Source organism: Bidens hawaiensis, unplaced genomic scaffold (genome assembly GCF_021521415.1).
Source record: "Bidens hawaiensis isolate Kalapana, Puna unplaced genomic scaffold, B.hawaiensis_p1.1 tig00012972_1, whole genome shotgun sequence".
Lineage (NCBI taxonomy): Eukaryota > Viridiplantae > Streptophyta > Magnoliopsida > Asterales > Asteraceae > Bidens > Bidens hawaiensis.
This window is the reverse complement of record NW_027492086.1, coordinates 656,595-728,683: the sequence shown is the minus strand read 5'-3', so window position 1 is coordinate 728,683 and position 72,089 is coordinate 656,595. Positions and strand designations below refer to the sequence as shown.

Here is a 72,089-nt window from a genome sequence, read left to right as displayed (position 1 = left end):
AAACTTTGATGTTTGGGGCATCGACTTCATGGGACCGTTTCCCACGTAGAACGGTAATAAGTATATTTTAGTAGCGATTAATTATGTGTCGAAGTGGGTGGAAGCCTAAGCGTGGGCTACAAATGATGAACGAGTTGTTGTGAGGTTCCTCAAGAAGTTGTTTACTCGTTTCGGTACTCCGAGAGCTATTATTAGTGATTGGGGCACCCATTTTTGTAATACCGTCATGGAGAAAGAGTTGGCTCGTTATGGGGTTATCGTACCTCTACTGCCTATCACCCTCAAACGAATGGTCAAGTCGAGAATGCAAATCGAGGGGTGAAGAGGATTTTGGAGAAGACGGTTGAGGTTAGTCGGAAAAAATGGTCGAAGAAGTTAGATGATGCGTTGTGGGCATTCCGGACCGCGTACAAGACTCCGTTGGGCACTACACTGTTTATGATTGTTTATGGTAAGTCTTATCATCTTCCGGTGGAGTTGGAGACTCGTGCTTATTGGGTATTGAAGACGGTGAATGTTGATCTTACCGCGGCCACGAGAAAAATGTACTTTCAGATTCATGAGTTGGAGGAGCTTCGGGATGCAGCATATTCTCGATCATTGAACGTCAAAGAATAGACAAAAGCTCTACATGATCGACGTTTGAAAGGAGGAAAAGAGTTCAAGAAAGGCGATAAGGTATTATTATTTAACTCTCATTTGAAGTTGTTTGCGGGAAAGTTGAGATCGAAGTGGACGGGACCGTACTTGGTGAAAGAAGTTTTCTCGTATGGAGTGGTAGAGATGGAGAATCCGGATAATGGAACATCTTGGAATGTGAACCGTCATCGGTTAAAGCACAATCTTGGAGGACTGGAGGAATCAATCGAGATGGAGGAAACCCCTCTCTATTCGTCGCACTGAATTATCACAAATGGTTCTTGAGTGAAGACTCAAGTGTAGATTTTGTATATTCTTTCTTATTTTTATTTCTATTCTATTTTTATTTTTCCTTGAGTCACTAACGTAGGTTTTTGTAGTTTTTATTTATTTTTAAGTTTTGAAAGTTTTGAAGGAAGATAGTGTGAATATCCCCTTGAAGTACAACGCAAAATTCAAGTGTGAGGATGGAGCAGCAGGAGTCGTATACTTTTATAATTATTTATTTGCTGCTTTTATTCATTTCTATTGGTTGGGTTGGTTGGTCTAGTACATACTTTGAATGATTAATATCTAAGTTGATAAGATGAATTTTAAGATATTGTTTGTATTGTTGCCGCTTCCGTTCGTGTACGACAGAAAGGAGATACAGGTTGTTGAGCATGTTCGGAGATGGAGGGCATTTATGGAAGAACACTTTAGCGTCATACTTCATGCGCATACTACCAGCTAAGTCTTTTCCTTTTTACTTTGTTTTTATGTTTTTAGTTTTAAAAATTTTGCTTTTTTTATTCTTATTTATTTTTGTATTTTTTAGGTTTTGTTTTAAAAATTTTTGATTCGTGTTTCCGTTCCTGCATTGAGGACAATGCAAATTTTAAGTGTGGGGATGGGAATACATATGTTTTTTCATTTTAGTTTTTTTTCGTTTAAGTTTTTAATTATATAAAAAAATTTTGAAAAATGTCCTTTGATTTTGTTTCTTTTTGCGTTTAAATGGGAGATGAGGATACATATCGGGAGTCGGTTTTTCAAACTATTAATAATACGATATAATTAAAGAACATACACTTAACTTGGGATGTGTCGATAGGCTCAACTTTGAGAATGAAAGGGCAGTTTGATAGTTGGTTTTAAACGATAAAATATGATTTTTAGTGGGACACATGTTGAGTTTGTATAAAATACGGGATGAAAGGTCTGCCATACTCAAGCCTCATTGTTAGTTCGATTGTAGAAAATTATGAATCTTTAAAGAAATTTGAATACGCTATCATACGATACTTGGGTAGGTTTAAACGTTAAAGTATGTCGTGTAGCTGGTGATATAAACTTAAAAATTGCACTTCTAGTTTTAGTGGTTAACACTTCATAGGCGTATGGTTTTATAGCCTAAAATCCTGTATTGATGGGATGCCTCGGGTTTGGAGACCACGGGTCGTTTTACGGTTGTTCATCTGGGTATCTTCGGATATTTAAATAAATAAAAGCTTTTAAGCCAAAACCCGCAGTTTACTAGAATCATTACACTCACGTACATCAACTACAGTGAAGTAAAATCTTGATGATCTAGTGATCATCCTGCTGTTAGTCATACGTGGTCCTCTTACTTGCGTCCCATACCATTAAGAACAGGATCAACTAGAGACACAACATATGTAAACCGACAGATGGAAACTTGTAAAATCACGGGTGGTAATGGGTCCGAGGTATTGCTTGATAACGGGGGTATGTCATGTAGTGGGAAACACTAGCTAGTTAGTTGAATAATTGAACCTTAATCGTAACTAATGGTTGCTTGGTAGACTTTGATGTTTAAATTTAGGTGGATAAACAATATCCTTGATCGTCTTAGCTGTTCATGATAAATGTGCAACAATGTTTTAATCTGCTACTTATGAGGTTTAAGTCAAGTTGGGGTAGTTTAATCCGGTAAAATCTAAAATAAAACGGGTCTTGACTGTGGGTTCCACTAGATTGTATACAAAATAATAATCATAGTTGGATCTTACTTGTCCCGGTAAAGAAAAAGGCATGGGATTAAGTGGACAACAATATCGGTGATCGCAGTTTCTACGTTGTTCTAAAATTTTAAGATAACCTATATGTTTGTAACACTGTATTTCTCCGATTCTAATCCCATTGTAATGAGACTTTTTCAGGGACGAAAAAAGAATAAGTGTGGGGATATTTGAAAGTTCCAGCCGATAGGGAGGCCCAGGCCCGCCGCGCGGTGCTATGTGCATGCTTCCAAAATTTTCTTGCCGACTTTTGTATTTTTGGCAGCCTGTTTCCTATTTAAAGACCCCTAAACTAACCCTTAAACATACCTGCAAGTTCTAGCCGATTTTGGGGAGTTCTAGGGCTTCAGAGATTGGCTTTTGGCATCTTTGGAGTCGAAAAATCATCCGGTGGTGCGCACATTAGTTGAAGACGAAGAACAAGGGTTTTATCTTTTGTTTCTTTTGTTTTCGTTTAATTACCGCCATGAATTCTTATTTGTTTGTACTGTTTAAACCTAAGATGTTAGGCTAAATTGCATGAACTATCTAGGCTTATGATGAACCTACTTTGATGTTTTGATTTGACTTTGGGATTATTTATCGTTATGGTTTTTATGATTTAGTCAAAGATTTATTTATATTTGATTGATGCGTATGAATGCTTAGGATTGTTTGATGAGTTTTGTTCCATAGTATTCCTTGATTATTGTTTGTCATATAATAGGATTGCTATTGTGTCAATTACTTTGTGTTTTTGATTATTTTATGATTGATGTCATGATAAGGTCATAGGAATAATATTGTCAAATAAACCTAAAATTGCTGCTAACCTAAAATTTATAAAGTACTAGGTTATTTATAAGTCTTTACTATTTAATCTTGCTAGATTTAGTTCTTTGTAAGGAGCCCGTCTAGGGTTGATTATTTATTATTGTTTATCAAATCAATTAAATATAGTAAATTGCCTTTGATTTCCGCGCCGTAAGGTAGGATTTTGTATAAAGGAACTAAATTATAATTAATTAGGTGACCGTAAGGGAACTTGATTTTCAATACTGGTGTGCGTTAAAACTTGTTAGAAATCCATAGGTGTCTCTTGAGAAGGGTCAGGGTCCTGTTTGGGTTTTTTAAGTGTCTATTTTACGATTCCAGTTCATAACTAAATATTTTCCCGAGTTAATTCATTACTGAAATTTAGGGGATTCTAGCCTAGGTAGTTTTCTTATCATCATCTTATGTTAATTAACAAACTTTTTCTTTCGTTAAAATTACTTGTTTTCTTAATTAGTTTTTAATTATAGTATTAAATTAGTATTTTAAATAAAACCCCTCAAACAAATATAATTAATAAGTCGTGTTTTGTAGTCGAGTCTAATTAGCAAATAAACGTAATTTAAAGAGTCGCGTGGGTTAGATATCCGGACTTACTTAGCTTTACTAGAGTCGATCGGTTCACTTGCCAGTTAGTAGTTTAGTCGAGTTTTAAAGAGTCTAGAGTATCACTTAGTGTTTATTTTTAGTTAATTTAGTTAATAAATATTAAACTACTTCAAGCACATCAGGTAGGGTCGATTGGGGTTACCCTAATACGAGCAGTCTGTCGGACTCGTGCAGTGGCTGAAGTAGTCGGGGACAAGTGGATAGGTGGAGTTGTCGATCTGACTATTCTAGTGGGTGAACGATACTGACTAGTAACTTCGTTTTGGCCTCAGTGTGGTGATATGGGTGGGTAACTATCGCATCTGTAGCCAGGCAGGTCAGGCTCGTTGTTGGGTAGCTCTTTACAAATCACTTCCTCCTCAACCTCTTCCTCATCCTCCTCCGGATCTTCTTCCTGATCCTCATTCGGGTCCTCCTCTGGGTCCTCCTCCTTGATAGATATTATCGGTCCTTCTTCTGGTACGTAGTCGTTGCTTCTTGCCATATCCTGTACAATGGTTAATTATAATAATCATATTTATTGCTAGTGCTAACTAGTACAGGGAAGGTTAATTAGTTAGACCAAACTTTAATATTAGATTTTACCATTATCGGTAGTACAGTACGTACACGTATTCGTACACCTTATTTCAGATAAGCACGTATGGGTGTTATATATATATATATATATATATATATATATATATATATATATATATATATATATATATATATATATATGCATACTCAGTATTACCTTTTGTACACATATGTTGCCATTTTTACCAATCCACACGTTCCGCGATTTCTCCTCGAATTCCCTCGTACAAGCAAGTCTGTTATTATGTTCAGGACCACAATAACTCACTTGCCCTACAAGTTCATCCCGGCATCCATCAGTATATAATATTAAATTATTATTTAATTATTTTCCCAGAAATAATCGAGCCTACGGTTATATTTTAGGTACCCTAAGGGATAACTAATCCTTTATAATCAATATATCTGATACCAACTTATGTCACATCCCGACTAGCACAATGCGGAAGCGTAAAACGGGAATGCAACAGACATCTTTGGTATCAACCACATTATTTATAAAGAAACATTACAAACTAATTTACAATATATTACATTACATTGTTCTGTCATTGTTTTACAGTCCAGGCGATACAAACAAAACTAGTTCTTTGAATTATTAGATCTTACTATTAACACCCTTGTTTCTATTCACATAGCATCAACCACACCTTGGACATGTAGCTTATCACCAAGTTATTCTAACTTTGGTATACCTAAAAAGCAGTTTAAAACAAGTCAACTACAAGAGTTGGTGAGTTTCAAGAAAACAGTTATGTGTAATCACATGTCAACACTTGTATGTGTAAGTATAAGTATGTATGTAAGTGATGTAATTATGCTAAGCTACAGTGAAGTCTTGATTGTTAGTTTGCGCTGCGTGCATCCATTTCCCACACCTAATCAACCATTGTGGCCCCCTTTCCACCCACAATATGCCCCAATTAGTTATGTCTAACACTACATAGCGTGTTTGTATAGTTATGGTCATGTGCAAATGGGGTAAAGTCTCATTAACCTTACCGGCTCCATTATGTGTGTTAAACCAATAGTATTATTCACAAGCTACCGGCTCGAATTTAATCACTGTGTTAGTGGTGACTTTCGTGTGTTAGCACTTATATAATTCACATCATTACAAGTTTCAGATATGTATATGTAATCAAACATGCTTTTCACCCCAAAAGTTCGTAAAACTGTTTAAAGAGAGGGGTCATGAAACTCACTGTTTACTCAGTATTCAATAGCACATCAGTTCGAGGTTTGTTTGACTTGTAATCACTGGTCCCTATAATCAATATTATAATAATATTAATATTTTAATATTATTATAATCTAAATACTAAATTGAGCTGTATATCTAATCTGGGTATAGCTGTTACGCCCAGAAAGTGTTAACATACTTAGGTTGTGATGTTGTTCAATGTCTAATACTTAAACCTGAACTTCGCTCAGTTTCCCCGTTTACCCAGCTAGGCCAGTTGTTCGTTTATGCGATCAAAAAACTGTTATGGGGATGTAAGCTTGGGTAAATGTGTTGGTCGATAAAATGATTAAGTTATAAAGAAAGATCACATATTGGGGTTCTGGATTCGCCACGTGGCTCGTTTCCGTTTATTCAGTTTAATTAGAAGAAAAATGGTCATAATTTATCCAGATTGTCTGGGTTTCTCATAAAAAGTTCGTTTTACCTAACTAATCCAAAAATATAATTTCTAATCACTCTTGATGTTCTGATATTCTAACAGGTTCGTTAATCACGAACTCATCGGTTTATATCAGAATTGAATTTGTTTAATCTTTAAATTAGCACAATTAATTATCCGTTAATCCTTAAATTATGAAAATTTAGTCATTTATCAATTAAAATAAGTAGATTTCTATAAAAAAATATTTCTGGAATTATTTACTGATTGATTAATTTATAAAAATTCATTTTATCTGATATATTTAGCCCAAAAATCATCCGTTTATACCAAACGATCTCCAAAAATTCCACCAAAATTTCCGAGTGATCAGAATATGTCCCAAAACAACCTGGAAAAATCCCAAACTCTAACAATCATGCCAAATATCATTTCCGAGCCAAAAACGACTATGAAAAAACGCAAATGCACAAAACATACTTAGGGTTTTCCAAATGACCCCAAATTTCATATGTGATCATAATATACCAAATCTGAGTTCCCCACAAAATTTCATAATTTTGCAAGCATTTTAACTATTTTTCCCAAATAAATACCCCATTCCGGTAATAAATTCGCCAAATATTCTCGGATGGTCGAAAAATCACCAAATATGAATTGGAACTCAATGATATGGTCCCTGATGTCCCTGAAACATTTAATAACCTAAAAATATTGACATCATAATCGAATCCTAAACAGTCCGTAATCAAGTGATTCGGTATTACCTTAGCGGTTTTGGTTCGTTTTCGCCCTTCTAATCAAGTTTTCGGGTTCTTGTCTTTCTATGAAAGCTAGATACAGGTCCTATATCACAAATCAAGAAATTTTCATCAACATGGCAGCCCCTTAACTTAGGGTTTCGGCTAGGGTATTAAACTGAACTTTTGAACCGTAAAACCGCTATTTAAACCCTATAATCCGTGTTTATGGCCAAAAAAGAGTATGATTATGATTCCTAACCATGTGTATGAAACATGTTTTGGGACCATTTTTAGAATTTTACATGGTTAGGAATGATTTTTTATCAATTATACTACGTTAATATGATATTAAACCTAATTAAAATGAGTTAAAAATGATGAAATTAATTAAATTACCTAGATTTCTTGAGTTTGAGCTGAAGATCAGAGAGATTTCCAGAGAAATATGTTTCTTTTTGATTTAAAAATACCTAAATATTATTTATATATTAAAAAGGAAACTTTGGGGGGAACCCCTTGCGTACGCAAGTAAAAAAAAAAGGGGCCCTTGGGCCGCTTTTGTTCTCCATGCCTTGTTTTGAATGCCCAGAAGTGAAAAGCAAAGTCCAAATTTATTTCGGGTTCGGTTTTTGCCACGAAAAACATATCGGGTACGACAAAAAGCACGAAAAAGAGTGTGTTTTTTTTGGCTATTTTGTGTAAATTTATAAAAACATAGTATACGTTTGTAAAATTCGAAAATATTTTCATTGATCGCTTAAAACATTTCAATTAAGTTTTTGGTAAGAATTTTTTGGCTTAACGGATAATACAATGCTTGGTTTGTAACTATCTTTCTCGTTTAAATCTATAGGGGGTAGTTAAACGAGCATGTTTTCGTTTAACTTGTTTTCTACCGAACTAAGGCCATATTATTAATATATTAGCTTATATTAATCGTATATCACTTATAGATGGCCCCCCCCCAGGATATCTGGGTCATAACCAAACCCGATCGGTTAATTGTTCGATCGTTACGTAATGAGCGTTTATTTGCTTAATCAGTGGATACGTACTGAGATGTACCTGGTTTTGGCTCAAATGTCACAAATGACAAGTCCACTTATATATATAATGTACTAGCGACACATCCACCATGACCTTGTCATATTATGTATCATTTGTACCGTTGTCCTATAGTCCCTCGGTTCTAAGTTGTTCGCACACTAACGTACCAACCATGACTTCCATTCGAGGGTCTCGGTAATTATGCGTGCACTCATAATTACTTAGTTCGTCGCATGGTCCGCATGTTTCGTTCCGTTGGGTGGGTTAAAAATCATACATACACATTTAAGAAAAAACTTTTTTTTTTTTGAAAATCAAGATAAAATTCAGAATAAAGGAGAAACAAAAGTTAACGACCATAGAACAATAAAAATAACCCTTGAAGTCAAATATCAAGATAACTAGTGCAACATAAAAACGATTAAACAAGCTTAAATATCAAAATTCTTAGAGTTATGGAATATCGATATAGAACGTTTGAAAGACGTAACAAGTTGTTGTGTATTAAAACCGAAAAATAAAAGCGCTTTTTATAGTAAATGAACATAATTAACACAATAGTTAAGTCGAATATGCGAAACACTGGGGGTTATGAGGGGCTAAAAATTGTGTAAACATATGCTAACCACAAGAAACTCACAAAATTAGAGAAATAATGACGCAAAGCTGTTAGTTGTGATATTCCCAAGGAAGTTTAGCCGATATAGGGAGGGTGTAAGTCTGTGACGTTCATATTCAGATAGTGATAAATCGTAAATGAGGATATAAAATTAATAAAATAAAATACATGCATAGGGCTCCTATTAGATAGCTATGCCTTAACAAAGTACACAGCCCCGGTTCAAAAGTGACCGGTCATAGGCAGCCCAAATTTTGGTTCCTATTAGATAAATAGGTGCATAGCCATGCACATGGTCCCGGTTTCCACTAACGATTACGTTTGGGCTCACCTATCATAGGCCGTTAAATTGAGTTGATCATAAGCAAAAATTACAATTCTAAAGATAAATATAAGCAATGCGTGTCGTGCTTTGTGAAGAGGGTAAGTGAAGATGGATATATCAAATGTAAAAATGATTTCATTAATAATATTGAAAATTTGAGTACAAGGAGACATTATTCAAAAGAGAAGTAGAAAAACAGAAGTAATAAATGCGAATGGATAAAAAATGTTGCTTGAAGCATTTGTCTTCTTGTGGTAGGTAGGTCTTTGGGAAAAAGGACTAGTGTGAAGTGGTGCCATGATTCCTAAGTTGCAATTCATTGGCGTTGATGTAGTACACACGTCCTTACGTGCCCTGGTTGGCTTGATTCGTTTGGGTTTGCTCGGCTTGGTTTGGTTGAGGCTGAAAAGCTTGGATGGGTTGGGCTTGCATTAGTAGGGCTTGGTCGGCTTGTGGTTGGAAAGCTTGGGCTTGATATATTTGGAGTTGGTTAGTTGGGCTTAGGTAGGTTTGTATATGACAAACGAGTTTTGGGCATTTGTTGCAAAGATGGTTTGGGCTACCGCAATGATAGCAGGCTCGTATACTGGGTGCATAAGGTGGGACATATGATTGGCGATATGCTTGAATAACGGGTTGGGGAATGGAGGAGTTGATTTGCGCTCGCATAGGCTCTCAACAATATTGGGTAAGGTGGCTGAATCGGTGGAAATTGGTGCACATTCGTCAAGTGGATTGGGTCGGATGGTGACGTTGGCAAGTGTTGCAATATGGGTGGGATGGTGTATGGTTTCTTGGTTGGAGGGGCTTGTTGGGCTTGTGATTGGGCTAAGACATTGTTTTGTGAGTTGGGCTTTCATTTGTTATTGTGGCAATGAGATGAGTTATTGTTGTGGTTGTGTTTAGAGGATTCGGGCTTTGAGGGTTCGGGCTTGGATTCTTTAGCGGGCTCGGATGTGGGCTTGTCATTGGGCTTTTTGGATTTCTTCAACGTTAAGGTCCCGGCCTTAATGTGGTTTTCATTGAGGGTACCGGCTAGGGTAATGGCATCTGAAGATCCTTCGGGTCACGACTAAGGACAGAATCTTGGATTTGCATCCGCAAACCCGAGATGTACTTATCGATGACACGCTCGAGAGGTGTGACCATATGTGGAATGAGGAGGCTAAGTTTGTGGAAATGGTCGTTATAAGACACATTGTCACCACCTTCTTGTTTTAAATTCCAAAACTCTTCTTCCAACTTTTGGAACCCATATTTCGGACAAAATTTCTTGAGCATGAGTTTCTTAAGGTCGTTCCATGGCAAGGCCATGGCGACCTCAGCCCCAAGGGTCTTTTTTTTTCTTTTTTTTTGTTATTCCACCAAGTAAGGGCACTCAATTTGAAAACGCTTGAGGCTTAAGTGGTCTTTTGGTCTTTCGGGAATGCATAGTGGAGGAACACGCTTTCCATGTTCTCGAACCATTGAAGAAGGGTGGTAGCACCCTCAGTCCCAAACTAATCGGTCGGGTTAGCGTTGGTGAATTGCATGAAAGAGCAAACATTAGGGTTCACGGGAACATTAGCGGCATTCATGGTTTGAATTTGGGAGGTGAGTATAGGGAGGGCTTCCACGATTCCCTTCGTAATGCGAGACGACATGCTACGGCCAGAGTTGCCGACGCGGCGTGTTCGGTTGATGAGGCAGGAAGACATGCTGCGGGGAAAATTGTGTAAAATTTATGAGACTTGGGTAAATATTGTAAATGTATGAGTTTGTGTAAATTGATACTTGTGAATTCTATTTAACAATTTGAGGTTGGGTTTGTGGTTGAGGTTAAAAATGATGTCATTTATGAGACTTGATTTTATAAGTGTTGACGTTATGAGGAATAAAAAAATAAATAAATAATTATAACATAACTTAAAATTGAAATATATGGTTTCATTTGTTGGTTAGGATTTCATGAACTACCATGGTTCCTTCCAACGAAATGAAATTATCGAAAACCAAATAAAAGTTGTTGAAATATTCATATGTTAATTTCACAAAATAGATTAAAATTGAGTTGTGAGGGGTGTTGAGGTAGATGGTTGAAGTAATTTTGGAACCACCCCGTATTTATATACTTGACCCATCCATTCAACTAAAACACAATACGGAAAACCGAGTTTAGCCACGTATCACTGTGAATTCGGTTATAAATTAAGGATGTGATCGTCACATGACCACGATTGATACAATGAGGGTAGTAGATTCGTGAACGTTTGGTGTGATACGCTTTGGCTTAACAAGTTTCACACTCACGCCTAACCCTCCAGGAAGGCAACCAGGTCTCGCGGCTGATCGAGATTTGTGCGCATTGCACTTCCTTAGGCTTGCAAGCCTTGGTGTCAAGGGATCGGTGTACAGGTGTGTCCCCCTTACAGTTACTGTGTATCCATTACGCGAATCATCCTCAAAGATTGGGGAAGTAAAAGGTGGGATTTCTTAAGGAAATTCCCGATTAAAAATCGTTCTAAAGCTTTGAAAATAATTTTAAGAGTGAGGCATAGCCTCGGAATAAGTGTGTGCTTTTGTGTACAGTTTCATATGATAATCAATTTAAATAACTCAAGTTATGTACAAAAATTTAAACAAGTAGGGTGCACGTATAGGAACACGTATAGGGACCCTAAGCATGCTACTAGGCTGTTACGTCTAACCACCTATCTTAGAGCCTTCGTCTCTGATGCCAATCTGTCACACCCCAATCTATGGCGGAACATGCCGGGGCGCGACATAATTTGTATCATAGCTCAAAGACACTAATAATAATAATAATAATAATAATAATAATAATAATAATAATAATAATAATAATAATAATAATAATAATAATAAGTGTCAATATCATTTATTCGCAACAATCGTACACAAATAATTCAAATGAAAAAAGAATTTAATACAACATTTAAACTTTATAATCTTTAACCTAAAGTCCAAATCTATATCTTCACTTCAAATAACTTCTTATAACAACCTGCATTATGCGTTAAAATAATTTGTCAACAACACATGTTGAGCGAGTAACCACGGCTTAGTGTAAATATAAAATAATAATAATAATAATGAGAAATAAACAATTCCTTGCGTATGTGAATAGCACCAATTAATTTAACAAGTATAAGTGTCTTTTCGATCATGCCACTAGAATACGGACATGTCTACTTGGGCGAATTCGCAACCAATAACAACATAAAATAAATGTGTCTTTTGGAACATGCCACTAGATTCGGACATGCCTACTAAGACGGCGTATGATCATACTATAAGGATATGGATGAGGATAAGATACCAACCAAATATAAAGCAGTAAACACATAATTCATGTAGCAATCAACAATAAATTGAGCAATACCACAACCACGCAAATATTGGAATTGGTTTGAGTAAAATAGTATAATAATAATAATAATAATAATTTCTAATGCGCATAATGCCCCCAAAACAAAATAGAGAAAAAAAGGATGTGATTACTCACCTTAGAGGTAAGGTAAACGGTAACAGTTAAGGAAAAACAATTTAGTTGGGTCCACGAGAAGCCTTGATGTGTGTCTAATAACTCTATAATAATGACCCTCACAACTAAGCTTTAATACTAAAACGAAAATCCTAAAACCACACACAACCGGCAAGTGTACCGATCGCAAGTAGTATAGACCTAGGAAGTCCGAGTATCGAACACGTGGACACGTAAGACGCTAACGATTACTAACCCTAGACAAGACCTACCTTAGAATAATATTTAATAGATTTTTGATTTCTTTTAACTAAACTGAACTAACTGGACTAACTAACAAAACTTACCAAAAATAGAAAACTTAACGGAATACTAACTGTGTTAACTTAGGATGGAGAAAAACGTCTACCTAGGTCTGAATCAAATTGTAGGCCTAACGAGCTAATGGATTGGATGACTTCAAGAAACCGGTCTCTAAAGATGACACGACTAAGGATTGCTCGGGCTCACTGGATTACCTCTCGGTCTCACTCAATAAACCCTAACTACTCAAAATCGGCTAAAACGACCAAACCGGGAAATAATTGCTAACGAGTTCTAATACTAGATCACCTCTCGGTCTCACCAACACTCGGCCCTAATGGCAATGAATACTACACAACCAAGGATAGAGGAACAATTCAACTTAAACAAAAATAGATCAACTAGTCACTCAAAACACCTAAGCCTGACAAGAAACGAACTCGCTCTCGCGCCATCCTTATTCTAGCATGTAAAGGCAATGAGATGACCCTAACTTCCTATCACCTCTCGGTCTCAAAGAAGGTGTCTAACCGCTGTACTTTAATAAAATAATCATGCAACAAAACCCTACGGTTGTTCCTACCGCAAACAAACCCTAAACACCAAGTCTAGAATCAAACAATGCACCGATCAATCAATACAAAACTAATCAATCAACACACGGGGTTTATGCAATAAATTGATATAATTTCCAGCCACTAAACACAACCTATTTCATTGTAAGGCCCCGTCACCGGTAACCCTACTTTCGTGTTGGATTTACTCATAAACACAGTTCTAAATATCAGAGTTAATTAAAACTTTACGCGGAATATAAAACTTTCATAAAACATTACATATCAATTCATAATCATGTCTTAAAACGTTCCACTTGTCTTTCAAAATCAAAACATAACTTATAAAACATATCAGATCTTCAGATGCCAGGCTTTAGTCTTCTGCCATGTGTCCTCCACTCAAGTCAGCTGTCTCAACCTACTCACCTGCGTGCATACTAAAAGTCAGCTACGCTGAGTGAGTTCTAGTTAATCATACAATACCATACAATACCTTATTACATACATACGTACTTAACCTCATAACTTTCTTTCATACACACATGAGTACTCATGCCTTCATTCTTACTTACATACTTTCTTTCTTACTTACATACTTTCTTTACATTCATAATCATACGTTTTAAAGAGCCTTTCGCTCTATAACCTCACAGATATTATAAGGGTCTGGTCCCTAACATCACAGATATTATAAGGGTCTGGTCCCTAACATCACAGATATTATGAGGGTCTGGTCCCTAACATCACAGATATTATTAGGGTCTGGTCCCTAACATCACAGATATTATTAGGGTCTGGTCCCTAACATCACAGATATTATTAGGGTCTGGTCCCTTGTTTTCGAATATTAGTAGGGTTCGATTCCCTCTTCGTTACCATACAACCATACATCATACCTCGAGTATTATTTGGGCTCGGTACCCTTTTCGTAACCATACAACCATACAACCGTCATTTCCTTCTTTTATTAACTTTATTACGTTCATACACATAAACATACATATCATACTTGCCATATTTATAACGTTACAACCTGACAGTACGTGCAATATCCGAAGATCGTTCACGTACCATCAAGCAATCGTTCATACATATCATACTTACCATATTTATAACGTTACAACCTGACAGTACGTGCAATATCCGAAGATCGTTCACGTACCATCAAGCAATCATTCATACATATCATACTTACCATATTTATAACGTTACAACCTGACAGTACGTGCAATATCCGAAGATCGTTCACGTACCATCAAGCAATCATTCATACATATCACATATATCACATATGGCATACACTTATCACTTAGGATAAATGTATTAACAACACATCAAGTATGCACACAGCCCCGAAAACATAACAAGGAATGGGGCTAGAAACTCACCTGGATCCTGTTACGCTCGCCGTTGATCGTAATTCCTTTCTTTAACTGGGCTCGGCTAACTGTATAATATTTACACATATCAATTAACTACTACTTCTCGTTTTGTATTTCTATCTATATATGACCCACAACGAACGGGGGTCCGGGGGCAGCGCCCCTGGCAGCGGGGTTCTAGGGGCGGCAGCCCCTAGCGGGGTCCAAGGGGCAGAGCCCCTGGCTGGGGTTAAGCTGCCAGGTCAGCTTGGAAAAATTTTATTTTCGATAACTGCCTTAACACATTTTCCATTAGGTTTTTAATTTATTTTCTAAGCGAACTTCACTTTAGGCGAAGTTAAACCTTAGGCGAACTTGGCTTCAGGCGAAGTTAAACCTTAGGCGAACTTGGCTTCAGGCGAAGTTAAACCTTAGGCGAACTTGGCTTTTAGGCGAAGTTAAACCTCAGGCGAACTTGGCTTTTAGGCGAAGTTAAACCTTAGGCGAACTTGGCTTTTAGGCGAAGTTAAACCTCAGGCGAACTTGGCTTTTAGGCGAAGTTAAACCTCAGGCGAACTTGGCTTTTAGGCGAAGTTAAACCTTAGGCGAAGTTACCATTTCAGCGAAGTTGCCATCAGGCGAACTTGGCTTCAGGCGAACTTATCATCAGGCGAACTTGGCTTGCAGGCGAAGTTCATCAGGCGAACTTAGCTTGCAGGCGAAGTTCATCGCTTGAAGGCGAAGTTGCCCAGATGAAGGCGAAGTTGTCGCGCTGCAGATCTGTTTGCCCATAACTCCTTCGTTTCTTAGCCAAATAACTCGATTTTGGTACCCACGGAATCGTATGATCGGCGCCTACAAATCCCAACCATCAAATCGGCCTAAAATCGACGTTTTAGGGGTCCGATTTGGGCAGTTGTGTTTCGGGTCCGATTAACCCGTCAAATCCTAACCATTTTCAGTAATATTAGCTTTGCGGGATTAGTTCTTACCTTTCCAACTCAGATCTACCAGCAAAATCTCGGGTCTCGACTTCGGATCTCGGTCGGTTATGTGTGTGTTTTTGAGTGTGTAAAAGAGAAAGATGGAAATAAAATGATATCTTGGGCTTGGGATGGGTATTTATATCTCTCAAGCCCACGGACCCAAGGCCCATTCTCATTTAACCCATCTTACGTAATCTAAGCCCATGACCCGTTCCTTACTCGACATTAAATAACTAAAACGTGAAATCACTAAACATAACTTTCTTTTATTTAACATTATAAAAATTTTAGGATGTTACATTCATGTCTAAATCAAACTTTACAATAGCAATTAAGGTCTATTAATCAAACAATCCATAAAACCTATCAAACACTAACAATTTTCATCTTTCCTAGGTATAACTAACAAGATTAGCCTCTCATAATTTTTGGACAGCAGCAAACACTCAATGAAATCACCATAAAACTCATCTCAAATATCAATTCAAACATTCAATGGTCAACAAATATCATAAACAAGTCAATATCTCAAGTAATTGCAAAACTACTAATCAATTAAACAAGTATATTAAAGTGTATGATCAATGAAAAATAGGTAAGGATATGGATGATTCCGGGGCTGCTCTTGGCTGTAACTACTGCTGTATAACATTCCCGAGGCTTGGTTCTTGTGTCTTCTTCCTTCCCTAGCTGCCACAAGCTCCAACCCTAAGCCGAAAAAAAAATTTTCTTCTTCCTTCTCCCTGCTGCTGCTATGATCGCCAGGTTGCTGTCCCTCTAGGGGTTTTTTTTTAATTTTATGATATAATATGAGGCTTGGGCTTTTTCATATCATAGACGGGCCGGGCTTTGAGTTTTACTTGAAAACATAAGCGTAAAAGGCTCGTAAACTGCTCCAAAAGTCCGGTTTTTTCTTCCTTTCCACCCTTTTGCCTATAAGATAAATAAAAATATGTAAAAGCTATCTAAAACGAGTTAAAACACATAAAATGTAATACAAAAACGTAGATAAAAGGTGCGGAAAATACGAGTGTTTTACAACACATCAAATATCCCCACACTTAAGACTTTTTCGTCCCTGAAAAAGAATACTACATAGGATCATATCCGAGTTCAACCGACAACTCTTGGTTTTATTTATTTATTATTATTATTAATATAATTTTTCTTCTTTTTAAAGTATTAGAACAAGTGACCTGTTACCCAAATATCTCTTTCAACTTTCACCTAATAAGCTAGATCAGGTCGATTGCCGGTATTGCTGTCCACTTTAAACCCATGCCCCTAATACTTATCGAGGCAAATAAGGCGTGACAATTCTATTAATTTGTATGACTAAGTGGAACCCACACCTAAAAGCCCTGCTGTCACTTCACCAATTCCATTATGGTTTTACCGGGCTGAGCCACCCCAACTTGACTTAAACCTTTTGCCACATGATTAACATTTCGACTCATATACAAACTATAAACACTAGCTCTATTTCAAGTGCATGCAATTACAAATGCATTCTCTTTTATTTTTTATTTTTCTGCCTTTTGGCTTTTTGCAATTTTTTTTTTCACACTCATATTACATGGCTTTGCAAGAACAGAAACAAATACAAAAGATAAAACAACTAATATATACAGACGATCATGTGACTCGAGGCTTGAGTATGACCCGGCTTTTCATTCCAGTCCTGTCACAAGCTTAGTTAAATAAACAAAACCCCTAAGATGTTTCCCACTATAGTCTGGCCATTTAAGAGATTCAATTAGGTCAACAACCAAACCGGCCTTTCATTCTTAAAGGCAGAGCCTACCGGCACACGATTACTGAGTCTAAACCATTCGGTTACCATACATTACGTGCGGGTCTAATGGGCACTGTTCTTATTTATTATATATATATATTGAAAACACCAAGAAGTTATAAAGTAACCACTACTCGGTAATAATATCATCTCCTGTTTAACGTAGAGAAAACAAATTCAAGGGACTATTTTTTTCAAAATTTTTCAAAATTTTTATTTTAATTTTTTTTTTAATTTTTCAAAAATTTTCCTACAACTAAGTAAAATAAACCCCATCCCCACACTTAGAACGAAATCGTCCTCGATGAGTATAAGGAAAAGAATAAAAAATAAAACAGAAAATAAAAATAAAGTATATAAGACTAAAACAAATAACGGGTTACTCCCCTGGTTTGTGTGTAGAATCTTCAACAGCTGAGTAGTATCCAAACGACCGTATAGCATTTCATTCGCGGCCGCAACCTCGGGGGAACCTATTCCAAGACGCCATCGTAGCTTCCATGCGCATAATATAACCTGCAAAACTCAAAATCGCTCGCATGTAGCGGCGTACAATACGGAAAACAAAAACATAAAGAAATAAACATTTTTTATAGGATACTCCTTAAATCGACCGACTCGAATGGAGATTGAGTACGAGCGGTTTCATCTTGGAACAACCTGAAATAGAAAAAACAAAGAAAACAGATAGCATCACACAAATACATAAATACAAACTCAACAACTCGGGCAGTCTCCCGAGTGTGCATCCATCGTGTCTAAGTCTCGGAGAGCGCGTCAAGGTAGAATACCTCGACCATCTGGTCAGTCACCGGCTCGCCAATGTAGTGCTTCAGTCTATGACCGTTCACTTTAAACTTCCCACCTTTATCCTCTATCTCAACAGTGCCATACGAAAAGACCTCAGTGACCGTGAACGGTCCCGACCATCGGGATCTCAACTTTCCCGGGAATAACCTCAACCGGGAATTATACAATAAAACCAAATCCCCACACTTGAACTGCTTGTTACCCTTCAACTTCCTATCGTGCAGTTCCTTCGTCCGCTCCTTATACCTGAAAGACTAGGCGTAAGCGTGATCTCTCAGCTCCTCTAACTCGTGCAACTGGTGGAAACGAGTGCTCTCTGCGGCAGACATATCAAAGTTGACCCTCTGTAGGGCCCAACAAGCACGGTGCTCTAACTCAACAGGCAGGTGGCAGGCCTTCCCATAAATCATCCGAAACGGCGTGGAACCGGTCGGAGTTTTGTAGGCTGTACGGAAGGCCCACAACGCGTCATCCAGCTTGTCGGACCAATCCCGACGATTCGAACCAACAGTTTTCTCAAGAATACGTTTGATCCCCCGATTACTCACTTCTACCTGCCCACTAGTCTATGGGTGGTAGGCGGTCGCAAGCCGATGGGTGACCCCATAGCGTCGCAACGCCTTCTCCATCTGCACATTGCAGAAATGAGTTCCTCCATCACTGATCAACGCCTTCGGGACACCAAAACGAGCAAAAAGGCTCTTGAGAAAACGGAGTACAACTCGGGCATCATTAGTGGGTAAGGCCTTGGCCTCAACCCACTTCCAGACATAATCAACCGCCATGAGTATATACTTGTTCCCATGCGAAGGTGGGAACGGTCCCATGAAATCAATGCCCCACACATCGAAAACCTCACAAACCTGAATAGCATTCTGGGGCATTTCATTTCGCGAAAAGATGTTGCCGACCCGCTGGCAACGATCACAACTCCTCACAAATGCGTGCGCATCCTTAAAAATCGAAGGCCAATAAAAACCACAATCAAACACCTTCTTCGCCGTAAAACTCGCACCGTGGTGACCTCCTGTCGGTCCAACATGGCAATGGCTCAGAATCTGCCATCCCTCCTTAACGTCAACACACCTCCTGATCAACTGGTCAGCACCAATATGAAAGAGATACGGGTCGTCCCACAGGTAAAACTTAACATTAGCAAAGAATTTCTTGTTTTGCCGGTAAGACATCTTCGGGTAGAACCCGTCCGCAAGATAATTCGCGAAGTCACCGAACCATGGAAAACCCTCATCCTAAGCCGAAACAAATATAAGACTCTCTGTCGGAAAGTGGTCATTAATCATGACCCCCGACTCTCCAAACTCAGCTCCCTAAAGACGCGAAAGATGATCGGCCGCCACATTCTCGGCCCCCTTTTTATCACGGATTTCAATATAAAACTCTTGAAGCAGAAGGATCCAACGGATAAGACGTGGCTTAGCATCCTGTTTGCTAAAGAGATAACGAATGGCAGAATGATCCGTGTACACAATCGTCTTGGACAGAACAAGATAGGACTTGAATTTATCAAATGCAAACACCACAGCTAAAAGCTCTTTCTCGGTGGTGGTGTAACTCTCCTGTGCACCATTCAGGGTCCGGCTCGCATAGTAAATCGGATGGAAGTGTTTATCCTCCCGCTGTCCAAGAACCGCTCCGACTGCGAAGTCGCTCGCATCACACATCAACTCAAAAGGAAGCGACCAGTCGGGAGCAATCACGATCGGGGCATTAACGAGTTTGTCTTTTAAAAGATCAAACGCCTCGATACACTGCTCAGAAAACACAAACAGGGCATCCTTCTCCAAGAGTTTGGTCATGGATCTCGCAATCTTAGAAAAATATTTAATGAACCGGCGATAGAACCCAGCATGACCCAGAAAACTCCGGATGGATCTCACGGAAGTGGCGGGGGAAGATTAGAGATGGTATCGACCTTTGCTCGGTCGACCTCTATCCCTGCACTCGAAATACGATGCCCCAAAACGATGCCCTCGCGTACCATGAAGTGACACTTCTCCCAGTTAAGAAATAGGTTGGTGTCAACGCATCGGGCCAACATCCTCTCAAGGTTGGAGAGACACCGATCGAAAGAGCTCCCAAATACAGAAAAATCGTCCATGAACACCTCCATGGAGTCCTCGATCATGTCATGAAATAAAGCCACCATGCACCTCTGAAATGTGGTTGGAGCGTTACACAGTCCGAACGGCATACGTCGATAGGCAAACGTACCGTATGGGCAGGTAAACGTGGTTTTCTCCTGGTCATCGAGAGCAATAGGAATCTGAAAGTACTCGGAGAAACCATCTAAGAAGCAGTAGTACTGCTGACCTGCCAAACGCTCCAGCATCTGATCAATGAAAGGAAGAGGAAAGTGGTCTTTCCTCGTGGCATCATTCAGTCTGCAGTAATCGATGCAGACTCTCCAACCGGTCACAGTCCTAGTGGGAATGAGCTCGTTCCTCTCATTGGTGACGACAGTCATGCCACCCTTTTTGGGAACCACTTGGACTGGACTAACCCACGAACTATCAGAAATGGGGAAAATGATCCCCGCATCAAGGAGTTTGATGATCTCCTTATTCACGACCTCCTGCATCTTCGGATTAAGCCGCCGCTGCGGCTGAACGACAGTCCTATAATTATCCTCCATGAGGATTTTATGAGTGCAAAACGAAGGGTTGATACCCTTGATGTCGATAATCTTCCATGCAATGGCCTCCTCGTGCTCTCGAAGCACCCTCAACAGTCTCTCTCTCTCGACCTCCGTCAAATCAGATGCGACAATAACCGGCAACTTCCTCTCCTCGTCCAAAAACGCGTACTCCAGATGGGCAGGTAAATCCTTAAGCTCTAAGGAAGGAGGGGGGCTCTCGACAGAAGGTCGGTCCATCGGGTCGTCACGTACGATCCCAGCAGACACTTCAGACTCAGGGTGATGTGACTCGGCGTCATCTTCCGTTGACTGATCGGTCATGGCAACCATCTTAATCTCCGAAATGTCCCTATCGAGAATCTGAGTGTCGAAGGCAGATCCTCCACAGATCTCGCTGAAAAACTCCCCAACATGCTCCATGATGGTATCTATAAAGTACAGGGAGTCATCAGCAGACTTGGGGTGTTTCAGTGACTGTCAAACGTCAAATGTGACGTTCTCATCCCCAACTCTCAAAATCAACTTACGCTCGCAGACGTCGATCAACGCCTGTGCAGTGGCAAGGAATGGTCGGCCAAGAATAAGCGGTACACTATCATCATCGTTCATGTCCAGAATGACAAAATCCACTAGGAAGATGAACTTGTCGACACGAACTAGCATGTTCTCGACCACCCCTCGAGGGTATTTCACAGAACGGTCAGCAAGCTGGATACTCATCCTGGTAGGCCTCGGTTCGCCTAAACCCAGCTTGCGATACACGGAATACGGCATGAGATTAATACTGGCACCGAGATCGGCCAGCGCATGAATAACCGTATCATCACTCAAGATGCAGAGAATCGTGAAAATCCCTGGATCGGCCATCTTTTCTGGTAATTTCCTCTGTAAGACAGCAGAACAGCTAGCACTCAATGGGATGGAAGCGACCTCAGCAAGCTTCTCCTTATTCGAAAGGATATCCTTGAGGAACTTCGCGTGTTTAGGCATCTGAGTTAGTGCCTCAAGGAATGGAATGTTAAGGTGAAACTGCTTCAAAAGATCAAGAAATTTGGAATTCTGCTCCTCATCTCTATCTCTACGGAGTCTCCCGGGGTATGGTACTCTGGGCTTGTAGACTCTCGGCGGCTCGCTCGCTAGCTGCTGTCTCTCGGCTTGTGCTAAACTCCCTGGGCTGCTCCTCTGATGCACCTGGGCCGGTGGAGACTCCATCTGAATCTCCTCATCCACCTGCTCCTCTACAACTACTGCAAGCTCCTCGATGACTCCTCTCTGGTGAATCCCGGGCTCCTCTCGTGCCCCTACACCGCTCCTCGTTGTCACAGCTTTAGCGAATCCCTTCGGGTTCTGCTCGGTGTTACTCGGTAGTGAACCCTGCGGCCTCTCGTTCAATCGGCTGGCTATCTCCCCCATCTGCCGCTCGAGACTCTGAATCGACGCTCCTTGATTCCTCATGAACTGCTCGTGCTCTCGAAGCTTTTCCTGCGTCTCCTTGTGTCGGGAATCCTCACGCGTCTGCGACAACATCTGTGTCTGTTGCGCCATCATCTCCACCAAAGTGGGCTTCTTCCCCCCACTGCTCGCTCCCTCACCGGCATCCTGAAATAAACTCTGGCGTTTCTGAAACCCGGGCTGGTTGCCGCTCCTCCAGTTGGAGTTCTGATTGCCTCTCCATCCCGAATTATAAGAATTGAAAGAATTTGGATTTCGGTTTGGATTTCCTATGAAGTCTACGGCCTCCTCATGCGAACTGACTGGGCACTGAACGGTATCATGCCCCCCTCTGCAGATCTCACACAACTTGCTCTTCGTCTGCATATCCTTCACCATCTTCGCCAACGCCTCTACCTGTGCCGTCAGTGCGGTGGTCGTGTCCACCGAATGCATGCCTCGTGAGATGGAATCGATGGTCTTACCTCCTCTGGAGGGTGGTCTCTGGTATCCACTCATAGCTAGCCCATTGAATAAAGCAATACACTCATCAGGGTCCTTAGTCGTCAACAGATTTCCTCCCGCCGCCATGTCGAGCATACTCTGCGTCGCGTACGTCACTCCATTATAAAATTTTTTGACAACCGCCCAATATTGCAAGCCGTGGTTCGAGCACAACGTTAATAGATTCTTTAATCGCTTCCAGTTCTCGTAAAAACTCTCGGTGTCCTCCATCTGAAAAGAATGTATCTGGTTACGCAAACGAGCGGCCTTAGCCGGAGGATCGTATTTTTCAAGAAATTGGGTCTGCATGGCAGCCCAAGTAGCTATAGAGCCCTGTGGGAGGGACTCGAGCCACATACTCACTTGATCAGCGAGAGAAAACGGAAAGACGCGGAGCTTAACGGCGTCTTCGGAAACGCCCTAAACACCAAGTCTAGAATCAAACAATGCACCGATCAATCAATACAAAACTAATCAATCAACACACGGGGTTTATGCAATAAATTGATATAATTTCCAGCCACTAAACACAACCTATTTCATGTCTAAATCAAACTTTACAATAGCAATTAAGGTCTATTAATCAAACAATCCATAAAACCTATCAAACACTAACAATTTTCATTTTTCCTAGGTAGAACTAACAAGATTAGCCTCTCATAATTTTTGGACTGCAGCAAACACTCAATGAAATCACCATAAAACTCATCTCAAATATCAATTCAAACATTCAATGGTCAACAAATATCGTAAACAAGTCAATATCTCAAGTAATTGCAAAACTACTAATCAATTAAACAAGTATATTAAAGTGTATGATCAATGAAAAATAGGTAAGGATATGGATGATTCCGGGCTGCTCTTGGCTGTAACTACTGTTGTATAACCTTCCCGAGGCTTGGTTCTTGTGTCTTCTTTCTTCCCTAGCCGCCACAAGCTCCAACCCTAAGCCGAAAAAAAAAAATTTCTTCTTCTCCCTGCTGCTGCTGCGATCGCCAGGTTGCTGTCCCTCTAGGGTATTTTTTTTATTTTATGATATAATATGAGGCTTGGGCTTTTTCATATCATAGACGGGCCGGGCTTTGAGTTTTACTTGAAAACATAAGCGTAAAAGGCTCGTAAACTGCTCCAAAAGTCCGGTTTTTTTCTTCCTTTCCACCCTTTTGCCTACAAAATAAATAAAAATATGTAAAAGCTATCTAAAAGGAGTTAAAACACATAAAATGTAATACAAAAACGTAGATAAAAGGTGCGGAAAATACGAGTGTTTTACAACACATCAAGTCTTGACGATATGCCCTAATTTTAAAGGCATAACTAGAATAAATATTCTAATGATACAAACGAATAAAACATGATATAACGGGTTAATAACAGATTTTGGATTGATAACTATATTGTATATAATAAATTTTATAAAAGTTGAGTTAAGACGTAATCAATTTTAATATTATTATATGTTGCATGTCGGTTTAAAATAATCGATAGACGGTTTAATGTATACCTTTACACATTAAATAAAATATCTCATTTTTAAAAGCTTGGCGATGATTTATTTAAACGAGTACGAAAAATTTAGATTATTTATTTACTTGCTAAGATATATATATATATATATATATATATATATATATATATAGAGAGAGAGAGAGAGAGAGAGAGAGAGAAAGAGAAAATGGTTCAAATAAGAATAAGAAGTTTCCTAAGAATGGTAAGAACCAATAATTTTTTGGCATGTAGCATTACAAATTATGGTGAAAGAATAATTCTAGGAAACTATGTCGGTTATAAAGGTGAAAGAGTAATTCTAAGAAACTATGTCGGGTTTTGGTAATTTTAAATCTCAACCATTAATTAGCATGATCCAATGGCTATGATTTATTCCTAGTATTCTTAGAAAACTACTTCTTTTTATTATAACCCTCCCTATATATATATACACACACACACACACATAGGGAGAGGATCAAGAGAAAACTCATCTTTAGAGAGAAAACTTAAAAATTTCTAAAGAATTATTTTTAATTAAAAATAAAAGAATATTTTCAAATTTCTGTTTTTCCCATTATTCTTATATTTTCTTACCCTTTGCTCGAAAAATTAATTAAAAAAAACCCGCTGTAATGCACATACGTATTACTGGGCCATACCATTGTATTACACATGTGTATTACCATGTATTTTTAAGTTTGATAGTGTTTAATTGCATATATTCAATATTTATGTATTGCATATGTCTAGTAGTGTTGTATTATATGGAAAAATAATAATAATAAAATAAAAGTCGATGTAGTGCACAATAGCCTTAATTTTGTATTACACATACGTACTAATGTGTATTCGATGTGCGTATTAGTCTTATATTGCATATATACAATAGTGTGTATCAAATATGTGCAATAGTGTTGTATTCTATGCAATACAAACACTTTTGCATATATGAAATGCACACTACGCATGTACACTACATCGACGAGGGTTTTTTTTTCTTTTTTGAACCAATAACAGCATATAAGAATAATGAAAAATAATACTTCAAAAAAAAATAAAAAAAAAAAGTTAAAACTAGTTTTTAAGGGGTTTTTAGAAGTTTTTAAGTTTTCTATTTAAAAGGAGTTTTCACTAGATACCACCAATATATATATATGATGTTGGAAATTTTGCGAAGATCGGTTTAAGTAAAAACTATTTTTAGTTTCTTTATTTATTCATAAAAATATATTATATTAGGCTAAATAGGAAAATAATATAGATTTATAAAGATAAATTATATATATATATATGCACACACACATACATACGTATACATACATAGCAAGATTAAGCGATAATTTATTTTTGGAAATATAAATGGCGTTCGGTTCGTTAAACGAATGAATATAATATTAGTTTTTATTATAGACTTAGCTAAATATTAATATTTAAGTAAAGTAAAAGAAAATAAAAAAATAAAAATTAAAAATAAAAACGGTCCAGGGGAGGCTTGAACCTGCGGCCCTGGACAGGTCACTGTCTTAACACGCATGCATTGGCCAGCTGAACCGACTATTATTTTGTTTAAAGTATGAAAAAACTGAAACTGTTTAAACACAAACCCAAATCAATTCCAACCCTTATAAACCCTAAACGGAGAAACCCAAAATTGGGGATCGTTTTCCCTCAATCAATTGAAATTGACAGAGGGCTTTTAATCCCTGCAAAAATCCGAACTAAACCCACATTTCAATTACCTCAAATGATGATGTACTGAACGAGATTGATAGGGCTAGGGTTACGGCTAGAACTTGAGTGCAAAAACGATCTAAAACAGTTTGTATGATGAAATTAGTTTAGGTTTTAGGCTCGGAATACTATAAGGAGTATGAGGGACGATTGAATTGAGTTATTATCATGTATTTATACGGTTTTGAGATCAAGAGGGCCGCGGGTTTGATTAGCTTGATTTTAGTTGTTTTTTAGCTCTCTAAAACACGATTAACACAGTGATTAAATGCGGGTTTGACCAATTTACGAGTAAATGATATCAATTCCGTGATGTTCGGCTTGATTAACGGATTCAAGATCAAAGGGGGCCGGGGTGGGGGTGAAGGTGACGGAAGAGAGGGAATAAGGGAATGGCATTTGTGTTTTTTTAAGACTAAAGGGTGTACATACCATTTTGCTTTCCAATTTATAATGTCATGTCAGCGCCACATCATACCCTACTCCATCCCACTATCTTTTACAATACTATGGAAATAGTCACCAATTTACCATTCACCACTTTCTTTTTTTCAAATAAAATAATAATATTTATATAGCTAAAATTAAAACCGTGTTGATAAAAAGCGGAATGACCAAGCTCGACTCGTCACATATGAATTATAATATTAAGTGTAAAAAGACTTTTTTGTTTCAAAAATAACAACATTAGTTTTTAATTTATTAGTATAACTAAATAATACATAAAATAATTCCGGATTTTAATAATATAAATACTAACAAGCTCTCCAAATTTTACCAAACATCTATCAAACACCTCAAAAATCACCATCTTCTCCAAACACCCTTATCTTATCCATTCTCTCTCTCTCTCTCACACACACAGTTTTATTTCAAAACAAAGGAAAAATAATAAAACAAAAGCTTTAAATGGGAGAGTGAGCGGCAATATTATCGGTAAAATTTTCACAGCAAATTTACCGCTGGGCGGCACCAACACGCCTGGGGCGGTGTTCACCGCCGGCGCCACTTGCCAGGTCAGATGTTGGGCGGCAAATCGAAGCCCACACCCTTTAGCCTAAGGGGGTGTTTAGGATTGCTTATTTTCAACAACTTATTAACTTTTTAAAAAGTAATAAGGTGTTAGAGATTGCTTTTAATATGAGAGGAAAAGTTCCATAAGTTACACTTTTGTAACTTATTAACTTAATGAAAAGTTATAAGGAGGTAAAATAAGGAATCCCAAACACCCCCTAAGTGTTATACTCTTTTCTTTATTTAACAAAATTATGTTTTTAATTTAAATATTTTATTAATTTAATATAAACTTAAAGAAATAAATGTTGAGTGGGTAAATCACTCTTTTTAAATTGGGTAGTTTTGGTTTTTTAGACGATATTATCCTATTAGTTAGTTGAGTGGGTACTCTGGTACTCCCTAATGGGATGCGCTTACCATTTTGACGCCAAAATTTAACGAGCTTGCTTTTGGTTTAACGTCCAAAATTGTGATGACTTGACTTCGGCGATGTGGGGTTTTACGCCAACAATGCACTAAGTAATGGTTACATCTACACTAGCAGTACTTTTTTTATTTATTAGAAAGTTGAATTATCATTTGCATCTTAGTAAACTCAAAGACAAATACAGGCCAACAAATTTTATTTGAATTGACGCAGCTAACCTAGAAATTATGATGATGGTATAAACGTTTATTTATTAGTTAACAAGAGACTAGAGATGTGGCCGGTGTAATATCGGTATTGAAAATATCGGTACCAATTTTTCGGTATAGTACCTATCTAGTATCGAATTTGTAAAATAAGTAGCTTCAAATGGACTTTGGATGCTCAACTCATACAAGTCTTTATTTATTCAAACAAAACTCGAAGTCTCTTTGAATCTCGACCGTTTGATTAAGGATCACCTTAGAAAACGTCAACATCGATTATGGTTGTTCATGAGTAGTCGAGTAAAGTGAGGGTCAAGTTATAATTTGAATTGTTTACAAGCTGATCTAAACAGGGACACTTTGTTTACAACCAAGTCGATTTGGATCTAGTAACTTTCAAGGTATTTTTCTTTTAACAACCCTAACTTAATATGATTATTAACGGGAAAACCGATTTCAATAATTGGTTCTTTGTGATAACACATCCCACAATATCATAAACATAAATACAGTTTTTAATTACATATAAATCTATATAAAAGAAGCGCGACCATTATTTCACCATTAAACACACTGTAATGCCGAATCTACAAATAATTAATAAAGATTAACATATTTCAACACAATGCACATAATATATCAGAAGTCGAATAACAGATTATCAAATCAGGATAACAATGAGTAAAACCACTACGTAAAACATCAAATTCTAGGTCTAACTTAAATGAATTGAGTAGAATTGAGCCGAACCATGTTTAAACTCGGACTCACATACATTATAAACAAGGCAAGCGACTCATTTACACCAAAATCGATCTCGAAAGAGTTCAACAAACTTCAAGTTTTGAGTTATTTAAACGGTCCCAATCTTTTGACAGACTAACTCACACACACCGAATGTAGCAATAATAATCATTAATCTACAATGAAAGAGCACATTTTGAAGCACCTTAAAAGATGTTAACTATAAACCCTCTGATTCTTTTTAACGGAGCTGCTAATAAGGCACCCATTCAATTTATGAGACGCCCTTTACATTACTCGTATAGCATATACAAGTTGTATAGGTTTTTCGTACACTAACATCATAACAACTTTTCAGAAACACGCGATTGACCATAATCGTATATGAGTCGTATATCTCTATACGACTTAAAGTTTATACAAGTAGTATACAGTTGTTCGTTTCTGTCGTTGGAACCCTAGTCGTTGTTTAAGTGGTTTGTTGCTCGTTGGATTTGCCTCAAATCGCCAACCTTCACCATCACGAAGTTGGCACGACCCTCTTCTTCTACCGTCGTTGACTCCGAGGTGATTCTAGGGTTCATGCAGCATCAATAATTGGGGTTTTTATTAGAAAAATTTTCCTAAATATTTGATCAAAATGTTGAGTTTTTATTTTGCCAAAAAAAACCAAAAACATTTTTCAAGGACTGGCGACTAACGACATTAGAATTTTGTTAGTCGCAGATTGTTGGGAGCAAATATGTTAAAAGATGGGGCTGTTAGCAGCCAACTCATTAGTTGAGGTTGTTATTTGCCAATGGTCAATAATTGGGATAATTAAATCCAATTTTCCTTTTTTTGTTTTTTTTGGCTTTTCCAATGTTACTTCTAGAGCTAGTTTGGGAGTGGGAAATACTTGCTTTCTTTGTTAAGCATGAGAAAAATCTAATGGATTAAAAAAAAAGTCGTTTCATAAGTGGAGTTTAACATTGGGAAGTGTTTTTTGAAAATTTATGTCATGCTACTCGCATGGCTTAATCTCTACGAAAAATTCAAGTTTTAACTCGTTGCTCAAAACTACTCATCCACTTTGAAGTCATGTACTCGTATGAGGCATAGTCGTATAGTTCATTATATGAGTCGTATAAGTCGTCTCATGTAACGTGGTCAAGAGCAATATGACAAAAGGCTGTCATCTATACGAGTAATATGAATCTATACGAATCATATAAGAGGCGTTAGGTATTTATGGATATCCAATGCTTTTTTAAAGCGAAAACAATTCCTAAAATAGGTATTTATGAAAACAAATTTCGAGTTTTAGGTATCATTTTCAAATAATCCAGAAATAGATATTATAAACCAGCGTGACGAGTAAATTATGCTAACGAGTAGTTTGCAGAGCCAATTAAAACATGTCATGTGGCCATAAAGCGTGACGAGCACGTTCACTAATCATTTAGTCGCCACAACTAAAGAAGTTGTATGCCTCGTAATCAACGCCCACGAGTACTGCATAAATCGTTTAGTCACGACGAATAGATTACAACTTTTCGAGACACGAGTAGTTTACTAAACTAACCATGAAGAGTTGTTTTGTTTATTAAATACATCGAACCAGTTAGTTTTACAAGAAACTAACTGGACCGGTTAGTTTGATAGCTCAATTAATCATTACGAGTAGATCTTGGTCAACGACTAGTTCTTCAAGTAAATATTTCCTATATGAGTAGTTTATTGCCAGTTAACTCGTTACGACTAGTTTGACCTTACAATCTACTTGTGGCTTCTCATTTTAACGATAATCCTATTTTTGAAAGTCTATAAAAATGATAGAAATTTTCTATTTTTAAATGTGTAACTTAATGCTTAAGTAACAAGAAGGAAGATTATCTTAAAAGGTATAATTTAATATTGAAGTACGACAGAGAAAATGGTGCAGGAGTGGAGAGAAGTACGACGGAAAAATAATAGGACCGGGCAAGCTTCAGCTAGGCGAGAGACCTCATTCTATGTTTCGAATTTGCCGGATGGGGTCACAAGCTCTGAATTGTGTTGTGGGAGGTGTTTAAGGACTTCGGAGTGATAAAAGTGGAGGTTGAAGTTGAGAATATGGAGAGCTTTTCAATGACAAGGGGGTGTGTTTAGGCACTGGTGGTGAGAACAAATGTCTGAGCTCCGAAGAAGTGACGGTGGAAGCGGGCAAAACTGCAAGTGTAGGAATCATTATTGGTGTTGATCTCGAACATCACATGGATGTGGTGAAGAATATGATTGTGGAGGATGGGGGTCATGTAGTTTGCCAATGAATATTATGTCCGTTAATGCTAGGGGTCTAAACGAATCCACAAAACAAATATGGATTCGGGGATTAAAGAGGTGTCATGGTGTTTATTTCATTGCAATACAAGAAACTAAATTAAGTGCAGGTTCCTATTTTCAAACTAATCAGGTTTGGGGTAGGTTGGTTTTTGAGTTTGCTAAAGTAGAGGCAGTGGGCAGTTCAGGCGGGCTTATATGTGTTTGGGACCCTACCTTTTTTGCTAGATGTGGGGTTGTTAAGCATCGGCGTTTCTTGGCTATTGAGGGTGTTATCAAAGCTACAGGGGTCGTTCTTAATATTGTCAATGTGCATGCTCCGAATGACCCGGCTGAGCGTCGACATATGTGGAGGGAATTAATTCAAGTCAAGAGATCTTGTAGTGGGTTGTGTACGTTTATTGGTGACTTTAATGAGGTTCAATTTCCCTCTGAAAGATTAAATTCTGTTTTCGTTGCCTCTCATGCAGAGGCATTTAATCAGTTTATCAATGAGGCAAAACTGTGTGAGTACCAAATGGGTGGAGGGTCCTATACTTATGTCTCGGACAGAGCTGATAAATTTAGTAAATTTGATAGAGCTTTGGTGTGTAAAGGGTTTATGGATTTGTAGCCAGCAGTGTCACTGAATGTTTTTCCCAAAGGTTGCTCCGACCATAAACCACTTCTTCTCGGTATGATTTCGGTGGACTATAGGCATATACCATTTAGCTTTTTTAACAGTTGGCTAGACATCCCAGGTTTTGTGGATTATGTGGAATCTAAGTGTGGGAAGTTCCGTTTTAATGGCCCAGCTGATTTGGCTCTTGTCATAAAACTTAGATGGTTGAAAAATTGTATTAAACGGTGGTTGAAGGATTGGAAAATGGAGACTCAAGGGGAGTATGAGGCGATTAAAAGGAAGGAGCTTGAACTGGAAACCTTGGCAGAACAGAGAAATCTTTTTCAACATGAAATAGAAGAAAGGGAGTCTTGTTTAGTGGCGGTTGAAGCGGTGGAAAATGAAAGACAAAAGGATATTCGTCAGAAAGCAAGAGTTAGATGGGTAGTTGACGGTGACGATAATACGGCTTATTTTCATAGTATGTTAAATTATAATTTATCGTCTAATCGTATGCATGGGCTAATGGTGAACGGGGTGTGGGTGTCAAATCCGACGATTGTTACGGGGACAGTTTTTGATTTTTTCGCAGCCAGGTTTAGTGAGCCGTTGGATCATAGGCCGACCTTAATATGCACGAATATTAATCGTTTATCGGACGACGAGGCGGTAAGTTTGATTAGACCATTCAGTTTAATAGAAATAAAGGAGGCGGTGTGGGACTGTGAGGGGGATAGGTCACCCGGACCGGATGGGTTCAATTTCAACTTCATAAAGAGGTGTTGGGGATGTGTCCAATCCGATTTCTTGAAGATATTTGATGAATTTTTTCGTACTGGTAACTTGACTTTTGGTGTTCTTACCTCTTTTGTTGCCTTGATTCCTAAGACTAAAGATACAACAAGTTTGGGAGACTTTAGACCGATTAGTTTAATCGGTTGTATAAATAAAGTTATTTCTAAAGTGTTAGTGAATCGACTGAAGATGATTATTGGGAAGTTAGTTTCAGTTGAACAATCTGCGTTTCTTGCTAATAGAAGCATTTTAGATGGGCCTCTTATTGTAAATGAGGTGGTCGCGTGGTTCAAAAAGGCTAAAAAGCGTCGGATGATTTTTAAAGTTGACATTGAGAAAGCTTACGATTCTCTAAATTGGAATTTTCTTGACTCAATGTTGGGGCAAATGAACTTTCCTAGTAAATGGAGGGGTTGGATGTCGGCAATTGTGAGCGGGGGGAGGGCTTTGGTCCTAGTTAATGGGTCTCCTACCCCGGAGTTTCCATGTTATCGTGGTCTGCGTCAAGGAGATCCGTTATCTCCATTCCTATTTATATTGGCAATGGAGACTTTAACTGGTATAATGAAACGAGCAAGCACCGTGGGGATTTTTAAAGGGTTAAAGTGTGAAGGCAGTGGGCCAACTATTACACATTTACTATATGCCGATGACGTGGTCTTTTTAGGTGAATGGGATAAGGATAACATGCTGAACTTACGAAGAATTTTGAGGTGTTTTTATATGATTTCTGGGCTAAAAATCAATTTGAATAAAAGTCGGGTGTATGGGATTTGGGTGAAAGAACATGAGCGGTTGGAGATGGCTAGTGGTTTGAATTGCAAGACAGAGTCTTTACCATTTAAGTATCTTGGGTTACAAGTAGGAGGGAATATGAATTTGGTGGCTTCGTGGGACCCGATTGTGGAGATATTTCGAAAAAGGTTGTCAAATTGGAAGGCGAAAAAAATGTCTATAGGTGGGAGAGTCCACGGCTATAAAGGCTATACTTAATTCTCTTCCAACGTATTATTTTTCATTGTATAAGGCCTCGATGGGGTGGTGGAAAAATTGGATAGAATTAGACGCATATTTTTTTGGGGAGGGTCCGAGGATGAAGTAAAGATAAATTGGGTTCTAAGGTCAAAAGTTACAGCTCCGGTTAAAAGTGGGGGTCTTGGCATAGGGTCGCTTCGCGACTCTAATTTCTCGTTACTTGCAAAATGGTGGTGGAGGTTTGGAAACGAGAAAAATGGCTTGTGGAGAAAAATCATTTGGGCATTTCACCATTTGGAGAGGTCATGGTCTTGTATTCCAGCGAGTATGGTGCTTCCAGGTCCTTGGAAACATATTGTTAACATCTCAAAAGGGTTGAAAGAACTTGGGTTAGATCTTGAGAACGGTTTTCGGCGAGAAGTAAAGGAGGGGAATAACACTTTATTTTGGATTGACCACTGGTGTGGGGATTCATCTTTCCATGTTCGGTTTCCGTTGTTATTTCAACTCGAGACCCAAAAATGGTGTAGTGTGTCGGATAGGTTGATAATGCATGACGGTGAGATATGTGGACAGTGGGTTTGGTTTAGAGTCCCAACTTGCCAGGTGGAAATTGAGGAATTGAGAGGCTTGTTATTGGCATGTCAACCTGTTCGACTTGTTTCGGGTGTTGACCGGTTCGTACGGAGTTTTGATGAAGAAAAATTTTTTTCTGTGAAAAGTTTTAAAGCAAAGATGGAGGCGATAGTAGGTAGCGACATTGGCTATCTAATCGAGTGGAATAACTTTGTTCCAAAAAAAGTTGGGATTTTAGCTTGGAGGGCGGAAATAGAAAGGATACCGGTTTTGATGGCTTTGACTAAGAGAAATGTCAATTTGGAGTCCATTTGGTGCCCGGTATGTGGTGATGCGGAGGAAACGGCGGAACACCTTTTAGGGTCATGTAGATTTGCCCAGGCCCTTTGGAATGGAATAGCTAATTGGTGTAAGGTGCCGGTGATATATGCTTTTTCCACTCGTGATGTGTTAGAATTATATAAATATTGTCACTTCTCTAAACAGAAAGCGAAGATTTTTCAGGCGGTTTGTCTAACGACAGTATGGTGTATTTGGAAGGCTAGAAATGCAGCGGTGTTCGAGCGGAAACCAGTGAACCGATGCAATCTTATTGGAGAAATAAGAGTGAGGAGTTTCCTTTGGGTTCGTAATAGGTCGAAGAATACACGTATTTCATGGGAGAAGTGGCGGAGATTTGATATTGAAAATATATAATCTTTTTATTGGTGGCATGGGCTTCCTTTATTTGTAACTTTGGTGGTGTAACTAGGCGAGATAGCTTCTTGTTATTTCGTCATAAATTTTTTCGTTTTATTATTGATTGATCGTTCAAAAAAAAACAAGAAAGAGGTGGAGGTGCCTTTTTTCTAATTATTGATGTGACATCTCTATGCTTTGAATAGTTGATTTGATACGTTGACCAGTGTAAATATGGGATTCTTATCGGATTTTCTAGGGACACCGCCCAATTGCTAAAACACCAGCTTATACGCCTTGTATAGGTCTATACGCGGCGTATAGGCCGGTGTTCCTAGAAAATCCAACCAATTTTGTCTTATTATGTTTTTTTTTTATTTTTTTCTTTGTTATTTTGTTGTTGTTATTATTATTATTATTATATATTAATTAATTATTTATTTATTATTTAATATCCTTTCGGTGAAAAACAGTTAACACATATATATACCAAAAATCATTGTTAAATCTGTACAAATAAAAGAAAATACGACAACTAAAACATAAAATCTACGTGAAGTCCCCCATGTCCACGCCCATGTCATCGTCGTGGCCCACGAGCCCCCCGAACGCGTCGCTAACGTTGGCGTCGTCCTCTCCCCTGCGCCTCGGCCCCGAACCGTCCGGGGCATCCACGTCGTCGCCCCGTCCGCATCTCACGCCAGACGTGCTCACCTCGTGGTCAAAACTGGGGGGTGGTGGCGGTGGCACGGTGTACTGCTGTCCAGACAGCTCCGTTACCCGACTGGCAACAAGCCAGTCGATCTGGCGCGACATCTGGCTCATCCGCCAGTCCGTCTGGCGCGACATCCGCCTCATCTCCAACTCTAGGGCCTCCAACCAAGCGTCGGTGGCGGGACCCAGACGCACCGCGCGATATGTGCGTGGAACGTGTTGCGTCGGCCCCTAACAACAAAACCACAGAAATACGTTTAATACGAAGTCGAATTAAAAGAAACGATAAACGATAATATATTAAAACGTACCTGAGATGCGCCCGGATCCTCACGTCCGGCACCACCGTCTTCCGAATCCCTCCCGGCCCTCTCCCCCGCGTCGACAGGCTCATAGACAAACTCCACCTCCGGTGCCGCGATCGGGGGAGGCTCGACTAAAGGCACCGGGACGTAAGGAGCACGTGCCCCCGCCCCGGCCACCAGTCGGTCCTGCGAGCCATGGGGCCGGGGAACAAACGCACAATGTGCATGCCGCCGCAACGTTGGCAGTCCAGCAGGCAGTGAGGGGTCGGAGTGATACGCAGGCCGTCCACCAGGTCTCCATGGCCCAGAGATATCGCAAGCTGGTGACGTACCCGCCACCCATCAAGGACCCTCGTCCCTACCTGAACTGGTAGGCGACAAAATAGTCTGCAAACCCCCTAGCGAGATTGCAGTGCCTGTGAGTCAGCAGACACCTCAAAAAACAGGTCGCGTAGGCTGCAGTGATCCGCGCTCTGATTGCGACCCGCAATGGACATCGCAATCAGCCTGTGAAGGTACCCGTGTAATATAAGATAATATAATTTATTAACAATAATAATAATAATAATTATATTATATTATATTATATTATATTATATTATATTATATTATATTATATTATATTATATTATATTATATTATATTATATTATATTATATTATATTATATTATATTATATTATATTATATTATATTATATTATATTAAACAATAGAATACATTTTAAGAACGTACCTATGCAGCGGGTCCCTAATAGACGAGACCTTGGAACTGGTGCCCAAGGTCTTATCCCCGAAGTCGTGATCGCTGATGGCCCGCCACCATACCCGCAGCTCATCCTCCGGCATCTTGTGGATGCTTTCCGTGTATATCGGGCTGCGTACCTCCTGTGCGGTGTATAAGCCCTGAGCAATCGCGAACTCCTCCATCGAGAGATGGACGTCATGCCTGAATATGCGGAAGTCAACCTCCGACTGTGTCGTATCGGCGCCTGCCACCCTCATCTCAATCTCTGGCGTACCAGGCGCACGGGGCCTGCAATAATATAATATAATATAATATAATATAATATAATATAATATAATATAATATAATATAATATAATATAATATGTTAAAAACATAACAATGTGGAGTAAACTTACGTAAAGCGTATCGTGGAGTAAACCTCCAGTGTCAGCTCCCGGTGAGCTGATAGTGGCATACTGAAGCATCGGCTCCAGGGCGTATCCTGTCCAATGTACTCAGCCGCCCGCTGGTGCGCGTCACAGGACTCCAAAACCGACCAGGAAATAATCGTGCTGGGAAACGGGTGCATCTGGCGTAGGCGAATGTATCGTGTGTGGGCGTCCAAACCCTCAGCGAACTGCACATGAGGGTAGGTGAGCAACACGTTGTTGTCCTCGGGGAGTCCGCGGCCCCGCCCATCGCCCTGCCCGAGCTGCTAGAGCTCGTGCTCAATCTCGTCGTCCACAAACTATAATAATAAAAAATAATAACAATAATTATTAAAACAATAACAATTACAATAATAACAATAAATACTAATAAATATTAATAATAATATTTATAATAATATTTACAACAAATACTAATAATAATTATAATAAAAATATTAATAATAACAATAAATACTAATAATAAATATTATTAATAATATTTATAACAAATAATAATAATAATTATAATAAAAATATTAATAATAACAATAAATACTAATAATAAATATTATTAATAATATACTAATTTCTTCTGTTTGCATTATAAAAGTATTATTTATAAAATTAAAATCTAAGTATATTAAGTTATTAAAATCGTATTCATGTATATTAAATTCATCGGCTAGAGCCCCCGCGAAAGAAATTTGCGTGGCTCTGATACCAATTTCAGAGGTACCAGCGGAAAAATATGAACGATTTAAGATTATTAGTTCAAGTAAGTTATTATCCATGAAATTTAAGATTATATCTAAGTTTAAGAAACTTATGAATTTTATAAACCACATATTATAACAAATATTTAATAAGTATGCAAAATTTAAACACATAGGGATTATTTTTAAGTGTAATTTAAAATTATTAAGGCAAGTATTTATATCTCTGTTTCAAATTAATTATGAGAATTTTCCTTATAAGACCCAAGAGATTCAAATATTTAAAAGTATTTTAAAATTAAAAAGAACAAGGGTCCAACATGCTTCCGTACCTTTTTCCCGTTTTGACCAAGATATCGCCGGGTTACACCAGGAGTCTTTTTACTAGGTTATTCCAGACCAAACCTAAGTAGCCTTAGGTAACTCCTCTCTGGCTCCTTCAGCAATATTCAGCTCAACCAGGTTTCGTTTCCTACTTCCGGTGTATGGTAAAAAGGAACAGTTCGTAGTTGGAGATTTCCTCTTTTTAAAAGAGAAATACTTCTAAATAGGAAGAACACTCAAAGGTATTATAAGGAAAGTGAAAGTTTTTATTTCATGATGGGTATTTTACAATGAAGATGTGAAAGAAAGTACATAAGTAAATACAAACACTCTTTTTTTTTAATACATGAAAGCTTAAACACTTTTTTGAAATTTTGTTCCAGGCCCGATGATCTTCTTCTTCCTTCTTTTTCTTCTTATATAGGCCCCTTATCCCTTTAGATAGACTTCACCACTTTGTCATCTATATCTTGTTTCCATGTGATATTCTTTTTCTTGAAATTCTCCATTGTCAGATCATTGAATTTGTTGTTGAGATTCCTCATGGAAACTTGAACTTTGGCTTTTCTTTTCTCTTGCATCCATGTTCCCTATGGGAACTCTAACATTTGGATTTATATGATCCATGCATTCCAACTTTTGTATGTATCTCATGAGAGTTTATCCATTATTTATTAAATCATTAATTTATGAAATCTTATTTTTATAAGATTAATTAAAATCTTAATCTTCAGATGATGTTTGACTCTCTTTAGGAGAATCAATAATCATATTGTCCTTTTTCTTAGAACAAGCTGGACAAACATTGTGTTGATGTTTTCTGGTTAAGTACAGTTTATATTGAGCTTGAGGACTTGATGCTATAACACCAGTATCCAAAAATCTGATTTTATCCTCTATATATTTTTTAGCTGCTGGAGGAGTTCTCCTTGCTGGAGCTATCATAACAGAGGAATGCATCTTACTTCCTCCATAAGTTCTAAATTATCTTTTAAAAATATTTTCTAAAGTACAAAGAACTATCTTCATACCAAGTGCTCTTCTGTTATGAATATCATTTTCATTAAACTTTGAAAAGTTTTTAATCTTTCTGTCTCTATATTGTAAGAAAGAGATGCATGAACCTTTTTTATTATAATCAGATGATATGCAGGGTAATTATTGTTTTTATAAAAATCAGGCCCTGCAGAAAATAGTTTTAACACCATAACATCACTTGGAGTAATAGTAGAGTTATATGGATAACTGTCCCTTACTCCGTCCCTAACCCATTTTGGTAAAAAGGAAATTTCTGGGAAATTTGGTGATGTAAGATATATTGAATTTATTGATCCAAAATCATACCAGTATCTTATTTCTTCAGGGGAATTACCTTGTAAGTAATTAATTCTGGGGTAAACCCCAGTACAATCAACATATCTTATATCTGTATTTTTAAGGTTATATAAATCTCTCATTTTAAACCACTGTTGCTCAACAAGATCTTGTTGAGTTGGTATCCTTTGGAAAGTATTATCAAAATTTGAAGTCTGTCCAGAATGTGGTTTAAAATTAAAATGTTTTTCTTTAGGTTCATCTTGATCAGAAGTAAGATCTATTGTTTGAACTCCCTTTGAAGATGACGGGATATCTCTTTTTTCTATTTTCACCTCCTTATATATAGGAGATAAATCCACTCTTTCTTTTATTTGGTGCTTTACCAAAGATTTCAATATCATGCTATCATATTCATAAAAGACTATTTTTGAGTCTATAAGAAGACAATTTCTTGTGATCAAATCTTTTAGGTCTGAGACCTGTTCAGGGAGAGTGCTAAAATAACTTAGCATCTCTTTCATATCTTTCATTATATCTTTTATAGACACCACCTGCCTATCCATGTCTTCAATATGCTTATCCATTTTTTGGGCTATCTCATGATCTTCCATCTCTGGTTAAAAAATCTGCTAATACATTTTTATCAGATTTAATTATTTCTATATTAAAATTATATTCGGATAGTAAAGTTTGCCATCTAATTAACCTTTTATACTCAGGTTTAGAGGGCAAATTGTTTTTTATAAAAGCTTTTACTTGTGTATTATCAGTTCTTAGTAAAAATCTAACTGGTAATAGAAAATAATAAAGCTTTTGACAACTTTTTACAACTGCTAATAGCGCTTTTTCGTTAATATGATATCTTGTTTCAGTGTCACTAAAAGTGCCTGAACAGTATCTACAAATGCTTTCACCAACTTTTTTATTTTCGGAGTCATAGTCTATTTTTTTAAGTATCCCACTCCAATAATATTCTGAAGCATCTGTTTCTAATATCAAATCATCGTTTTCTTTAGGTAATTGTAATTTTGGTAAGTTCCTACAATATTCTTTTATATTTTTCACTTGGTCTTCTAAGCTTTTATCAAAACTAAATATCTTATCTTTCTTTAATAGGTTTTGAAAAGGCTTTCTTATATCTGCGAGATTTTTAATAAAATCTGAAGCATAATTCAATATACAAAGAAAACTTTGTACTTGCTTTTTATCTATTAATTTATTAGGAAAGGATATAATTTTTTCAAGAATATGGCTCCGGAGTTCTATTCCTTTACCATCTATTTTCATTCCTAAAAAATCAATATTATCTTTTAGTAAGCTAGTTTTTCGTTCAGATAGGGCTAAACCATGTTTTATAAGTATATCAAGATGTTTTAAATGATTATTGATATTATCAGATAATATTAAAATGTCATCAATATAAACAAAAATAAAATCGTAATTTTTGAATATAGTATCCATTTTTCTTTGAAAAATCTGTGGTGCATTTTTTAATCCAAAAGGCATCACAAGCCATTCATACTGACCTTGAGGGGTGGAGAATGCGGTATAACTAATACTATCAGGATGCGTTTTTATTTGCCAAAATCCACTTTTACAATCAAACTTAGAAAATATCTTTTTATTTCTAGTCCAGTTTTTTAAACTTTCTTTATGAGGTAAGAAATATCCATCAAAAACAGTATTATCATTTAATTTTTTATAGTTTATTACCATTCTAGGTTTTCCCCTTATTATTTCTGCATGTTTTCTTACCAGGAATGCAGGAGAACTATGTGGGCTGTGGCTAGCTCTAATTAATCTCAAATCTAAAAGTTCTTTTAATTGGGTGCTAAATTCTTTTTGGTCTTCTGGATTATATCTCATGGGCTTTATTCTTATTTCCTTATCTTTATCTTTCATTTCTAATTTTGTTGTTATATGATTTTTATTCCAAAATTGTAATGGATTATCTGTATAACATTGTTTAAGCTTATGCTTTATATTTTCAATATGGATATCTAAATTTCTTAGATTTACTTGATAGTCTAATGGTTTTTCTGGGTAACATTGTAAAATCAGGATTCCTTTTTCAAGTTTTGGGTTTGGTTTGTAGCCTATATCACCACGCTTGCTGACGCGTTTTGTAAAATTAATTGGAAATTTTCTTCCGTATGCATTTTTATTCTTTTAACAACTATTAAGTGGTGGCATGGTGTTTTTAATATTATTTGATATGCTATTATATCAAAAGTTATCTTATTAAATCTTTCTAAAAAATCACTTCCTAATAATACGTCTGATCCTGAATCATAAAAGTAGAATGAAGGACATTTAACTAGATATGATCCTAACAATATTATTGGATTTCTTATTCCTCTTCTTAAAGAGACTATATCCTTAGAAAAACTAATACCATTACAAGGTGTTAAATCCTCATGGTATTCTTCTGGAAAGTATTCTGGTTTACAAATACTTAATCCTGAACCACTATCTATGTAAGCTGCAAAATACTCTGCTTTATAATCTTTATAAGTGATTCCTATTGGAATATTAATACTTCTAGGGCTTGTCATTTTGGTATATATATTAGTTTATCATATCGTGTTATTTTTAACCCGTAGGAGGTTATCTGATATGGTTTAACATTTTCTAAAAATGTCAATCCTAACATAATTTCTAATGTGTCGTTTTCATCCTCATTACTTATTAGTAATCTTAATGGAATTTTTTCATCTCCAAATTTTATCATAGTTTCCACAGCTTTATTAATCTCATGTAGTTCACCATTAAAATTAGTATACTGGTGAGGTTCGTCTAATGGATATTTTTGTAAATTCTTACAAAGTTTGAAATTTATATAGTTTCCATTTGCACCTGTATCCATTAAAATGTTTATATGAGAATATTTATTTCCATTAAAGTATTCTCCTTGTATTTTGTAATTTTTTATAGTATCTTCTTTTGCTTTAATTATGTCAGAGAATCTATTAGAATTTGTATCTCTTATTAAAGGGTGACTAATTACACTTTTATTAGAAAATGATAATCTAGAAGAAACATTATTAGATAATAATAACGGCTTATCTTGTAAATCAAGACTTAATGGTCTTGAATCTATTTCTTCTATTTTAGGTAAGGTAGGCGTTTGTATCTGACACACATCATTAAATAAAAAAGGAAAATCTATTGTGTCTTTTATACTAAAACAATCGAAATGATGAGTATTCGATATTGCATAAGAGATAGCATATGTAATAGAATATGGCCTGTTTTGTTGTTTAAAGAAATCTTTTCTTTTAAAATCTTGTAATAAACTTAACGTTTTATCAAAATCCTTGTCTTGAATATGATAGGAAATTCTTGGATAAATATTAAATTTAAGTTTTCCATATTGTAAATTTCCTCTTAATATTCCAAGACACGCTTCTTCTCTATTTTGGATCCTATTGTCCATGATTGCTAATTCAATAGGAGTATCTATACCTTCTTTGAATGTAGATTTTATTATTATTTGGATGGCTCCAACGTGAACCCATCCTAAAGTATTTCTTATTTCTGGTCTTACCTTTTGTATTTTTTCTTGAATATCCTTTTTAGATAATAAAGGTATCATAACTTTATTGGATGTTATATTAATATCTAAAGCCCTTTCTTGAATGTTTAATCCATAATATAAATGATGATCTCTAGGTCTTATTCCTAATCTTTGTAAAGTATTCAATTTAAATCCTGAATAGTTTGATAACGAAAAATTTACATGTTGTATTTGCTTAAGCTTTTTCTTATCTATTAAAATTTCTTGTTTATATTCTCCTAATTGTTCATTTTGACAATCGATTATGTTATTATTTATTTTACTACTAGAGGTTGTATCCAATCTATTCATCTTCAGATGACGTATATTCTATTTCAGTTAAAATAAATATACTTTCATCAGAGTCTATTTCTTGAAAATCATTTATTGGTATAAAATCTCCTTCTTCGATCATTTTTCCTATATCCTCGTCTATTTCAAATATTTTAAGATTCTTTTTAAACTTTTTTGGACATTCATTTGCATAATGACCTTTTTCATGACAGAAATAACATTTACATTCCTTAGGACCTCGTTTTCTTTTATAAGTAGGCTTAAACGTCTTCTTATATCCCTTTCTCTTATAGTATTTTGTTTTACGCTTTTTAAAATACCTTTTTCTAAAATGAGTTCTTTTCTTATATTTTCTTTTTATCTTTCCATAATAATATGAACTATCACATCCAATCATTAAAGGCATTTTTGGACTACTACAACGTAAAGATATTTTTCTTTTTAATCCCTTGCTTAATTTAGCTAATATAGCATCTCCGCACCATTCACTTAATTTATCTCTAACATGAGTTATTCTTTTTCCTAACGTATCAGCTGTTCCTGGATTATAAGTTTTTATTAATCTTTGTCCCCAAGGGTCTGGTATTTTTGAAAAAATTATGCTAAATAACTATTCATATCCGGTACTTGATTATATATATGGTAATAATAATCTTGAAATACACAAATATATCTATCTATTTCACATATGTCACATAATTGTAATCTTATTAAGGCTGTTGAGTATTTTTCGATAGTTGCTGGGTCTTTTATAATATTTTCTTCTCCACAAAATTCTAACCTAAAGGCTTCCACTGCTCTTGTTATTATGTTTGCTATTATTTCATCTTGTTCAAATATTGTTCTCTTTATATCTAAAGGTAAATTTTGCCAATATCTTAAAGCACTATTTATTAAAGTTCTTTCTAAGAATCCTTGAAGTGTTTCAATATCTATTCTATTAACAGAAACTGCTATTCTTAAAGCTTTTTCCCATTTATCTATTGCTTCTTCCGTATTTTTTATACAATCTACGTCTAAATATATTCCAAAGGGATTAATCGGTTCATTTTTCATATTCTGGTATGGTTTATAATTATCTTCATTTTTTATTGTTGATTTTACAGCAGCATATCCTTGTGCTGACCTACGGGTTTCATCTCTTATTGGAATTTTAGGATTTGTACTTGAGCTTGTTTGTTTAGTATCATTAATATTAAAGTTTTCCTCATTAGCCTTTATATTTATAAAATTATCATTTAATTCCATATCCCCTATCTTTGTTATTAAATTTTCTATTTCAGGAGATACGTAAACTTCGCTTTCAGAGTCTTCTGAGCTCATTTCTAACTTCTTTTATATTCTTTAGGAATTTTCATATTTTGTAAAAGTTGAACTAAAGGTTCCTGAAATCTATTTGGGTTATTTTGTTTTTTCTATTTGGGAACACTGCTTCTAATAAATCTATAATCGTATCTAATTTAAAAATTATTTTATCTCCATAAAATATAATTGTTTTTTGTAATTCTATCATATCTCTATCTATTTTTAAAGCGTTTTCTGTTTCTTTTAGTTTATTAAAACTATTATTTTCCATTACGGTGAAGGGTATTGCCAATCAGTATCATCATAATAGTATTCGGAATTAGTGAATTCATATCCACTAAAATTAAGGTCTTCATCTGAAATATAATCTTCATCAAAATCATAATCTGAATTAAAAGTTTGACTAATTTCTTCTGTTTGCATTATAAAAGTATTATTTATAAAATTAAAATCTAAGTATATTAAGTTATTAAAATCGTATTCATGTATATTAAATTCATCGGCTAGAGCCCCCGCGAAAGAAATTTGCGTGGCTCTGATACCAATTTCAGAGGTACCAGCGGAAAAATATGAACGATTTAAGATTATTAGTTCAAGTAAGTTATTCGGAATTAGTGAATTCATATCCACTAAAATTAAAGTCTTCATCTGAAATATAATCTTCATCAAAATCATAATCTGAATTAAAAGTTTGACTAATTTCTTCTGTTTGCATTATAAAAGTATTATTTATAAAATTAAAATCTAAGTATATTAAGTTATTAAAATCGTATTCATGTATATTAAATTCATCGGCTAGAGCCCCCGCGAAAGAAATTTGCGTGGCTCTGATACCAATTTCAGAGGTACCAGCGGAAAAATATGAACGATTTAAGATTATTAGTTCAAGTAAGTTATTCGGAATTAGTGAATTCATATCCACTAAAATTAAAGTCTTCATCTGAAATATAATCTTCATCAAAATCATAATCTGAATTAAAAGTTTGACTAATTTCTTCTGTTTGCATTATAAAAGTATTATTTATAAAATTAAAATCTAAGTATATTAAGTTATTAAAATCGTATTCATGTATATTAATACGATTTTAATAACTTAATATACTTAGATTTTAATTTTATAAATAATACTTTTATAATGCAAACAGAAGAAATTAGTCAAACTTTTAATTCAGATTATGATTTTAATGAAGATTATATTTCAGATGAAGACTTTAATTTTAGTGAATTCATATCCACTAAAATTAAAGTCTTCATCTGAAATATAATCTTCATCAAAATCATCTGAAATACGATTTTAATAACTTAATATACTTAGATTTTAATTTTATAAATAATACTTTTATAATGCAAACAGAAGAAATTTAATATACATGAATACGATTTTAATAACTTAATATACTTAGATTTTAATTTTATAAATAATACTTTTATAATGCAAACAGAAGAAATTAGTCAAACTTTTAATTCAGATTATGATTTTGATGAAGATTATATTTCAGATGAAGACTTTAATTTTAGTGGATATGAATTCACTAATTCCGAATACTATTATGATGATACTGATTGGCAATACAACAAATAATATTAATAATTATAATAATAATTATTATAAAAAAATATTAATAATAATAATAAATACTAAAAATAAATATTAATAATAATATTTATAATAATATTAATATTAATAATATTATTATTATTATTAATAAAAATAAACAGAAAAAAAAATTATATCAGACGTGGCGTATAGGCCTATACGCCGCGTCTGACACTCGAGGTAAACCGACGGCCGGACTCCGGCCAATAGTTTTATCCATCCAAACAACATAATCAACATCATCACATCATCAACAACACATCTTAATCATCATGTTAACCTAATCATCATCACTAATATAATATCAAAAAATTACCTCCATATCGTGTCGGTGTCGGTGTCAGGTGAAATCTTGTTGGCTCGCTTGGTATTCCGGTCGCCGTTCGATATAGGCTCGTGTGTGGATGCTCGGTTGTTCGTGCGGGAGTTTTGAAATTTGAAAGTGTTGCGACTGAGCAAGCGTCTGCTGATAATAAGGGGTCCTAGACGCCACGTATAGGCCTATACGTGGCGTCTTAGGCCTAAGTCTGGTAGCTGAGCAGACGTCTGCTGATATAAGGGGTCCTAGACGCCACGTATAGTCCTATACGTGACGTCTTAGGCCTATTATTTTTATTTAATTATCATTATTTATTAGTATTTATTATTTATTAGTTATTAATAATAACATTAATTTGTTATTTAGTTATTATTATTATTATTATTTTATATTATTTAGTTATTAATGTTAATATTAGTTTGTTATTTAATTATTGTTATTTATTATTATTTAAATTATTGTTATTTATTATTTATTATTTAATATTTATTATTATTATAGAGTATTTTGTCCATTGATACTATACGTGGCGTCTTAGCCCTATATTTTTTAGTTAATTATTATTATTTATTAGTATTTATTATTTATTAGTTATTAATATTAATATTAATTTGTTATTTAGTTATTATTATTTATTATTATTATTATTGTTACTATTATTATTATTATTTTTATTATTTTTTTATATTATTTAGTTATTAATATTAATATTAGTTTGTTAATTAATTATTGTTATTTATTATTATTAAAATTATTGTTATTTATTATTTATTATTTGATATTTATTATTATTATTATTATAGACTTTTTGTCCATTGATACAATGTCTTCTATAAGCTGTCTAGATCTACGTTTGAGGATTCCCTTCGCCAACCCTGGCGTATGTCTTCGTACTCCTTCAAACGTTGTCCGAACCGTGTTTTCCATTCGAGCGCCGCCGGTACGGCGCTTCTTTCCCAATTAGGGTTTGGCCTAGGCATTGGGAAATCCCCTACCAGGTTTATATAAATCCAGTGATCACCTCCCCAGTTAGCGATGCCTATAACCTGTGGATCCGGAACCAAGTCAGGACCGATTCTCAATGGGAAGTAAGATTTGGTCTGATTGCCAACTAGGTTGACTAACACACACGCGTATGTCTGAGCAGCCATGTGCCCGTGACCGGGTAAGCTGAACCAACGACTCGGCGGCTCCGGTTTGACCGTGTTGTAGTACGGAATGCTGGAATGAACCCAGCCGTACAATCTGTCATCCTCTTTGTTGAACATCGCCCTCCACCACCATTCGTTCGTTTCCAGCTTGTTCTGCATCGCCCGCCTAATATCAGGCCAAACTTTCTCATGTATCCCCAAACCCACTGCAATTGATCGAAAACCGCAGTTACCGTCTGGGCGTACATTTTTGATGTCTGCGACGAACGGCTAGGCACAGCTAGGAATGACGCTCCTAAACGTTTCTATCGCCGGTACTTGCGTAGGCGAAACCATCAAAGGAAACCCGAGGTGAGCTCCCGTAGGTCGTCCACGAGGAGTTTTAAATCGCGACGCTGACTGGGACAACGAACGAGTCAGTGAGGATGGGGTGGGGTTTTCTTGGCTGGGCCCCTGTGACGAGGATGGGTTGTAGGAGCTGTGTCTGGGGAGATCTGGAGCGGGGGTGTATGCGGTGTGCCTCGGGGAATCTGGTTTTTTGGGACGCCCCCGAGGATCCTCTCTTTTTTTCTGGCTTCTTCTTTTTAGATCTCCCTGGAATAGCAGACAAGAGCCTGGCGAAAAAACTTTTCTTTTGATTAGGATCATCTATGGACGATAGCGTATATGTGATGTCCCGTAGACCTGCTGCGTAGTCTGGCTATTCGTTCGGCGGACAGGCTGGATCAAAATTAAGCCTCCTCCAAAACGGGTCAACATCCTCTATTGGTATACACGTGTCGTTAACTATGTATCCCTCAATCCGACAGGCACATGGCAGCCCCGAAGACGAATACAAATGGTGGTCGCATGAAGCGCCGCCGTCACGTATCTTGTGTATCAACCCATACTCGTTCACAAGTAGACCCAGAGCGTAAATCGACACCCTGTTTATTAGCTTCTTCAACCAGACGTGCTGTCGATGTCCTTCCATGACCTTCGAATGAGAGGCTTCAAAAGATTTACCGATTTCTTTCATCTGCGAGTTGACAATTTTAAGGATTTGCCTGGCAATTGTGTCTAGTGAGTTGTTGCTTCCATTGAGGTACCTTTTCAGATTTGCGTGCTGGCTCTCAACTCGGTTCTTCGTAGTTTCGGCGTTCTTCGATCCAGCAGGCTACAAACTTGTGTTTGTATGGATCCAGCCAGCTCTTGCGAATGTATTGCCAGACCTCTGAAAAATAAAAGGAAACGTTATTAACACGTATGTTTAGGCTATTAAAAACTGTCAGGTGATACAAATGACTCACCGGCTCTATCGTCCCGTATCAAATGACGCTCCATGTTGAGGCGACGATGGTCGTCCTCCTGAATCGTCGGGGATTGATACAGGACCTTCCACCAGTACGCAAAGTCCGTCCCCATTTCCATGCTATATAGGCCCTTAAATTTTCTCCTTATATTCTCGGATATGTGTCACCTGCATAAATTTTAGGTGGCATTAGGGAAGACCGCGTCGCATGCGTTCATGAGGGCCTGGTCCGCATCAGTCAGGATCACGCGTGGCTCCATGCAATCGTAGAGCATTTGTTTAAGTTTCTCCAGAGCCCAGCCGAAGTTCCTCTGCCGTTCCCTGATCACAAACGCGGGATAAACTGAACCAACGGCCAGTCGTACATGTTGGTGTTGTATGTCATGTCAACCATCAGCACCTCGGGGAACACACGCCACATCTTATGCGACTTTCTATGACAGAAGAAAATTTCCTCCGTCCTGTCGTCGGTATCACTCTCCCGGGTATAGAACGTGAAACCGTTGCCTACGAGAAAGTTTTCCAGCGCCTGCATTGGATGAAATAAAACTTTGCTAAATATTACAAGCACGACAAGTACACATTAAAACTACAAATGATTTGAACTACCTTCATAGGGGTGTCGCCTAGTAGCCCATCCCTCCTAATCTTGGTTGTGTGGTTGTATATATCTTTTAATACAGGTTGCACACCGGGAAACTTTTCGCGGAGGGCTGCTTCGATTTCTTGTGGCTTCACGCCGGCCCTGTGTAAACTCTCAACCATATCCAGCTGGTCGGTGTTCATTTTTCTAAAAGACGCATACCCTTCCTCGAAATCAACGGGATCGTGGTTGTGAGTCTCGTTTACCACTTGAACCCTCCAACATGCACCCCTCGAGTCGTACCTACCCAGGATCTTAAACGGACAGCATTTTTTGATGCTGCCGGTACGTCTCACCGTCGCCTTTATTTTGGGTTCGCCTCCACGATTGCATGCAAGGTCCACGGCGTTTTTCCTTGACCGCTGGACCACAACAACAAACCCATGCTCTCGTCCTCTAACTTTTACCCATTTCTCCAGCTCCTTGCGGCTCTCAAAAATCTGAAACAGTTTTACGCTAATTCTTAAGCCGTTTATTAAATAACATATAAACAAATAATATTAACTTAAACAAAACACACGGTGTCTTACATCATCTGTTTTATACGAAACCTTCACCTCGCGTATGTAGTCGTCATCGTACCCATCTTCGTTATTTGGGTTTGGCCCGGCATAATCATTTCGTCGTGGTGCGATGAAGACTCGGTTCCATAAAACGGATCATTTGCTACCGGTGGCTGGTATGATGACATAGCCTAACCTCCGTAATCCGACCAGGCGACAGATGACGGGTACGAAAGCTGTCTACCGTAATCCGACACGAAGCACTCCTAACATACATAAATTAGAAATTCAAACAACGTGCCAGTGGTAATAATTAATAACAATAATAATACCTATAATAATATAAAATATAATATTTTAATAATAAATAAGAATATTAAAATAATAATAAGATAACCGTATATTTAGAAAAAGACTGTATAATGAAACCTGGTTCAAGTTTGGCAAGCCCGGCGAGCCAGTGTTACCATAAAACTGTTCGGGTTGGGTATCATACCCGACATACTCCTAACAAAACGTAATGCAGCATGTGTCAGTAAAAAAAACTACCAAATTCATACTAAATAAATATATAACAAAACCTGGTTCAAGTCGGGTAACCACGACGTGCCAGGCTGATCGTTAGCAGCGTAACCCGGGTCCTCCTCTGGAAATAAATGGTTAAACCAAGACATTCTGGGTATATATAGTACAAATGTTGTGTTGTTTTTCGTTGAACGATGAAACAAACTAACCAACAACGACAATTATAATAAAGAAAGGAAAGGAGGGAAAGGAGGGGAGCCAGCCTCCAATAATTCAGCAACATCAAGACGCCACGTATAGACTTATACGTGGCGTCTAAGGTACGAGTTGACAACCTAGCCCAGCTTTTGCAGGGCGGGTTGTAATCCAACTAAGACGCCGCGTATAGGCCTATACGTGGCGTCTTAGTCATAAAAAGACGCTGCGGAAAGGTCTATACGCGGCCGATAGGGGAGCTTTTCTAGAAAAACCCACCCGCTTGTCTTGTTATGTTTTTTTTTTCTTTTCTTTTTTCTTTTTTTTGTTATTTATAATAATTATTATTAATATTATTTTAATTATGAATAATATATTATTATTCACAATTCGGCAAAGCGTGTTCGGTAGCAGGCCTTATATGGGAAAATTGACATTGCAAAACGACCTTTCAATTTATCGGCTGCTATCGTTATGGACATCTTGAATCAGTTATGGTGATTACCTTGGGAAAAACTGACGGTGCCAAATGAACCCTTTCTTGGATGCTCTCAGTATCGGCACCTCAAATCCGCCTCTTCGATATCTTCAAACTCCAACGATCTTGACCTTCGGTCACCACCGGCAACCGTAGTTGTATTCACTCAAACACATATCAGTCGTCACTAAGCTTAAGCTTAGGCTTGTTATTAGTTTTATTTTTAGTTATGGGTATTCTAAGTTGGTCATGTTGCGTATATTAAGGAATTATCGGTGTGTATATATATATATACGTATACATATATAGTAGATGTGCGTTATAAGAATTCATTGCGCCTACATAACCAGCACCAGATCGAGACGCTAGTTTGATGAGTTTCAATCTCTTAGATCCGCGGTATACGTTAACGGCAGCAAGAACGTGAGCCCATACTTTGGACAGATAAGTGGAAATTCGGTCATTGCTCCAGCTCAACGAGCACCAGACTGAGATATTAGCCGGGACCTACCTAAACCGGTTGACACGTATGCTGACGTGGATTTAGGCTCCGTGCTGGCGCTGATATTAACACGTTTTGCATAATACACAATGAAAGCACAAACTCAAACAACAATCCATACAATAGCAATTCTCTTCAACGACCAGTCAAACAAGAAGAAGAGAAAAATAACGAAGACAATTGCTATTGTATGGATTGTTGTTTGAGTTTGTGCTTTCATTGTGTATTATGCAAACGTGTCAACGAATGCTGTAAACAAACGTGTTAATATCCGGGTCAGCACCGAACCTAAACCCACGTCTGCATACGTGTCAACCGGTTCAGCTAAGTGCGAACTAATATCTCAATCTGGTACTCGTTATGTTGGAACAATGACCGAATTTCCACCTATCTGTCCAAAGTAAGGGCTCCCGTTCTCGCTGCCGTTAGCGAATACCGCGGATCCGAGAGATTCAAACTCATCAAACTAGCATCTCGATCTGGTGCTGGTTATGTCGACACAATGAATTCTTATACCGCACATCTACTATATATATGTATATATAAAAGTCGATAATTCTTTAATATACGCAACATGAACAACTTAGAATACCCCCAACTAAAAATAAAACTAATAACAAGCCTAAGCTTAAGCTTAGTGACGACTGAAATGTGTTCGAGTGAACACAACTACGGTTGTCAGTGGTGACCGGCGGTCAAGACCGTTGGAGTTCGAAGAAATCGAAGAGCCAGATTTGAGATGTCGATAACGAAAGCAGCCAAGAAATTGAAAGTTCGTTTAGAAATGCTAGTTTTCCCAAGTAAGCCACTATAACTGACTTAAGATGCACATAACGAAAGCAGCCAATAATTTAAAAGTTCGTTTCGCACTGTCAATTTTCCCAAATAAGTCCTGCTACTAAACGCCCTTTATCGAATTTCCAATAATAATATGTTATTGATAATTAAATATTATTAATATTAATAATAATCATAAATAACATTAATAATAACAAAAGAAAAGAAATAAAATAAAAAAAAGGAAAAAAAAACCATAATAAGACAACACTGGTGGGCTTTTCTAGAAAAACTCACTAACATAAATATAACATAATACAATATAACATAATATAATATAATAATATAATAATATAATATAATAATATAATAATATTATTATATTATATTATACAATACAATATGCTATACAAACGTACCTCCGAAAGTCTTGCGTCGCCGCCTAACCCCGACATCTGACTTTCTGACGTACATCAGGTACATAATAATAATAATATTTTAGTACTAATAATAATAGAAAACTAAATGCTTTAATAAAAATAATTATATGTTTAGAATAAAAATAATAATAATATAATAATTAATATTTTAATAGTATTTTACTATAATTATTTTAATAATATTTTAATAATATTTTAATAATAATAAAAATATAATAATTTATATTTAAATATTATTATTTTAATAATAATAATACTACTTTAATAAATACAATAATAGTATTTTATTTTACTAACAATAATATTTTCATAACAACAATATCTTAATAATAATATTAATATTTTAATAATAATAATATAATAAAAATTTTAGCGTTAACGGTAACAATACGGGAAATCTATTTTAAGTTTAGGAGGCCCGGCGAACTAGGGTTACTGTCAAACGGTCGGTGCCTAGACAAATTTCTAAAGTAAACCATTCACCAAATCTCTGTTCTAACATCTACAACTATGTCCTAACATGTAAAAAATAAAGATAAAACGAAACCTGGTTTAACTCCGACTGACCGTTAGCGCCGTCCGGCATCTCCTCGTCCGACTCCGGAAACATACATGGTTTAACTCCGACTGACGTTACCCGTCCGACATCTCCTCGTCCGACTCCGGAAACATATATGGTTGTTGGTGTTGGTTGAATGAAGAGGGTGAGGGTTAAGAAAAAAAAATAAAGGAAAAAAGAAATGGTGGAGAGGGAGGGGAGGGAGCCGGGCTCCAAAAATATACAAAAGTCAATACGCCGCGTATAGCCCGTACGATCCGACAACCCTATGACAGGCCAGGCTAGGATGTCAAATCGTACCATAAAACGCCACGTATAGGCCTATACGCAGCGCCTAGGGTGGTGCTGGGGCGGGGTCCCTAGCAAGACGCATTCTTATTCTACCTTTTCTCGTTTCAAATTAATATATTTATTTTATCCTATGTAATCCTCAAAACGATAGACATTTTTACTTGGAAACAATGGTGAAGCATTTTGTGTTGACGTAACAGCATCTATCTCTGTTTCCATGTACCTAACATGTACGATTTACAACGTGCTTATTATATTAATTAGACTGTAAAATGTAATAATAAGATACAATAAAATTTAGACCATATCTAAAATAAAATGCAAGACAATTTGAAGTTAGAAGCGGGTAGAGTCGGCAGTAATGTGAATTGTGAATAGAATATATGTCTAACGGTTCGTCAGATTATAAATAGAGAAAGTTTTGTATTATTATTATTATTATTCAAACTGAATCTTAAGGTATGATAGAACCACAGATTGAGCGTAAGCGTAATATTCAAATACAATATCTTACTTTGCGCTAATTAATAATATCCTTTATTCTGATTAAAGCTATTAAAAAATGTTGTTTTATGACTAACTGTTACACCGATAGATATCGAGATTCGGTAGCCTTATGTCGGATGAAGAACCGTTGTTGCCTATAAAAGATAATTTTGATAATACACTCTCGAGTCCAAACTGAATCTTAAGGTATGATAGAACCACAGATTGAGCGTAAGCGTAATATTCAAGGCGAGAAAGTTTTGTATTATTATTATTATTATTATTATTATTATTATTCAAAATCATTCTGCAAGCTGCACACTCACACATAGTAACTATTTCGATGAACGAAGTAGAAGTGACGCTTCCGTTATCGGTAAACCAGCTGATCAAGGAGATATGCGTACAGAAGCTTCTTCCAATGCCGGACGTGGCTGCTCGGAAGTCTCTTTCGAAGATCAGCGAAGAGTCCGCCGTTGACGTCTTGAAGCGAATCAGCTCGACCTCGACTTCGATATATAATCTCAGTGGATTCATTGTTTATATGGTCAAGCAGTACGGACATTCTACTTCCGCCCAGACCATTCGCCTATCGTCTTCTTCCTCTACAAACTGTACGACTCCTCAAAGTGAGTTTAGGTTCGGTTCGGTTTTGCCATTCAAGCTGGGGCTAAAATAATATTTTATTTTGCCCTAAATCATTTTGTTAATTAGTAAGTGTAACTAACTGATTATTATAGATTTCGGTTGGTATTTTTGGTTTCAAGCACACCACTAGATTATTATAGCATTTTGAATTATTATACAGAAAGTACATTATATGAATTATAACAAAACTTTATCATGATTTAGTATTTTATTTACTCAATATCCAAGATGTTTACATGCTTTTCGGGGTAATTTAGTACTTCATAATCATTGTTTTCTGTCAAATTGATTTTCTAATACAGGAAATGCAGCATTATTATATCAATCTCCAACTTTGGAAAAGTTTTTTGAATCACCTTGCTTTAATAAGAGTCCTGCAAACACCACCCATTCCGGCTTATCTTGTTCTAGTTTGAGAGACGAAATTCCTGCTTACGGCCCACCTGTCAGCCACAGTGTTTCACCTGGTTCTAGTTCAAAGGGCACAAATGGTAACAACCAAGTGGACCAGAACTACTATGGCTCTCAAAGGGCTAGCGATTGTGGTTCACCAGTTCAAACGAAACTGTTTACACCAAATTCTGGTTCAAATGGTAACCAAGTGGACCACAACTTCCTTGGCCCTTCAAGGGATAGAAATTGTAGTACTCTGGTTGAAAAGAAACTGTATACCTCATTTGGTTCTCCAACTAGAACCTACAAAATAAGCCCGCAGTCACTGATTCTTGCTGAGCTGGAATTCAGGAAGTTATTTATGTTACATAGTTACATTGGGAGGTTAGTTAGTTGCTACTGATGGACCCTTTTTTGTGCGATTGTGTATTATCGTGATTACTCCACCCAACTTTTCATGCAGGAACAAGTTAGATGATTGTGTCTCTGTTGAAGACGCAATCGAAATAAACTCATTGAAATCGTTGCAAATGTTTGATTTTGAGGACTGGATGTGGAGAAAATTCGGCAGCCGTAACTGCCAACTGTCTGATAGAGCCATGGTACATGATCCTATTTCCCGTTTTCTGTAACAATGGGTAGTAATTGGATGTCATGAGTTTGAATATGATGCCATTCTGTTTATTTGTTTAATTGCAGTATCTTGACTGGGATTCCGGGAAGACACACTTTTATTATTGTTATGTGAGTTCTGATGGTAGTTACCAGTTTAAGGTTTGTGTTTTCTGCTCTCACTATCAATAGTTATGAGTTATGACAGAGGATGATTCATAAGTTATATATTGTGCTTGGTTATATAGAAATACACAAATGTTCTCAGAACAAAAATATTAGATATTGCCTTTACATGCTTAATTTATAATTCTAGAAGTGTTTTCTTTGAAGTTCACTTGTGACCTGGAATGCTAGTGTTGATTAATTCACATAAAACTTAACCTTGGATAATAATCTTACCCTGTTTCCACACAATCTATGCAACAATAAGAATGCCATATAAGACTTATGGGAGATTTGAGTCAAACTATCTCCTCTATATCTTTTAATTGTTATAAAGGATTTAAATGTTCTTGATGTTTACTACTTACTTATTTGAGTCAAACTATTTCCTATATATCTTTTAATTGTTATAAAGTCTTATTTGTCAATGGCTTATTATTTGTTTATGTAATTTAATCTCCATATAATAATTCAGGGTCCATGTCTTGATAACCGAAAAACTCACCTGCAAAGGGAACTAGGAGACGAAAACGTGTTGATTGTCAAGTTCGCAGAGGCTGCAGACATGATGACTTGGAGAAATTATGAAGTGATTGCAGAAGCAGGGATTCTTGTCGGGCTAACATGTTATCGCTTTTTGGTAATTTCATAAAATGCAACTTTAGCCAGTACAAAATGTGCTATTGGTATCTTATGTATGACAACCCTTATTTTATTTTATTTTTTTTAATATTTTAATATCTCAGTATTCAAAGACGAGGGCAAAGAAAGGCAAACTAAGGGAAAAGAGTACAAGAAACGAGGGTCATCCGTGAAATGCTATTTTGTTAAAAGGGAATCTATTGCACCATGTAATGATAGAGACACTTTCTTAACAAGTTACAAAACTACTCATGATGTACGGTGTCTCTTCATGCATTTGCATACAGTTTCTACCATAGCCAAGTACAATGCTAGGTTAGTACATCAAAGATGACCCCATTAACAATAAGTAAACGGTTCAAAATTAAGTAAATGCATATATAGATAAGGCTGTAAACGAACCGAACCGAACCGAAAGAAGCCTTGTTCATGTTCGTTCGTTTAGTATTAAACTTGTTCAAGAACGGCTCATAAACGCTAACTGAATGGAAAATCTTGTTCGTGTTTGTTCGTTAAGGAATTGAACTGGTTCACGAGTGCAAACGAACATGCACCATTTAAGGGGAAAAAAACAGCATTCTTAATCCAAAACATTAGACATAGTCACCTTAACTAAATATAAAGTTAAGCACTTGAGATAAATCGTTAATAATAGTCATAAGCATAGTCATCCCCAATCGGTGGTTTTATTCTGATAATGTAAACGGATCACAAGTTAGATTTGTTGTTAGGAAAGCAAGATTTTATAAAACAAACCTCTAACAAAGTGAACTGAACATAAAAATTAAAATTATAAGATTTAAATGTTAGGTTGGTTATTACAAATAAAATATCATAAAAATATAAAACAAACCTTTAACTAACAAGCATAAACAACGAACGTAAACGAACATAAATGAACACATTACCGAGCGTTCACGAACACAAATGAACGAATGTGGCCTCTGTTCATGTTCGTTCATTTATTAAACGAACGGACGCAAACGAACTTCCTGCCAAATGGTTCTCGAACCGTTCGCTGAACGTTTGGTTACAGTCCTATATATAGACACTTGTAATGTTCTTATATGTAATGTAGGCTTTCTCTTATACTATCTACCACAATAAAGCTTCAAGTTGATCTTGCTTCAGTGACGGTAGAAGAAATTGAAGACATTCCTTGCATGGTATGGCTTCTTGACTTTTCTTCTAAGTAGTCAACTATCTTTATCAGTTATCACCCTTTGACTTGTGTTCTGATACTGGAAAAGTCAAACTTTATGATGATTGCAGAATGAAAAGGGTTTTACTGTGTGTGATGAAGATGGAGAACCATTGATACAAACAGACGGGACCGGGTTCATATCTGAAGATCTAGCTGTCTTGGTCCCAAACGACTTTCATAATGCAAAGTATCCAAAAGATAAAGATTACGAGGTTAAAAGCTTAAAACTTAAAAGCAGCTATTCTCTTTGCATTACTTGTACATACATAACTCTATAATATAGAGACATCTTTGGTAAATTTGTTGCTGTTGACAGAAGTTTGACCTTATTCAACCCGAGACTGTAACAGCAGGCTTAGTTAGAGAAGCGGTAAGTGGAATCAGTGCTTCATGGTCTATATGGTTAGTTATACTAAGTTGATAACTTTTTACTTTATTTTGATTTTACCATACCAGCCGTTGCTGATCCAGTGTCGTTTGTTTCATGAGGGTTCTGCTGTTAAAGGAACTCTTCTTGTTAACAAGAAGGTACTAAATAATCTTATTTTAAGCAATTTATGTAGAAACTAACATTTTTCTTTCAAATGATTTTGTTAGCTTAAACCAAGAACAATTCAGGTCAGGACATCGATGATTAAGGTTAGGAAAGATCCAAAGTTGTCAGATATGGAATCTTTTAATTCTATTGAAATAGTTTCTGTAAGGTACATTTCGTATGATTCTTTTATCTTTCATCTCATGTAAGCTTGTAAACGAGCCGAATGGGCACGAATGGGGCTTGTTCGTGTTCGTTCGTTTATCTTTAACTGAACAAATGAGCGAACACAAACACCTAAACAAATAGATCTTTTTCATGTTCGTTCGTTAAGAAAATGAATATCCAAATTAAACGTGAATATCCAAATTAAAGACTGCAATAAATATCATCATCTTTGCATCCAACATTTCAAAAGTAAATAAAGGGTTCACAATATGAAAATCAAGTTGGTATTAAACTAATATTAGTATTGAATTTGAATTAATATACAAACGAGTGAATACATATGAACGATTATAAATGAATGCGAATAAACAAACATAAATGAACAAACGAGATATCTGTTCATGTTCCTTCGCTTCTTAAAGAAGGGCATTAAACGCCCCCCTCCCTTCCCAATTGTTTTTTTGCAGTCATAGACCATATGAGGTTAAACTATCAAAGAATTTGATAGCACTTCTAACCATTGGAGGTGTCCCAAACGAATATTTTTTGGACTTACTATCGAGCACCTTAAAAGAACTTCAAAGGGTATCCTTCGACCCTCGTGCAGCTTTTCGAAGTAATTAAGCATTCAAATAATTATTTCCATTTTTTATCCAATTCTTTTTCAGAACATCCTTAATCCTTATTAATCACCATGTTTCTTTTGCAGTCGCTAGCATTTATAAAAATATAGATGATTCTGGAATTTGCATGGAGATGTTCGGGGCTCGGATTCCTCTTACCGAACCATTCTTTCAGCGTCGTTTATCTCAGCTGGCTAAAGAAGAGAGAAAAGGACTTGGTGAAGGAAAAATCCCACTAACTGAAAGCTTCTATTTATACGGAACAGCAGATCCTACGGGAATATTAAATAGTGATGAAGTTTGCGTTATTCTGTAAATATTCATTTTTAATTTAAGTACATCTTCAAAATATTACACTCATAAGTTTTGTTTAAAAATGCAGTGAGAATGGGCAGATATCGGGCAAGGTTCTAGTGTACAGGAATCCGGCCCTTCATTTTGGGGATGTACACGTTTTAAACGCTCGGTATGTGAAGGAGTTAGAAGATTATATTGGAAATTGTAAGTTCGGTATATTCTTTTCCACAAAAGGAAAAAGATCAGTTGCAAATGAAATTGGAAATGGGGATTTTGATGGGGATATGTATTGGGTCTCGAGAAACCCTCAGGTTAATATTATCTTATAAAAAAATGATCAATGATGATAGTTTGTTACTAATTTATTGTTTAACATTGTTGTTGCCAGCTGTTGCATTACTTCAAACCGTGTAAGCCGTGGACACGCATTTACTCGACACCAAGCGCGCCTAGTAAGAAACTGAGTGAGTTAACATCTGAAGAATTGGAGAGTGAGTTGTTTAGACTACTTTTTTCAAAAAGAACACACAGGTGCATTCATTTTCTGTATACTTCCTTTTATAACTGGGGTCTACAAATACTCGGTTAACCAGTGGCCTTTAATGGGTGTTTATTGGTGTGATTTAACAAACACTTTGTACCAATACAGTAGTGCAGCTGGAACTGCAGCCCATAGTTGGATGGCGTTTATGGATCGGTATCTAATATTGCAAGATGGTGATAATGAAAAAGATGCTATTAAGAACAAAATGTTGCATTTGATTGACTTGTATTACGATGCCTTAGATGCGGCTAAAAGTGGCAAAAAGGTTATTTCTGTATTTTTACCTATGTTTTACACCAATATGCGATATCTATCTTTAGCACTTGTTCCTGCAACAGGTGGAAATTCCTAATAATTTAAAGGCAACACGATATCCTCATCACATGGGTCGAAAACCAGAATATCACTCGACTTCTATTCTTGGAAAGATTTTTGATGAATTTCAGAATAGTAAAAATGAGAAGTTACCAATGCAAGGTGAGCCTGCTGACTATTGTCTTTATTTCCTTTTCATTAAGTTTTTTTTAGTTTATACCATTTTTTTCTTGAATTTGTGCAGAAATCTGGAAATTACCACAATTCAACGTCAACATTCCTGATTCTTGCTTGATTATATGGGACGAAAGATACCAAACCTATAGACAAGAGATGGCACATGCATTGACAAAAAACGATCAATCGAAAAAAGATGCTTGCAGCAGGGTGATCACAAAGTATAAGCAGGTATATATATTTGTCTAACTGTTTACAATAAATTTGGACTGGCACATAAATTATTTGAAAATAGGGATGCGTTTAATAAAGAACAAATTTTAACTAGGGAATCACATAATACTTGTACGTAGTGTATACCAGATTTAACGGGAGCGAGACGGTTAACCCAATATGTCAAGTGTTTATGTAATTATGTTGTTATCGCAAAACCTATGAAAGTGCCACGTAAACAATTAAAATCCATGCATTCGGTTTGTTTCGGGTTAAACCAAAATAACTGAATTCAAACAAAAACCTATGGTTTGGTTTCATATTTCCGTAACAACCGAATTATTGGTTAGGTTTTGATTTCTTAAAACTGAAAAACCCGAACCAAACCGAATGTATGGATTTTAATTTTTTATTTTGAATGTTAAATAATTTATAAGAATTTAATAAACAGTGTAACCCAAATATTTTAGCCTTAATAGGTAATAAGCAATTGTTCGGCCTAAAAGTGGTTTTAAGCCCAAATGGTAAAACCAAAACGAACCGCACCCAAACCGAAACCGAACAGTTTTCAAAAACTTAAACCCGAATTTTGGGTATCTGGTTGGGTTTGAGCTCATGACCGATCCATGCACACCTCTAATACTTTTTAAGATTAATTATGATGGAACCATCTATTTGAATATACCTGCAAATGAAGAAAACAAAAAAGGCTATCGAATACTAACAAATTATGATCCAGATGTTATACGGCGCCTTGGATTTCAAAGATAGCACGCGCAACATTGAGGATGTGTACAATGAAGCTCTTGCGATTTACCATATTACTTATGATTTTGCGAAAAGCCAAAAAGATGTTGGAAAATGTGGGTTTGCTTGGAAAGTTGCTGGTTCAGCCCTTTGTGCGTATCACCGGAAGATACACTGTATGAATACGGGTGAAAGAGAAATCACATTTCTATCCTCATCATTTGATGGTATATTTTAAGTTATCTTTGTTTACTAAGTACCCTTAGGAAGTGTCTGTAAATATAGCATGTTGTAGAGTAAATGACCATTAACCGGGTATGAAGTTGTATATATGTGAAAACATGGAATTCGAAGTTTAGGTTGATGGGTGACGTCCGATGACTTGAAATCCTGAATCCTCTATGCGTCTGGCCGTCGGACGTGGGGGTGTTAATTATGTATTGTTTGGTCATGTCCATGTGTTATGAGATGGTTAATGACAATACCGTTTGAACATGTTGGAAGAAAACTACCTTGTATCTTAGTGAAGCCAGGCCTGAGAATAATCTAACTGTTTGAACATGTTGACTCATATTTTTCTTAGCATCATCTGGACCAATGGGTTTGTTCCAACGACGCGTCTGGTATTTTGTCGGTTGCTTCTATGAAGAATCTCTTGTTCGCTACTTCTAATTCCCTGCTAACTTTGTCATGAAGTGGAAGGTTGAATTCCAAAAAAGATTATCATTCTCACTTGAAAGGCGGAAATGGATAAGCTCTTGAATCTAGTGGGATTATCCAAAAAGCATTGATGTGGGATAAGTGACTTGTAGGTTATGTGGAAATTATATAAAAAAAATCTAGTGGTCGTCTTCTTACGTGTTTACTTTGCCATATTAGTTTTGGATGCATGCATACTCGGTGCGTGACTTGATCAAACTTCATGGCAGGCATTATGGGTCACAGGGAGAATAATGTGTTATACGGTATCATCCTCAAAAGGTGTTGTATTTGAAAGATTAGAAATAAAGTTAATTGTTTTTTTCTAACAAACTCTCTTACCTTTTCAAAACGGTGAAGGATATAAAATCTTGGATATATTTGGATAAAAGAATGAATCTACTTCCTGAAATCATTTTATGGAAATATTGGTGTGATTCATTGTTGTAATTTTTGTTTGTTTGTTGATTTCTATCGTCTTGTTAGCTGTTAGTTGTTTTAATGAATTTTACCGTTTGAAAAAAAAAGAAAAGATATTGGTTTTTAGTACTCCAAACTTTCACTTGTTTAATATTACTCTTAATTTTCACTTTGTCTTCCACCACTCCCAGCTTTCACCTTATTTGTTTTTATCACTTCCTCGCTAACCGACGACTAATGTCGTTAGTGGAGATGCTCAAATGGCTTTTTTTATATATTTTTTAATTGAGTCGGATGAGTTGGCATGCCTACTTCGTAATTATTTTTTTTTAATTTTTTAATCTTTTATACCTTGTTTAAGCCATCATCTTCTCCACCCTCCAACCTCCCACCATAACCATCATTACCGGTGGAAACAAGATCGAAACAATCAGCAGCTCGTGGACTATCCATCGCCGGGGCTTCAACTCCAACTTCATTACAAAAATTCCATCCCTCAAACGCCACTCGCGGCCCATCTCTCTTCATTCCGGCTTTGATGTCAAATACGTTGGTTCAACTCCGGCGACTGAAAGGCAAACCACGGTGGTGAAGTGATGTGGTTTGATCGGTTTAAGCAAAAAGAGAAGGAAGTGAGATAGAAATTAAAGAAGAAGTATTGAGACAATTTTCTGAATGCTTAATCAAAACAATGAAAATCCCTTATAAAGGGTATAAAGAAACTTCACAACTACTTTACTACCTACTAAAATGGAAAAAACATGTAAACATGGGAAACCAGACATGGCCCACGATTCCCTTTATTCATCACACAACCTACTGACTTTGAAAAAGTAAATAAATAACCTGAAGAAGTAAACAAACTAACTATTAAAACCAATTCCCCACGTGCAGCAAGATGCATGGGTTGCATGAATGGCTCCCTTGCCTTACTACACGTCCACTGACTCGGCGGGTTCGTAACAATCCACCCCGCTTGAATTCAACTTGTACGCAAGGTTGAAATCGGGATAAGCCTTGGCAAACCTCCACTTTGTTTCCCACGTAGCATCGTCGCGGCTCTTACCGAACCATTTCACAAGTATCTCGGTTCTCGGCCTATATTTTCCTTTAGTGATGACCCTTTCGTCCAGAACATACTCCGTCTGAGGCACAGAAGGGGTAAAAACGGTGTCGTCTAGAACTACCGGGTTTGGCGCTCCAGTAGCCCCTTCACATCTTCGCAAAAGACTAACATGAAAGATATCATGTATCAGGAAACCCGGGGGTAGCTGAAGTTGATAAGCTACTGGCCCGATCATCTTCAAAATTCTATACGGCCCAAATTACTTTGGAGCAAGCTTGTTAGACGACCTGTTAGCAACTGAGATTTGCCGATACGGCTGAAGCTTCACAAAAACCAAGTCTCCTTCACTAAACTCGACCTCTCGACGTTTCTGATCGGCTTGAGTCTTCATTAGGTTTTGAGCGGTCAGCAAGTTCACTCGTAGATGACGAAGAAGTGCATCACGATCGCCTAAATATTCATCCACCTCTTGAACGTTTGTGGTACCCGGAACATACGGAATGAGTTTAGGAGGTGATCGGCCATAAAAGACTTGAAACGGGGACATTGTTGTAGACGTATGGACCGACGTATTATAACTATACTCAGCCCACGGAAGCCAGTCAACCCATTTCTTTGGCTGATCCCCTGCAAAACACCGTAAATATTGTTCCATCGTTCGATTAACTACCTCCGTTTGCCCGTCCGTTTGAGGATGGTAGCTCGAACTCATGCAAAGATTAGTGCCTTGGAGCTTGAACAATGATTGCCAAAAAGAACTAATGAATACCTTGTCACGATCACTGACTACCGTGGCAGGAATGCCGTGTAACTTAACCACGTGATTGACAAACTCTTTTGCAACTGCCACAGCAGTAAATGGGTGTTTCATAGGAATAAAGTGAGCATATTTTGAAAGCCTGTCTACTACAACCACAACCATAGTAAATCCTTTTGAGTTAGGAAGACCTTTAACGAAATCCATGCTTATATCCTCCCACACCCGCTCTGGAATCGGAAGTGGTTGTAACAAACCTGATGGTAACATGCTATCGATTTAAAACGCTGACAAACTTAACACCCCTTGATAAAAGACTTCACCCGTTCTTTTAGTCCAACCCACCAGAACGTTTGCTTGACCTTTGTTAGTGTTTTGAGACAACCAAAATGGCCCCCTTCCGATGACGCATGACAAGGGTTCAAAACAGTATCCAAGAAAGGTGATGTCAGGCTCAAAAGAATTGCCCCTTTATGAAACCAAACTCCATCTCTTAAAACCAATTCCAGTTGACCCCCATGCCCCGAATCGGATTGTAAATTTTTGTAGTAAGGATCAGTTTGTACCTCCAGCTGAATGTCTTGCCAAATAGCTGCACACGGGTGCGAAACAGCTATAAAGTAAAACTCGGGAAGTCACGAAAGAGCGTTGGCACCCTTATTAGAAACACCCTTTTTATACTCAATGGTGTAATCAAATCCCAAGAGTTTGGAAAGTCATCGGGCTTGGGCCGAAGTGGTAAGACATTGCTCAAGAAGGTACTTTAAGCTTATGTGGTCCGTCTTAACCACAAAAGGCAGACCAAGCAAATAGTGTCGCCATTTACGCACCGCTTTAACAACCGCTATCATTTCTTTTTCATAACTTGACCATGAAAGCATCGAGCCCTTTAGCGGTGCACTAAAATAGGCAAGTGGCTTACCATGTTGTGCTAGTACTGCTCCAATCCCCACCCCGCTTGTGTCACACTCTATGGTGAAGGGCTGTGACCAATCTGGAAGACCCAATGTGGGGGTAGTAGTGAGAACAAGCTTTAAAGATTGAAACGTAGATTCGGCCGCATCGTTCCAAACAAATGGACCTTTACCCACAAATCAATGCAACGGTGCCGCTATACTCCCAAAACCCTTAATAAATTTGCGGTAGTACTTGGCCAAGCCTAAAAATCCCCGAACTCCCTTAGCATTCTTAGGGGTGGGCCAAGAAAGAACCGGTTGAACTTTGGATGGTTCCACTGCCAAACCTTCCACCGAAATAAGATGCCCCAAATAATGAACCTGTGAAACTCTGAAACAACACTTGGATTGCTTTGCATAAAGTTGATTAGTTGCCAAAATTTCCAATACAAGACTCAAATGTTTCACATGGTCCGCAAGTGATTTAGAATAAACCAAAATATCATCAAAAAACACCAAGATAAACTTACGAAGATACGGCCGGAATAAGTCATTCATCAAGCATTGAAACGTAGCTGGGGCGTTTGTGAGACCAAACGGCATAAGTACGAACTCGTAATGACCATCATGAGTGCGAAAAGCCGTCTTATGGATGTCTTCGTCGTGAACCCGTATTTGGTGATAACTGGAACGTAGGTCCAACTTAGAGTAAATACAAGAACCATGTAATTCGTCCAGGAGTTCATCAATGACCGGTATAGGATATTTATCTTTCACTGTGATATCATTCAAGGATCGATAATCAATACAAAACCTCCATGAACCGTCTACCTTTTTGACAAGCAACACCGGAGAAGAAAACGGACTGTGACTCGGACGGATCAACCCCTGTTGAAGTAGCTCACGTATCTGTCGCTCTATTTCGGACTTCTGAAGATAGGGTTGACGATAAGGGCGGATACTGATCCGACGGGATCCCGGCATCAGGGGAATGGAGTGGTCTTGGGATCGACGTGGTGGTAAAGAGTTAGGTTCTTGAAAAACGTTGCGTATCGTCTAAGGACCTGACGAGTGGCAGGGCAAGAAGTGGGCTCGGGTGTCGGTTCAGAGGATAACAAACTGATTTGTAAAAGGAGGGCCGGCCCAAGTATCGCCATGCTTCATGTGTCTTTAGGGCTGCCAATTCAGAACTTTGCAGGCCCTGGAGTTTGTGTGAAGATCCCGCTAGGTGAAACCCAAGTGTGAGTTTCTCATAATCAATCTCGACTGGACCGAGGGTCTTCAACCACTGGACACCTAAGACCACCGGACAAGCCGCTACTGGTAAGACAAAAAAATCGGTGGAGATGAGATAACCTTGGATGGTGAGGTTCAGCCCACGGACACGACCCACACAAGAAACATTCTCAGAATTAGCAATCACCACTTTGAACGGAGTATCTTTTTCCACCATTAACCTGAAACGGTCCACTAATGCCTGATAGATGAAGTTATGCGTACTACCTCCGTCGACCAAAACAACCACATCCTTGTTCTTGATTTGCCCGGGCAGTCGTAGACTTTGTGGAGTAGGGGCGCCGGTGATGGCGTGAAAAGAGATTCCATCCGATGGTTCATCGGTTAGAGCTTCATCTGGTTCGTCCACCCTCAACGGAAGCATCTTCGATCATAAAAAGTTGGGGTTTACTACATTTGTGACCCGGGGTGTAGCGTTCGTCATAGTAATAGCAAAGACCTTTTTCTCGGCGTTCTCTAGCCTCTTGACTGGAAATCCTGCGAATAGGAGTAAGGGTTGGAAGGGTTAATTTAGTGGCTGGGCCTGGGCCCAACAAGCTAGCTAAAGAGGTTGGCTTGGGATAGGGATTAAATGCAGGAGACCTAGGGTAAGAATAGCCAATCTGCTGCAATTTAATTTTGTCTTCCACCAATCGCGCAATACCAATGGCTTCTGATAAGGTACGAGGTTTCTTGATCTTGACTTCCAATCGAATTTCATATTTCAAACCACCGACAAAACAACCCAGTAGAAAAGCATTGGGCAGACCATCCACGTGGTGGGAGAGTCGCTCGAATGCTTCTTGATAAGCGGAGACCGTGGTGGTTTGTTTGAGTCGAGAGAGGGCTTTCGACGGGTCTTCGAAATCTGTTGGACCAAAACGATCGAGTAGAGCTGTAGTAAACTCCATCCAAGAGAGTGGTCCACGAGATTTGGTGTACCATTTGTGCCACTGCAGGGCCACCCCGTCCAAGTGTTGTGAAGCAAGGTGGGCTTGATCCGCATTAGGAACCTTTTGAAAATCAAAAAACTGTTCAGCCTGGTAAAGCCGAGCCGTAGGGTCGTCGCTGTTGAATCTAAGGAAGTGAAGCTTAAGGTAGGGTTTGTTGTCGTTGCCGGAAACAATGGCGGTTCCACCACCACTGAAGCCAGATGGGCCGACGGTGCTTTTGTCTTTTTTCGTATCCACCGTCGCCTGCAGGGTCTGGATCTCCCCAAAAAGTTTCTCGAACATGGCGTGAAACTTGGCGAGGGTTTCCTGTGTTTCTTGCTGAAATTGCTCGGTCGTTTTCTTTCGGGTATCCATGGAGATCACCACTATATCTGATACCACTGATGTGGTTTGATCGGTTTAAGCAAAAAAGGAGGGAAGTGAGATAGAAATTAAGGAAGAATTATTGAGACAATTTTCTGAATGCTTAATCAAAACAATGAAAATCCCTTATAAAGGGTACAAAGAAACTTCACCACTACTTTACTACCTACTAAAATGGAAAAAAACATGTTGTTGGATCAGTCGGGACCGAGACGATCCGAGCGCGTTCGAGACGGAAGGTTTGATGACCAAAGACGGATAGAAACAAACACGAAACAAACGATTTCATTGATAAAAGCGAAAGATTACATGCTTGTTAAACACTGAAATCACGATCTATGGCAGGGGGAGGTCGAGCATGGCCTCCCCCCTCATCCGGACAGCACCGGGGCTCCGGGCACGCAAATCCCTTTTTTCTGTTCACGCCTGAAAGCTGGTATTTATACCCACTGCCATTCGGTCAGGACTCATTCGATCGAATGAGTCCTATTCGATCGAATGGCAGACTCATTCGATCGAATCAGATACTCATTCGATCGAATGAGTATCCATTTGAAAATGCTCTTTCAAATGGATCACTTTCAGCGTGAACCACTACCTAGGTGTACAGCATACAACATAAACATTCTAAACTATTCGCCAAGCGACAGCCACACAATGTGCACCAACATATTCCCCCTTGGACGTTGCTTGCGAATTGCTGTAGACACCTCTTGCAATCTTCAGTCAAATCTTCTGCTTTATCTTGATAATCACGTTGAAGAATACCATCATTGCAGCAAGATTCCCCCTTAGACTGAACTCTCGGTTAATGATGCAAAGTGTTCTCCATTGCTGACATCTTCAGACAAAATAATCTGTTTAAAACAACCAACTGTAGAAATCCCCCCTCAACAGTAACTGTATCCCAATGTATAAACTTGACAATACATGCACGCTTCCGCTGCGCGACTTACTATCGGCGAATCTTCACCCACACGGTTACTTCACCAACATGTATTGGGCAAAGGACAGAGGCTTCCAATCCACAGCTACTCCCCCTAAACAGATTAGTTTGTATGCAGATTCATCATCGGAGACAAAGACACATCATTAACTTCGTGATTGCGAACCAATATTCCCACCATTCTGTAAAATCTGATAAAATAACTTCTAAAAACTGTCTTCTTGGACCGGCTAAGTATTGCATTTTGATCTCGGCATCAATACTCTAAGGAGCCACCTCCACCAAGTAAATCCTTTGCTCTGATCGGACTTGAAATGCCTTCGTGAAGTCAACCCAGTAATGCACAGCAGCCCGCTGGCGTCCATATCCAGGTGGTCAGCTTGACCGGATACTTCATCCGCGGGAGGCCGATCAAATCTTCAGTAGAAAGCGTTGTACCAAACCCTTTAAACTTCTAACCTGAGTGACTATGCAGAACCCTTCACGTAGACTAGAGAATTTCAATTGAGAAATTGGTACTCTCAATCAAAAAGATTAACGTAAGCAATACACTCCAAGCAGACCCTTAGGTATCACCAGATAATCACAGACTGATTCCCTCCACGAAGCGGAATCCTCACATGCGGAAGATAAATATAACAATGATTGGCCCATAAATAGTCAGATGCTCCTGACTACCCCACAATAACTCAAACTCAGATTCTCTCCACAAAGCAGAATCTTCAGAATGCGGAAAATAAATTAAACTTGGTTGGCCCATAAATAGTCAGATGTTCCTGACTACCCCACAATAACTCATCAGTAATCACTTTTCTCTGTTCTTCTGTATTCTTATAACAATCACCACTGTAGAAGCTCAATGAACAAGGGGTTATCCATTAAACTTGTAAACGATAATTCCTTCAGGTGATTGTGCTTTGTTCATTGCCCCAATTTGCCGCTTTAACCATTAAACATTTAAACGCTCTGACTTTGCCGGCAAATATCAGTGAAAATTTCACTGTCACCAAACTTTTTCTGGATTTAATCAACTTGTATAGGATGTCCAGAAAAATCTTCATCACTGACCCGAAAATTAACCGAAAATTTCCCGGAAATTTTGTCGAAAAAATTTTATTTTTGCCAAACTTTTTCAGAAGACTTCCCGACTGATAAGAATGGCTTGGGCAAATTTTTGTGTAAGCGGGCGTTCCAGACTCTTTTTTTTTTTTTTTTTTTTGGTCTGGAACATGTTCGATCGAATACAATCTGATTCGATCGAATGAAGAACTGGTTCGATCAGCTACTTGAATTTGACACTTTGAGCGGGAAAACCAGTTCGATCGAATACAATCTGATTCGATCGAATGAAGAACTGGTTCGATCAGCTATTTGAATTTGACACTTTGAGCGGGAAAACCAGTTCGATCGAATACAATCTGATTCGATTGAATGAAGTCAATCGAATGGGCGGGAAAACTGGCGTTTGAATTTGAAACTTTTGAGCGGGAAGACCAGTTCGATCGAATACAATCTGATTCGATCGAATCAGCCAATCGAATAGGCCTATTCGATCGAATGGCAGATTCGACTCCTTCATTGCCAGCCCAGAAAACGCGAAGAACACGAAGAACACACCAACAGTTTAACGTCCAGAACGCATAAAATCAAGAGCTCGGCTTGCTAGATCGGTTGTTAGACCCTTCTAGCGGTAACAGTGGATCTGATACCAATTGTTGGATCAGTCGGGACCGAGACGATCCGAGCGCGTTCGAGACGGAAGGTTTGATGACCAAAGACGGATAGAAACAAACACGAAACAAACGATTTCATTGATAAAAGCGAAAGATTACATGCTTGTTAAACACTGAAATCACGATCTATGGCAGGGGGAGGTCGAGCATGGCCTCCCCCCTCATCCGGACAGAACCTGGGCTCCGGGCACGCAAATCCCTTTTTTCTGTTCACGCCTGAAAGCTGGTATTTATACCCGCTGCCATTCAGTCAGGACTCATTCGATCGAATGAGTCCTATACGATCGAATGGCAGACTCATTCGATCGAATCAGATACTCATTCGATCGAATGAGTATCCATTTGAAAATGCTCTTTCAAATGGATCACTTTCAGCGTGAACCACTACGTAGGTGTACAGCATACAACATAAACATTCTAAACTATTCGCCAAGCGACGGCCACACAATGTGCACCAACACATGTAAACATGGGAAACCAGACATGGCCCACGATTCCCTTTATTCCTCACACAACCTACTGACTTCGAAAAAGTAAATAAATAACTTGAAGAAGTAAACAAACAAACTATTAAAACCAATTCCCCACGTGCAGCAAGATGCATGGGTTGCATGCATGGCTCCCTTGCCTTACTACATGATAGTTGGGTAAAAGTTAGTTAATATTATATATTATTTAGTTAGATTTAGTTAAATAATTGAATGAACATTGGTACTTCAAGCATTGTTTACGTGTTTTCAGGATATTGGAAGCCCAAACGAGGATATTTACGGGCTTGGAATGAAGATCGAGAAGTGAAAGATTGGAGTTGCACGCATCACGAGGCAGTAAAGAAAAGAAAATAAAAAATGTAGAAAAATTACATCTTCGCGATACACTAAGATGCAAAAGGGCAACTTCGCGTGGATGTCGGCCGCGACTATTTTGTCCTTCGCGATACGCGAAGAAGCATGCTGGGACATCTTCGCGATACGCGAAGATGCTTAAGTCGGCCAAAAATTTAGGTTTTGTGTTATATAAGCCCCTTAACCTCTCTATTCGGCTAATAACGATTTCCAGAGGCAAAAGAGGCTGTGTAAGACGACTTCCCACCATTCCAAGGCTTCCGGTTCATCACGGGATTGCATGTTCATCAAGATAAGTGATATAATCGATATGTCGATGCTTGGCTAGGTTTCTTGTTCATTCTAGGTTAGGTTTTTGTGTATTTTAACTTCTGACCAGATTCGTATGCTTAATGTTTATGAGCTTGATTGAGTTATTGCCTTAGTCTTGCTTAATTTGTGATTGATTATTTAAACAATTTGTGTTTGGGATTATTAATTAATGCATTATTTGTTTGGTTGGGTTCATCAACATTTAGGGTTTAAGCTCTTGTGTCATTGATTAGCTATCATCAAATATTGTCTCTTAATTGGTTTTAACAAACATAAGTTGGTGATTAGGTATATCGAGTTCAATTGTGTCAACAATTCGGTTAGGGTATCGTTTGTCATCACAATCAAACTACTAGGTCTAGTAATTACTGCGCAATCAAGATAAGTGAATCTGGGATTAAGTTGAATGTCACATTAACTGAACCTAGAATGAATGCTTTTATTAATATTATTTACAAATCGTTTTTAAGTAATAATTAGTTTTAATTAAATTTTTTCCTAAAAACCGCTTGACATCGTCTGTCCGCCTTAGTTTAATAATTAATTTAGTAATATTAAATTAGCACTTTCATTGAGTTCCTGTGGAGAAGACCTTACTTACCCGTACTAGTTATAGGTATTTAAGTCCTTAATTAATTGTTTTTGAGTA

The 72,089-nt window shown here is 37.4% G+C and overlaps 2 protein-coding genes and 1 pseudogene across 2 annotated transcripts; 2 read left to right on the top strand and 1 right to left on the bottom strand.

The window, feature by feature from the left end:
• Positions 1–33,522: 33,522 nt before the first annotated feature.
• Positions 33,523–34,467, top strand: LOC143542784 (uncharacterized). Its single transcript, XM_077035292.1, has one exon. It carries the CDS (start codon positions 33,523–33,525, stop codon positions 34,465–34,467), a length of 945 nt encoding a protein of 314 aa, XP_076891407.1.
• A 14,351-nt stretch (positions 34,468–48,818) lies between these two features.
• LOC143542783 (PKS-NRPS hybrid synthetase cheA-like) lies at positions 48,819–49,279 on the bottom strand. Its single transcript, XM_077035291.1, has 2 exons — positions 49,103–49,279; positions 48,819–49,022 (listed from the first exon to the last, which is right to left on the bottom strand). The coding sequence occupies exons 1-2, from the start codon at positions 49,277–49,279 to the stop codon at positions 48,819–48,821; spliced, it is 381 nt and encodes a 126-aa protein (XP_076891406.1).
• A 4,956-nt stretch (positions 49,280–54,235) lies between these two features.
• On the top strand, positions 54,236–61,419 carry LOC143542782 (putative RNA-dependent RNA polymerase 5; annotated as a pseudogene).
• Positions 61,420–72,089: the final 10,670 nt, after the last annotated feature.

Excerpts from the sequence above, each read along its gene's own strand:
- LOC143542783 (XM_077035291.1), bottom strand. The coding sequence starts at position 49,279 with ATGAACACCGACCAGCTGGATATGGTTGAGAGTTTACACAGGGCCGGC. Across the intron at positions 49,023-49,102 it reads TAGGCGACACCCCTATGAAG|GCGCTGGAAAACTTTCTCGT; the intron begins GTAGTTCAAATC and ends CATCCAATGCAG.
- LOC143542784 (XM_077035292.1), top strand. The coding sequence starts at position 33,523 with ATGGTGCTTCCAGGTCCTTGGAAACATATTGTTAACATCTCAAAAGGG.